The 72,089-nt window shown below is 35.9% G+C and overlaps 1 protein-coding gene and 2 long non-coding RNA genes across 13 annotated transcripts; all 3 read right to left on the reverse strand.

Moving 5' to 3' along the window:
- Positions 1 to 18,812: 18,812 nt before the first annotated feature.
- Positions 18,813 to 22,525, reverse strand: LOC145798722 (uncharacterized). Its single transcript, XR_014340180.1, has 4 exons — positions 22,394 to 22,525; positions 20,533 to 20,613; positions 20,076 to 20,139; positions 18,813 to 19,139 (listed from the first exon to the last, which is right to left on the reverse strand). It is a non-coding gene; the product is annotated as an uncharacterized LOC145798722 (long non-coding RNA).
- A 1,548-nt stretch (positions 22,526 to 24,073) lies between these two features.
- LOC145798723 (uncharacterized) lies at positions 24,074 to 27,247 on the reverse strand. Of its 3 annotated transcripts, XR_014340183.1 has the most exons (6): positions 26,913 to 27,247; positions 25,917 to 26,003; positions 25,757 to 25,829; positions 25,463 to 25,506; positions 25,322 to 25,377; positions 24,080 to 24,319 (listed from the first exon to the last, which is right to left on the reverse strand). It is a non-coding gene; the product is annotated as an uncharacterized LOC145798723 (long non-coding RNA). The 3 variants fall into 3 exon arrangements; XR_014340182.1 differs by having other exon boundaries at positions 24,074 to 25,377; XR_014340181.1 differs by having other exon boundaries at positions 24,074 to 25,506.
- A 20,255-nt stretch (positions 27,248 to 47,502) lies between these two features.
- Positions 47,503 to 53,815, reverse strand: LOC114299321 (uncharacterized). Of its 9 annotated transcripts, none has more exons than XR_014340184.1 (6): positions 53,632 to 53,813; positions 52,023 to 52,280; positions 51,865 to 51,938; positions 50,896 to 51,486; positions 50,204 to 50,264; positions 47,503 to 47,905 (listed from the first exon to the last, which is right to left on the reverse strand). XR_014340184.1 is itself a non-coding variant. In XM_082887465.1 (5 exons), exons 2-5 carry the CDS (start codon positions 52,120 to 52,122, stop codon positions 47,715 to 47,717), a joined length of 426 nt encoding a protein of 141 aa, XP_082743591.1. In that variant the 5' UTR covers positions 52,123 to 52,280; positions 53,632 to 53,815; the 3' UTR covers positions 47,503 to 47,714. The 9 variants fall into 9 exon arrangements, 3 of the variants coding, with proteins under 3 accessions (XP_082743591.1, XP_028099837.2, XP_082743592.1); XR_014340185.1 differs by having other exon boundaries at positions 50,896 to 51,371; positions 53,632 to 53,767; XR_014340186.1 differs by lacking the exon at positions 47,503 to 47,905 and adding an exon at positions 48,794 to 49,131 and having other exon boundaries at positions 50,896 to 51,371; positions 53,632 to 53,784.
- Between the last annotated feature and the right edge of the window lie 18,274 nt (positions 53,816 to 72,089).

The raw sequence follows: 72,089 nt of genomic DNA on the forward strand, positions 1-72,089 counted from the left end.
AAATACAGTTTGTTGAACCCAAAGGTTGCCTACATATCCCTTTGCAAGGAATTAAATCAATGTAGTTTAGGAACAAAATGCAAATGATATGTAATTGAAATACAATTGATAGTTGGAATTACACGCTTTACGAGGCCAATTGTTTTTTTAAATTTTCTGATTTACACTGCAAGGCAGCAGGTAACATTGAAGTATAACAAGGGATACAACCCAAACAGATTCACATAAGGGAAATGAATGTAACCGAAGCAAAGTTTCAACCTATATCCCAAAACATGGGAGGCATTAACTGATGGATAGTGTCAACTAACAACCCAAGAAAAGAGAGGTATTACTTGACGGTGGTTTGGACTGCTAACTCGAGAAAGAGATAGTTTTGTCATCCCGAAAAAGGGCAGTACAATACTGGGCGGTTTGATCCTAAAACCCAAAAGAAGAAGGCCATCATAAACTGATAAAAATGGGTGTAATCCAATGTTGATGTGAATGAATTGTAGCCAAGTGATGGAACAATAATAGTTGTAACCATGCAAGTGATATGCGGATGCAATTGAAAATTCAATTTTTTTTTTTTTTTTTTTTTTTAATGACAGGTGGTGAGGCAAGCCTCATGCAAATGAAACAAACAAATGGATACAATCCACACACATTCACATAAGAGAACGAAATGTAACTGATGAATAGTTTTAACAAACAACCCTAGAAAAGAAAGGTATTAACTGAAGGTGGTTTGGACTAGTAACCCGAGAAAGGGATAGTTTCGTTATCCTTAAAAGGGGTCAGTACAATACTGAGCGGTTTGATCCTACAACCCAAAAAAAGGAAGGCCAGCATAAACTGATGAAAAATGGTGTGATCAAATGTTGATGTGAATAGATCGTAGCCATAAATGACAAATGTAATTGATGGTGCAAGTGTGATGGTATATGCAAAGCAGGAAGGGGTAATGCGAGACAAACAATATGCAATGATGGATGGATGCACAACGTATAAAATGATTTTTTTTTTTTTTCAAATTTTCTTCTTTTTTTTTCATTTTTCTGAAAATTTTCTTTTACATTTTTTTTTAAATTTCTTTTTTTTCCTTGACAATTTTTTTTTTCTGATTTTCTTTTGAAATTTCTTTTTGAATTTTTCCTTGACAAATATATTTTATTTTCTCTTTTTTTTTTCTTTTTTTTTTTTGAATAACTGAAAATGTATATTCATACCATATATACTTATATGAATACAAATAATATACAAAATATGTATTGCATACGTATACAAAATACGTACAAACTATATACATATACGGGTACACACATATAAACATATACAGACACATATATATATGGCTACATATACGGTATACATTCAGATACAAACATATAAATACATGTACAATATACAGATGGATACATAGATACACTGATTTGGATACATATATATGTATACACAAACGTATACATAGATTATATACATACAATCTATATAAACTATATATATATACGAAATACGATATACATACGCACATATATACATAATATATACAAATATATACATATACATACAAATATGGTATATATATATACATACAGAAACATATTCATATGGATACACACCAACATACGCGTGCATATACATATATGCACATAAAGATACATACACAGATACATACATATATACAGATATAGAGACAAAATATAGAAAAAATACACACAAAATATATACATATACGGTATATATACATATATATAGAATATATACAAATATATGTACAGACATATACAGACAGACCTCCATCTCTCTCTCTCTCTCTCTCTCTCCTGTTTTCTACCTCTCTCTCTCTCTCTGCCCCATTTGTCCTCACCGAGCGTTGTGTCTAGCATGCAATTTCAAAAATCACGGAGCGCCTGACCAACAACAATTGGATGGTGCCTCCGTTTTCACTGATTGCCTCAGCAATCCGTAATTTGTTTGGCTTTTTCTTCCCCTCCATCCCACATTTTAAACTGAGCCTTCAAGAGAGAGCAAAGCAGAGAACTTCAAACATCCCCGGCCATTAACCACAAATTTCCCCTTTTTAGGTATTATACTCCCCTTGACATGGCTTCCTCTTCTCGTCGTCCCCTCACTCCTTTCCCTGACATTAACACTCTGTCGAATATTGAGGCCAGCTCCTTTGCGCTTCGGTAGAGTGCCCATTTTCACGCCCCTGTTCTCAATTTTCCTGTATTGTCGATCAAGCAAACAATGGTAGCAGAATCTGATATTGAGGCCAGCCACTTCACATTGAAGTCCTCTGTGGAGACGATGACTACAGTCTTAAATTTGTCTCACTGGCTGCAGAATAGGACAAGTGAGGTGCACCGATTAAATGCCCATCTATCTCTACTCCAAAGTATCTACAAGGATGCCCAAGTAGAGATTAGTGCACTAAAGAAAGAGAACAAAGAGTCAAAATGGCAGGCCACCTCCATGGCTTGATTCAAAATACCTTCACACTACGTATTTGATGGCTGGGAGGGAATAATTTCTTTCAGAGGCCTGGTAAATACCAAGGTAGAGTCTTCAAGGGCTCCCCAAGAGTAAAGATACAGCTAGGAGACTGACGGCAGAGTCAAGCAACGAAGCTTTGCACAAATGAAGTCGGTGATAATCTTTCCCACTGGCTGCTGCCTGAAAATTGAGAAAATGCCTATCTCTCTGTTTTTTTTTTTTCAATTTTACTTCTGTTTTTTATTTTGTCGTCTCTTTTTTTGCTTAGGAAGGAGCACCAATGCTTCAAAATTCCTCTCTTGTTTTTTTCGAAATTTTGTTTCCTTTTTCTTTGTTTTTTCTAATGCTGTAATGGGGGTTCACCCTGATTTCAATAAAATGAATTGTAGTTTTTTCACATCATGACATAAATGGCAAAACATTTGAGTTTTGAAAAAAAAAATTCTTTAGAACTTGAATAAGAGAATGATTGAATTTTAATAAATTCTGAATTGGACACCGAGCCCTCAACTGACCGGAAATCAAAGAATGACTTAATGAACGAAAAGCAAAGGAAAAGAAATCCAAACACACTTATTTACACTTGCTAGAATTGAAGACACTCTAAACATCGAGTCAAAATAACAAACCATTGAGCCTAAGCAAATTCTACAATTTTTTTTTCCATTATGGATTCATATAGTGGCTGGTCGACAAATTGATTGACCAACCGATTGGTTTATGAATCGCTCTGGCTGAATGAGTGATGGGCTGGCTAATTTACGAAACTGCCCAGCTAAATGACTGATAGGCCGGCTGATTTATGAAACTGCCTGGCTAAACAACTAACGGGGCCAGTTGGAAAATTTGCTGGCCGGTTACACAAGTGGCCAGAAATTGAAACCGACTCAAACGAAGCAAAAACAATACAAAAACACATATTTACACTTACTAGAATAGAAAGGACAACACCGCGGGCGTGACGATCATGAGCGCGGTTTAGGAAATCGCGGGTGCGATAAATTGCAGGAGACAACTAATTCGTAATTTCTGGCGAGTGAATTAACAATGGAGACTTTTGAGAGTACGAGAAAAAGACAAAAAACCTGACTCAACTATGCCCCTAGTTCATCGCTTTGACTGTTTTTTTGGTTTTTTGGTAAAAATATTTTAACCAATATAAGAGTCAGATTAACATGCTTGTTCCACTCTATGTTTTTGAAATCATGTAAGTCAAGCTATGAGCACTAGAAATTTTCCTTTGTTAGTCCAAGAAATGGTCTGGTTTTAGAAAAATGGAATAATTTTTGAGAAAATCAGTCGACTTCATTAAAAATCCTCAAAAACTATTTTCACATATGGCCATTACCCGACCAACATGGAATTAACCCTTGAGATGCACAAACTCAAATTTGAACTTGATTTCTCTTGCAATTGAATCGGAATAGGACAACCAAATTGAACGGAGATAAGCCAATTGAACATGGACGAGACAATTGAGTCAAGTAAAATAATACCAGTCAAACATGGACAGGACGAGTGAATTGAAAATGATTGGGGTCAAAGTTCAAGATGAAGTTGCCTACGTATCCCAAAGTTACGAATCTGGCCTTCCATAGTTCACGTGGCGAGACTCACTCGGGTATTAAAACTTCCCTTTTGCGCTCTAATTTTTGGTAAAGCCGTCACTTTTCGGGTTTTCAACCTTACGAGCTTTTTTCTTTTCTTTTCTTTTCTTTTTTCATTTTCCTTTAGTCATTTTTTCATTTTTTATTTTTTATTTTTGATTTTTTATTTTTTTTCTGCTCTAACTTTTGCTTGGGTTGCCCTTCTGGGTTTTCGGCCCAGTGAGCCTCTCAGGGATAGAAAATTTAAACTTGTCTATGTTGATTGGTTATGATATCTCTAGGCCATTTAAAATCCATGAGAATGGCTGCTACACTTGAACAAACAGACTTGATGATGTAAGGCCCTATCCAATTGGGTATGAAATTTGCCCTTAACGTCATGGATAGGAACTTGATTATTCTTCAGTAATAAATCGCTTTCTCTCAAATTTCGGGTTTTGATTTTTTTTTACCAGTCTTCATTGGTTTGAGAAACAACTTGCTTTGAAACCTTAATCACATCCAACCTTTTTGCCCCTAGTTCGAGGCCTGCCTCTAATTTGACTGTGCAAGCATTCTATTGATCATATCTGCCCTTATTGCCCATAGTTTAAGGGCTACTTCTAATTTGGCTATGCATATCTCATATCTTGGTTTACCATTGAACATTCTGAATCAAGGTTTGAAAGCTAAAGGGTCAAACCTCAGGTCGAGAGGGATCCTATACTGTACAATTTTAGGATCAATTCCAGGCATGCCTTCGCAGGACCACGTAAAAAATATTTTTTGAAATCTTTTAATAAAGCGACTAGTCGCTCGTGCTCTTCCAGAGACAATATAGAACCAATCTAGATCGAGATAGAATCATTCTCAATACCCATATTAACAGAAATGATCTCATCCAATAAGGGCTTTGGCAAGCAAATTTTACAAATCTGAGAAATTCCTTCCTTTTGTTTTTTATCACAGTTTTGAATAAAAGTTTTGAAATTTTTAGTCAATACAATGATTTAAAGGCACATACAAGTAGGTGAAAATTACTGCATTTTCATTTAGAACTTCTAGCTCAATGGTCGAAACAGACTCGAAAGCGAAGCGAAAAGATGAACATATAGAAAGGACAATGGTATCTAGTTTAACATCCCTGGAATCACCAGACTTTAATTCACAAGACTGACACAATCCTGATTCAAGTTCCACAGACTTGGCAGAATTAGGTTCAGACTCAACACCCAATTCAAAAATTAAAATAAAAGCATTTCCAAATTGCTAAAATTAGTGCATGCCATCCACCACGTCATTGTGTAATCAACAGGTGGTCCATCCCAAATCACAACAATAATCATAATATCCTCCTAAGTCTTCTGGTCTCGCGCTAATCTCAAGACCTATCACAGATTTAGCCAGTGTTAGACCTAGAACTTCCTAGTGCTCCTTTGTTGCATGATCAATCTATGGCTCAAGGAAAACCACAAGGAGCAAAGTGCATGCCTGTGAGACTACTTGCCACAATGCCTAATTCTAGCTCCAATTTATCTACCACCACAGAGTTTCGGGGTTTTAGCTGGGATCGAGGTGTGCCTATCATGATTAAGTCAATATTCTTCGGTATTAACACCTCGGGTTAGGGCAAATGCGAAGGTGTTATGTATACGCATGGTTTGAAGGTGGGTGGTAATGTATAGATGAGATTGAGATGGGAAAGTGGTGGGACTCAGTTATGGAGTGGAAAAGGGTTGGAGGTGACATTGGGTTTTTGGGGTTGAGGCAAAGCTATGGTTTCATTGTCGATAAGATCTTAAATTGTATGGTGTAAGCGAAAACAACGATCAGTCTCATGACCAGGTTGTTAGTGAAAGGCGTAGTATTTGTTGGGGTCATAGCTACGCGAAAGTGGATTAGGAAGAGGTTGAGGATCAAGGAGCTTAAGGTGCCCCTTTTTCACTAGAATTTCCATGGCACAGGTTGGAGACATGTGGAGAGGGTGAAACTTTCAGTTTTGAGGTTGGGTTGAAGTGGTTGTTTGGGGGCTAGAGTTGGTGAAAGGATTGACTGTGTTGGCAGTGGTGGCAATGACTGTGTTAAGCTCTGACGATATGACATTTCAGTTGTGCTACTATTGGGAGTGGCATTGGAACTGCAATTGAAGGACTCTCATTTCCTTCCGTAATGATCCTTTGTTTGATAGCATTCTTAATTTGAACCCCAATCTCATGGAGGTCCTTGAAGTTGAAGAGTGAGAGAATTATCATTTTTTGCGGTAGTCTTCCATGTAGATTTTTGACCACCATAAGGACTTGATTCTTTTCCAAGGGTCGGCTTGTCATCATTGCCATTTTTTCCCTCCATTTGGTGATAAATGCCATGAAGCTCTCGTTGGGCTCTTGTCGGGTCACCTCCAGTTCCTGAGTGGTCACCTCAACCTGGGTATTGTAGGAATAGTGGGTGAAAAAAGTCTCAGTTAACTTCTCCTAACTCTGTTTTACTGAATCCTCTAGCTTGGCATACTAGATGGCAACAACCCATGACATGGTTCTTCCTAATAAGGAAACCTTTTGAGCTCGAGATAGGCCCATCGGCCTCAGAATGCCTGAGAAGAAGCGGATATTAACCAAAGGGTCACCGGCCCCATCAAATCTATCCATGTGTGGCATTTTGAACCACTCAAGTAGCCTCACAATTGTTTCTGAAAGACCATCCTCGATGTCTGGAACAGAGTTGGTCCTTTGTGAGGTTTTGAACATTTTTTCTAGTTTGGATAGTTTTAGGATGGTTGGGTCATCAACATTTGCGGGGAACAATCCTCTCATTACTTGAGTAGGAACCCTAAGATCTTATTGCATATTAGGTTTATAAGGTCCCTCAACTGGTGGAGATGGGTCCTAAACTGAATGAACCATTAGAGGTGGATGAGATGTAAATGCCATAGATGGGCATTGCAATTCAGCTAGAGCCGTTTTGTTGGTGATGACCTTGCTGGTAATAGTATCCATGCTTTGTTGAAGGGCCCCAAACATGTTTGCTATATCTATCAGAGGTTGGTCTGTTATTGTTGAAGGTTGATTTGTCGCTACTGAAGGTGGGTCCATCATTACTGTAAGTTGGTCTGTGAATACTGGAGAGGGGTCCGCCACCACTAGAGGTTGGTCCATCACTACTGAAGGTGCATCCATCACAAATCCTAAAAATTCTAGCTGGCGAGATTTTGACAAAAAGGTTTTAACCTTCCTCCTTATAAATGGTAGTAGAGAAACTAACACTGGTTGTCCTTGAACCAAATATGCGGTTCTACTAAGTCTACTAGCATGAGTCCACAAAACTAGGGGGATATTAGACCGTTCTGAAGCTATAGTGCTACAACTACCTAGCAAAAACAAAACAGAACTTCCAATTAGAATTACAGCAGCACTTCGTCTCAACTGATCATTATGCACACTAAACTCAGTCCCTCAAAATGATATGCCTGACCTAGTGATCAGATTTAAGTACCCCAGATTCCATAGATTACACATACCAAGAAAGAGAACAAACACCCCTATGGGGGTAGGGTTGTCCCGTCCTAGCTTTGAAATGATCTATGGTTTTTTTATTCATACAAGCGGCATCATACATCCTATAATGGGGCAGCATGTTGTCCTCGTTTTGGAAGTATCTACAGCTAACTATATACACCAGGTCAGTCTGGTCAAAAAGGGTTCCTCAACAAGATACCGATATACCTGCCCAATTCGGTGGATCAAGCGGTACGTGGTGATCCTCATTCCAAGGCTTTTTCCCACCATATTAGAGCCCATGTTCATCTATCCGCCTGAAGCCAAATAGCAATCTAGGATAACAGCTGACGAGCACGGAACTTAAACGCACCATGCATGCAATGCAATGAACATATAATTGAAAATAAAAAAAAAAAACATATCAGGGAGTTCGACTCAAGGTTTCTAAATATCTCCAGTAGAATTGCCAAAAACTGTAGCATCACTTGGGAGGGTACCCCGAGCCCCGTTAAACAGTTCGAACCCTCGATTTCTTCGATCTAGTCTCACGAGTGCAATGTGAAACGTAGATGAGAGCCCACATTTGGCAACTTTTAAAAAATCCATTTTATTACCAAAAAAATTTTTTTTTTTTCTAGAAATGGACTACGTCGTCAGATCTCAGAAACGCCACCTAACATTTATCTTGAAAAAATTAGGAAACCCATGACTGATGTGCCAAGGCCACTGTTTGTCGTAACCAATGATGCTTAGCTCGAAACCTTGGGTATGAGGGAGGGAAGGTCATTAATTGAGCACCCCCGCTAATCCGATCAAAAGATCTTGTTTTTGGGTGAATGCGATCAAAAGATCGGCCTTTACTAACCATGATATGATTTTTATTGATTTTATGTGTTCATATTATGATTATTAATAAAAAATTACTATCTGAAGCAAAACAAATATTAACTGTGCCTTCCAATTTGGAGCAATTTGATTTCATTATTTCAAAAATGTTTTGAATAGTGCCATCATTAAAATCAATTTTATCCCAAAATAAATAACAGAACCTTCACCCGCGGGTGTGCATAGAATTATATCAATAAGTACATAGCCACATGGTAGGATGCTAAACATAGTAGAAAATCACACACAAGAGGGATTCTTAAGCACGAAAGCCTACAAATTTACTAGCGTCCCGCAATTAGACACAAAAACAAGAAATTAGTAAAATATGACATGCAACTACAGATTTGACTTGTAAAATATGACATGTCATTAACATCAAGAGCATGAAGTCGCACACAAAATCATGTAATAAACAATTAAACCCACAGATCCAATTTTAGCTAGATCTTAAGGCATATGACATGGATATAAGGCATGTATATGATAATCAAGCATGAGATATAACATGTTTACAGATAGAGAAAGCAATTGAAAGAACATAATAAAAAAGAAGCAGGGTTGGAGAATTATTACATCAATTTGAATATTACAATTCAAATAGAGGGGGACAGGAATAATATTACAACCAAAATTAAAACCTCACAATCACTCTCTAATTAACATAAAAAAAAACAAAAACAAAAACAAAAACAAAAGTTGTAGGGGGCCTCGGAGACCATCGGAAACTATTTTGTGCAATGTCAGAAAATTGTCAAACTTTATTAGGGAGTAAGGGGCCGGCCAGCCAAAAAATATGCCCACCGACCATTAATGCTAGCCCCTTTTGTGGACGGCCGTATACTTTTTTCTCTTGCCCAACCACTTTAGGAACCACCCGGCCACTTTTGTGTCCAGCATGGCACTATTCATGCTGGCTGGATACTATTCGTTGTAATTTTTTTTCTTCTCTTTCGGGAAAACAAGGTTTTTTCAGCAGAATTCTCGTTCTTTCCTCCTGGTTTCACACTGTTCTTTGCTTAATTTCCTTAAAAAATGTTTTATTTTAAGCTCAAAAGTGATCCTCGGAACACTACGAAAATATTCAAAATAAAGCGCAAAAAGAATGGCTCGAAAGAGAGGTTTGAAAGGGACTTGAACACTCGGCCAAAACAAGCTTAGATTTTGGAAATGAAGTACAAATTTCATTTTTCTACTGAGAATTATGCGAGAAGCACAGTCTTACTTTCACCATCGACTAATAAAAAAGAAGTGCCCACGTCTTATGGCCAGTCAAAATGGGGTGTCTACAAAAACATGATGCTTTGCAACATAAATGGAAAGCGCAAAAATAAGTTATTACAACAATCCAATGAATGAGATATGGGGTTGGAAGTTGTTACAACCAATTAATTGATTCATCTAAATTAAGCTGAATCTAACAAATCATAATAAAATGAAAAGTGATCTATAAATAGATACCACAAATGCCTAGGAGAGCACTTCCCAGAAGTTGTCCAGCTCTACTCTGCTTTGTTTGGGAACAAAGTTCACTGGCCGTACATCAAATCATCTAGCTGAAAGTTGTTCACAAGGCTCCAAAAGAGGGGACACAATGAAGTTCAAATTTACTAGCAAATGCTAAATTTGGAAAAAAGAGGGACATCGGGCCAAAGACTGTCGTAGTAAGAGAAAAGGCAAAAGAAGTTCAAGCAAGAAACCCTCTCAAGCCAATTTCATCGAAATGGAAAGAATCTCTAGTGGTGTTGATGAGATAAACCTTTCGGTAGTTGTCTCTGAGGATAACCTTCTCGAAAATCTCAAACAATGGTGGGTGGATACTGGAGCCACTCGTCACATTTGTGCCGACAAAAAGATGTTCACCTCCTATTCTGTGGTGGACAATAGAGAACAACTGTTCATGGGCAACTTCTCAACCTCTAAAGTCGAAAGACAATGAAAGGTTATTCTAAAGATGACATCTGGAATGGAAGTCATCATCAACCATGTGCTGCATGTGCCAGACATTCGCAAGAATCGTGTTTCCGGATCTCTATTGAGCAAAAATGGGTTTAGGCTAGTTTTCAAAATATGAAAATATTACATGACTGATGGCCTTTTCAAAATGAATGTAATGACTGTTGTACCTTGTATTATTAATAAAAATACATCTTTTTCTTACTTGCTTGAGTCTTCAAATTTATAGCATGGTAGACTAGGACATGTTAATTATGGATCTTTACATAGATTAATTAATGTGAAATGTTTACCTAAATTTGAAATTGATCCAAATTGTAAATGTGAAATTTGTGTTGAGGAAAAGTTAACTAAAACTCATTTTCATTCAATTTAAAGAAGTACATAACCACTTGAATGAATTCATAGTGATATTAATAATTTTAAATCAATTGAAACTAGTGGTGGGGAAAAGATATTTTATAACTTTCATAGATGACTATACTAGATACGGTTGTACTGATTTAATTTGAACCAAGGATGAAACTTTGGAAATTTTCATTCAATATAAGAATGAAGTTGAAAATCAACTAGGCAAGAAAATTAAAATTCTAAGAAGTGATAAAGGTGCTGAATAAGAATCACCTTTTGGTGATTTTTGCAAACAACATGAAATAATTCATCCTATTAAATGTGAAAAGAAACCGAATCAAACACCTTATGAAATGTGGCATGGGAGAATACCATCCTACAAATACTTAAAAGTGTAGGGTTGTTTCACTAAAGTGGCTATTCCTAGTCCTAAAAAGACTAAGATATGTCTAAAAACCGTTGATTTCATATTCTTTGTTATGCCAATAATAGTAGTGCATATCAGTTTTTGACTCATAAATCAGAATACTTAGAAATGCATGTAAATACTATTATTGAATCTAGGAATGCATTGTTCTTTGAAATATGTTTCCTACCAAAACTGAACAAGAGACTAGCACTAACAAAAGATCTTATGATTGTATTATTAGTAGGAATCAAGAACAAGATTAAGTACAGCAATAAGAGTTAGATCAAAATGAAGAAAAGGAACCCAGACGTAGTACACGTGCTAGAACCTCCAAATCTTTTTGTCCAAATTTTCTGACTTCTCTATCAGAAAATGAGGCTTTAACTTTTAAAGAAGCAATGTCTAGTCCTAAGGTTCCTTTAAGAAAAGAGGCTGTAAATAGCGAAGTCGAATTCATTTTGTAAAATCACACATGGGAAGTAATGGATTTACCATCAGGATGTAAGCCTCTTGGATACAACTGGATTTTCAAGAGGAAGATTAAAGCGGATGGATTAATTGACAAACACAAGGCGAGGCTTATGGTCAAAGGATATAGACAAAAAGAATGTCTTGTTTACTTTGACACATACTCACCATTTACTAGAATTACATACATTAGAATGCTAATTGCCATTATAATCTTGAATTCATCAAATGGATGTGAAAACAGCTCTCTTAAATGGTGAATTAAATAAAGAAATTTACATGAAACAACAAAAAAGATTTTTTGTTCCAGGGAAAGAAAAGAAAGAGTGTAAGTTTGTTAAATCATTATATGGTTTAAAATAAGCACCAAAGCAGTGGCATGAGAGATTTGACAATGCAATGATGTCAAATGGATTTATGGTTAATGAATGTGACAAATGTGTTTATATTAAGAACACGGACGAAGGAAATTTTACAGTATATCTTTTTGTTGATGATATGTTCATCATAGGTTGCAATAATGACATGATTAAAACTACCAAGAAATGTTGAATAAACATTTTGACATGAAGGATATAGGAATTGCTGAGGTAATTCTTGGTATAAAAATCACCAAAACATCAGAAAGATATGCTTCCTCACAGTCACATTATGTCAAGAAAATACTTGAGAAATTTAACAAAGATTACGATCATCTTGTTAGAACATCTGTAGATGTTAATCTGTTTCTTTCCAAGAATGCACAACAAAGAATTTTTCAATTAGAGTATGCATAGATCATTGGAAGCTTAAGGTATTTGATGAACTGCACTTGCCTAGATATAGCCTATGCAATAAGTAAATTAAGCAGATATATGAGTAATCTCGGAGTAGTGCATTGGAAAGCTATTATAAGGGTTCTGAGATACCTCATATTTACTCATAACATTGGGCTATGCTATACTTGATATCCAGCAGTACTTGAAGGATATTGTGATACAAACTGGATATCAGACATCAAAGACTCAAAATCCACCAATGGTTATGTCTTTACTCCTAGTGGTGCGGTTGTATCTTGGAAATCTTCCAAACAAACTTGCATCGCTAGGTCTACAATGGAATTGGAGTTTATAGCATTAGATAAGGCTGGAGAAGAAGTAGAATGGCTTCATCACTTTCTTGAAGATATTCCAATGCGATCAGAACCTGTGCCTCCTATATGCATACATTGTGATAATCAATTGGCAATAGGTAGAGCACAGAGTCATAGATATAAGGCTAAGTCACGACGCATTCATCGTCGACATAACACCGTGAGACAACTACTCTCTAATGGAATCATTTCTATTGAATATGTAAAGTCTAAGGACAATATAGTAGATCTACTAAGCAAAGGGTTAACAAGAGAGTTGATTGAGAATTCAATGAGGGGAATGTGACTTAAGCCTATTAAATAAGAGCTACCATAATGGCAACCCAATCTAGTTGACTGGAGATCCCAAGATCTAGGTTCAAAGGGACAAACGAGTTGTCTATGATTCATAAAGATCAATGGGGAGTCAAACTCCTACCCATTTCTATGATAAAATAGTGATGTATAAAGTGTGTTAAGGTAATTAATGCTTTTAATGATTCATTGATCTAGGAATACCTAGTGGAGTATGGTAGGCTACTCTTCACAAGAATCACCTATATGAGTGTGAACTAGGTTGATTTTATGAGAATTGTTAGGGCTGCAATTCTGTAGAGCACTCAAGAAGTACCAGGTTGTTTATAGCCACAATGAACACAATCATGAGAACCAAACTGTGTTTGGACATATGCTATGTGAGTCCTATTATCTTGGTTTACACAAATGAATGAACAGTTCAAGACATCATGTTCACTAATTAGCTAGTAAATTCAATCGTGTCTCACATGGGAAGGTTCAAAACCAAAAGCTACCTATCCTATGCAAAATATCTCTAATTTTTGTACTCTCTTTAGAATCATCATGTTGTTACATTTCTTTTCTGTCAATTCCATTCATGTAACAGTTTGTTGGAAAAATTGGTTTTGTAGGCTTAATTTGGGCCAACTTTAAGCCCAAATTCAAATAGGACCCATACATATTTTGAGGCGTGTCCGAGTGGTGATGTGCCCCTTGCCACATGGTAAGTCACACGTTAAAGTCGATTCGTCAAAACCTTATATGGATGAATGGGAAGTTAACGTTATTTTCAGGTTCGTGAAGTAGGAAGTTGAAAAGTATGAATTGAGGAAAATATATAAAGGCATTTTTGGACGTTCTTATGTGAGAATACAAATGGGGAAAAAGAAAGGTATGAAAAAGCATAAAGAAAAAAAGGAGATGGTTCCTATGTGTTTTCAAATAGGAAGAGCACACGGTAAGGTTGACAAAAAAAACAAGAACCAATATTTTTTTTGCACTTCTACGGATTGAAATACAGTAATTTTTGGAATGACAAGAAAGGAGGAAGGACATCATTGATAAGGTATAATATAGACACATAAATGCTTATAAATATATACACACATATATATATGGTCACTTGGAAAGAAATCACTATAGTAAAGGATTACTACTTTTGAAACAATCTATGGCCCTATGTTGAAGAAAGATTTTCCTATCACTCCATGTGTCACATGACATGAACGTTTTGGCATAAAGTCGAATTTTCCACTAAACCAATAGACTAACCTTAACAAACTCACAATGCACTAGTGGACGAGAACCAACACACGTAAGATATATTCCTTCAATAGCTTGCGGGAATAATTATCTGTCAAAGTACTTAGCTTTTATTAATGGGGCATTTAGAAATCAAAACTTTCAATTTTCATTCTCGTTGTCTCCTAAAGATAAAAATTTTAAAACTTGAGGTGAACATTAAAGTTAAAAATATATATATATATATATATATATAAAACACCAAAGTGCTTATACAAAAAATGATATATTTGTGACATAATAAAAAGAACTCTAGGACAATTTTCTACACACAAAAGCTGCATATCTGCGTTTGTTTTGGGCCTAACCGGTTAAGATGTTAGTGGTGGTTAATTTAGTCACATAAACACTTTCGATGGCACTTTGTGAGTTTGAAAATAGAAATCAATAGTAATTCTTATGTCATTCATGTCAAATTGATTTAGAAGTTCAAATAACTCTCTGAGATTATGCTGTAAATCATTCAAATATTTTTTTGTTTACAAACATTATTCTTCTGAAGAGGTGGTGGTGATATATTCTCATGTTGAAGTTGGAACTTACTACCGATGCCGACATTTGTTTTTAAATCGATTTTCTATTGTTATTTGGCCACTAATTTGATATGAATACTAAAATTCAGGTTATATTGAATATTTTGGTTAAATTTCGTAATGTGATTGTCACACCCTGAAAATTTATACAATCTAGGTTCATCAACTTCCACTATTTAATGTAAACAAAATTAAGTCCTCATATTAGCATCATTCTCAAACCTCCAACATTTGTATTCATAACCATCAAGAGATTTACAAAGAATATTCCACATGCGAATATACATTCAACATCTCTAGTATATGAATCTATAGCACGTGGCATAATTAGTCAAATACAAATAAATGCCCTCAATGGCTACAAATTCCAAGGCATATGCCCGATAACACAAAAGTGGTTTTCGAATCCATACATATAAAGCCATTGGCTTATCAAAAATAATTACAACAAAGAAAAGAGCCTTGTGCTCCCAAAACATATTTTATGCCTCTAACTCGGCGGGGTCACCACATATTTTCCCGCACCAAATCCCATAGGAGTGAGCATAAAGCCAGTAGAGAAAATCTTAACTAAGTATACACATTTTATGCAATTTCAATGGATCAATGCATATGCCATGCCATGTTCAAAAACATACATCTTTACCTTTTGAAAACTTTTGTGCACGATGCAATCTTGAGAATTTAACAATTCGATAATTTTAATGTAGTTCAAAGGGGTGGTAAATACGACTCAAGCAAATCTCCAGGGCCAGTGTCTACTAGTAGGCTTATCAGACACTACCAAATCCTACCTTACCAGCTTCTAACTGGAGTGCTTAGGCACCTGCACGCCCGTGTTTCTGGTCTTACACCAACGACGCTTAAGCCAGCTTAATTTTGAAACTGCACCCCATAAAAGAATTTTCCACCATATTTAACCCAAAAACAAATCAATATGATCTTGTTTCACATAATAATTTCCTTTATCAAAACAATACCTTTTCCAATGGAATGTTCAAAATCAATTGTATTAATGACAAAATGGAATGACTATGTAAATGCCCAATGCAATAATAAGGTTCCATTTAAACACCTCAACAATGCCATTTCAAAAATTAATAATTTTTAAAACACATGCCAATGTTATACATTTCTATATCAATGCCTTTAGATTTCTCAATTTTTCAATTCCTCCACACAACCCCCATTGTATCAAATTTCACATCTCTTATCAATATAACATCATTGTATATTTTTCTAAGAGACAATATAACAAAAGCTACATTCATGAATTCTCCACATGTTAAACATCATTTTTAGCATTTGTTCTTTCACATTAATAATAACAAGCTTAAGCTTTTCAAATTCTACAATTTCTCATTTTCTCATGAAATTTCTTTATTTGATATAACCATAGAATTTCCTCTATCATTTACTTACATGGTAAATTATCAAGCATCAATTTGCCAATCTCACAACTTTTTCCCTTAATCCCCACATTCCAGTGCTTTCATCAAAACAAAGTTTTTGTTCCATTTTCGAAAAGATTTTTCCAAAACAACACCCATACCTTATAACATACTCATATTCTCAAGAGTTTTGGGGAAAATAGATGAAATCAACTCCAAACATCATCTAGGGTTCAACAACCCAAATCATAACTCAAAGACATGATAAAATAGTCAAAACATGTATAAACTTGCAAAAATGTATATATAACTCAAAGGTTTTCCCTACCTCAAGCTTCGAAGAGAAAGGAGAGAAACACCCTAAAAATGGATGTTGATGAAAATTGGATTCGATCTGTGAGAACGTAGCCTCTATCGCCCTCTTCAATTTGATGTAAGAAGCCCTCTCAAATTCTTGGTAGATCTTGCTAAATTTTAGAGAGAAGATTGAAATTTGGTGAGTTTGTAGAGAGAATGAAGAGCAAGATGGATATATATATATATATAGAGAGAGAGAAAGAGCCAAAAAAGTGGTCAAAACACCTCTTTGGTATTAGTTTTGACAAAAAAAGAGCACAGAATTTGAGACTGATGCGTTGAAATTCGCACCTGTGGTTCCAATTCCGTATGAGCAGAATCCTAAATCCGCACGAGCGGTTTAGTATTGGTCTTCAAGAGTGGAATAGTCCAGAGGTTGCCCAGAACATTCACCCAAATTTGCTTGAGCGGTTCTTGTAGCTCGGGTTTTTCGTGCCCCCTTTCGGAAGGTTTGAAAAGAAGCCCTTCAGTTCGGACTCCCGCGGTTCTAAATCTAATCTCACAAGTGCAATGTGAAACTGATAATCACCAAAGAGTCTAAATCCAGCAAATCATTTTGGAAAATTGATTTTGAATGAAAAAGTGCCAAAATTGGAATCTTTTGCTAGATACAGAGTCGCCACCAAAATATTTTATTTCTGGGGAAATTTAGGAAACCCATGACTCGTGCCAAAGGCCACGTGTCCGTCATCACCAGAGTTGTTTCGGCTCGAGAACTTGGAAACAAGAGGGGAGGGTCATGAATTGAGCACCCTCGCTCGCCCGATCAAAGATCGACCTCTAATAATCATGGTATAATTTTTTATAAATATTATGCGTTCGTATTCCGGTTATTGAACTAGCTTTACTATGTGATGCACACAAGCAAATATAGACTAGTTTGCTCAGTTTGGAACAATTCAACTCATGTTTGTTTTTGAAAATGGTTTAAATATGCGGATTTGCCACCAAATATGGTGGGCTTAAAACATGATTTGTCACTCAACAAAGTGGGCTTAAAACGCACATTCGTTGAATCGTTCCAGCTCAAACAACAAGCCTTCATCCATAGGCATTCAAGTAGTTTAGCAAATAATCATTTAGCCTCATGGCAAGCATGCTAGACATGGCAACATTCACAGTTATGCAAGTATGCTAAAGCATAAAAACTCACATCCGAGCTAAGAAAACATGAGAGTTAGAAAAATGCATGACAAATACTTATCCCCAATAAAAAAAACGTCTATGACAAACTTTGGCTCTGTTTGGTGAAACTCTAGAACTTAGTTGTTTTTATTTATTTATTAAGATGGGGTATATGCAGTAATTTGCATGGGATTCGGATTTTTCATCCATCATTCAACACTATCCAAATGTCATAAAATATGATAACGACTTTTGTATCATTTGGATTAAATGTTGGACGATAATTCACATGATGTATTACTATCCAACAAACATTCTTATTTTGCGTAGGAATCAGTAAATTTTTTGAATTTGTGATAGGCAAGAATGGTTCATTTAATCTCATTTGTAGTTTTTTATTGAGCGGTCACACCAATGCACTCAATATTTTTTCCAATGGTAGATAATGTTAGGTTCCAACACTAGGCTAAACATTTCAAATGATTTCCAGCCTAACTCAGTTAGTGATGAAAATCAAAAGTACAAGAAATAGATCCAAATTACACAAATGAGAAAAAATAAAGAACATTATTGTAGAAAACATATCTCAACTATGTTAGAAAATACTTTAAAGTTAATCACACTGCTGGAAAATCTGCTTTTAGCGGCGTTTTTAAAACGCCGCTATAGGTACAACAAACGTCGTTAATTCTTTTTGTGACGTTTAATACCAAACGCCGATGCTGCGGCCGTCGCCATAGCTTTCTGACGTTTAAAAAACGTCGTTATATGACTATAGGCGGCGTTTTTAAAAACGCCGCAAAATGTCCCACTGAAGATACTATGACATCACAATGATTTTAACGACATTTTTAAAACGCCGCCATATCTTTTTAAAAAGCTTACCGTTAGCTTTTAGAGTTTAGGTGGCGTTTTCTGAAACGCCGTGATATCCCCTTTTTTAATTTTTTTTTAATTTTAAATTTAATATGAACGACGACCTATTGATGTAGTAATAAATAAGAAGGCAACCTAAATAATAATATACATATAGACGGTTTTAGAAACACACAAACGAAGATATTTAAACTCAAAGCATTAATCTTTACATGTTTACAAACTCCAAAGGCCTTGTTACATAAAGATTTAAAAAACAAAAAACAAAAAGCAAAAAGTTGGGTCAAGAGGGTCTCATCAGAGAGTAAAATCCATTTTTCTGGTGTAGCCAATTTTCAGGTCAGGTAGTTATCTGCTGTAGGAATCCTGATGATGCTGCAGCAGTTGCAAACAGTTGCGGAGGATTGATGAACGGCCTTTGCTGATTGTTGCTCATTGACAGGGAGAGGTGATTGCCTCCAGTGGTGGCTCCAATTTGACCTCCATTGTTGTTGCTGCTGCTGCTAGGATACTGAACCTACAACCACACGATTAAAACAATTTATTAGCCGGTCTAATTAATTAACCCAGTTATACCCAACACATGAAATGGGTTTCAATACAGACTTGATAGTTTGATGAGGGTGAAAACATGTGAAGCATTGAGTTTTCACTCTCATTGATGAATTGCCCAGGCCTTAGTGAACTCGGAGATTGAATGTGCGTTTGGCTCAGAAGTTGCACTGTCTCAGTCTCATTGTTGTGCAGATTTCTCCATAAAGCAAAGGCATGGAAGAGCCTTTTAGAAGAAATTATAACAAATGTGTTACGTACAAGTTCTAAACGTACTTTATTTTATCTCTTTTCATGCTGCAACTTATATTAGTACCTATTACGTCCCACAAAACATTCTATTCAATTTATAGACTTCGCTTTGAGACCAGAACAACAATTATATCCTGCTTAAAATCTATTATATCTTCACTTCTCTCCAATCTTATACAGAACAAGGATCTAATAGGAAATCTATATTGGTATCACAATCAATAGTGCATTGAGCCATTAAATAGTAAAAGCAGAAGTACTGAATAATAAATGTTAAACAAATAAAGCTCCAAAAACAAACAAACAAACAAACAAACAAACAAACAAAAAATAAAAAATTTAAAAAGAGTTGTAAACAAGGTAATATCGCTTTACCGGTACTCCATCATACCGGTTTTTCTACACACTCAAAGCCTAATTTCAAGCTAGAATTATCAAAGCCGCCATTATAGTATCTTGAGTACGGCAATAGTATCTATACCAGATCCCAACAAATTAAGCTGAAATTTTAACAACTAAATACAAAAATTCGCAGTTTCGATTTCAGTAAACAAACCACAAACAAGTGCAAAGAGCAAGAGACATTTCAAGGACGCAAAAACAACCGATTTTAAGCGAGTAAAGCTGTGAAGTGAAAAATAGAACTAACCTTTTCTTGCTGGAGACCGTTCGTCGGAATTAAGCTGTGAAGTTAAAGCCGCTAGAATACCAAACTGGAATTGGAATTGGAAAGTAATTTCACAGCTCAATAAAAGTTAACAACTATCATAAAACCATAAATGTAATTTCATACTTACAGTAAAACTCAATTAACTTATTGTAAAACTCTTCAAAACTATATTTTGAAAACACTATTTCATACTTGAAGTTGTGTTGGCAAAATACGCTTTCCTAATTTCCTCAACTTATTTTTGTTTTTTATTTTATGTTTTTATTCCAATGTTGGTTTCGTAGCAAATATCTCTTTCTTCGACTCATCAAAACAATTATCTACTAACCGCCCAAGGACAGATTTTTCTTCCTTGTACTTTTGGCTCTTTTCATGGGCAGTCTCCTGAAAACAAAAACCTAAAGTAATTAAGCACCACAGTCAACTAAACACGTACCCAATGCAGAAAACATCAGCAACAGCGTGCAATCCGGTCACCATCATTCTTTCTTCTCCCTCTCCAACAGTGACATTCACTCTGTCAGATATCAAGAAGCAAGACAAAACATAAGAACAATGAAATGTCAATGCACAACATCAACAACTTAAAATTAAGTAGACACTAGGTTGCCAACCTGCCACTAATTTCAAGCATATTTTCATGTAATTTTCCACATAAAGACAAACTCAAAGAAATTTCATCTGAACTATCTTTTGTCCTCTACACAAAGCATAAATTCACCAGCATTTAATCTCAGTCAAAATACCATGGATAATGGTGCTTGTTGGAGCTGAGTTTGCCATAAAAAGCAGGCATTATTCCAAGGTATCTACTAGGAACACCACCAACTCCAGGTTCAGCTGCATCAGTAGTGCTGCTAGAGAGTGCATTAGTTGCACCACCAGTGGTGCTAATTGCAGAAACTAGAGATTTTTCTCTAGAAATACTGGCTTTAAAACTAGCATATTTTCTATGAGATGAATGTATGTGGCACCGTTTTAACAGGGTGATTGTCCTAAGCTATTGATTTGCAAAGATCAACTAAAATGCTCACATGATCCCTGTATATTATATCAGCTCTTTGTTTTACTTATTCCAGCCGCATCCTACTTGGTATCTATCATGATCCCTGTATCCTACTTATGCTACTTCTTTGCTCGTTTTATGGCAACTACCTAACCACCTGGTAACAGGGCCTTGTAGACAGTTCCAAAGCCTCCTTCACCAATAGATGGCTTTTAATACAACATAATGCCCACCACAAAATCCTAATGACTGTCTTCTGTTTGTTTTCTAATTGGACATATGGCCTGCACTGAACAGGCACTAGTTTTTGTTTTTGCTTCCTCATTTTTTGGGGATGGGATGGCTCAGTTTTGAAGATTCAGTTAGGCCAGACCCCAAAAACAAAGACTAGTGTTCTTCTTGAAGGGAAAGATGCTAGCTTTTGCCAGGCTTCCTTCAAATCTCCACAGCCATTGATAGTGGCCAGTTCATGTAGTCCTTCAGTAGCCACTAAGATTGTTATCTAAAATTTGAAATATTCATATGACAAACAAACTACTGGTCATAGTGTATCAGGTCAGCCCTTCTTCTTCATGACAAATATTATAAATATTAAGGCCAAGTTTGGAAAGACTAAATAAGTGTACTTTTTGACTTTTTTTTATATTATGTGTAGAAAACGTAGAGAGGAGATGTTGATTGATGTGACCCAAAAAAGATAAAAAGATGAAATAAGTGCACTTTTTTACAGTTAGCCAAACTTGGCCTAATAATTAAAATTATAGACTTTTTCATGAAATTGTAATAATCTTTAAAAGTCACCACTGAAAGGTAATTTGCCCTTCTTTTAACTCCCTTTCAATTGAAATTTAAATAATAAAATCTTATTTTCTTGTAATTTTTTGGAAAAACTTTCTACTAGCCAAAATGTATGTTCAAAAGTTATTTTTCCTTTCATTGACTCTACTTTCATTTTCTTTCACATTCTCATATGTATATTTTTAGTTCTAACCAAACAAAGCCTTAAGCATTGAACCATTGTCATGAAGAAGGGCTGACACAGAAATTCATGGTCAAAGTAGAAAATAGAATAAGCTTACAGTTAATAATTTATACCAACAGGAAGAAGCCAATGTGTAATGTCACAAGCAAAGATAAATGAATTTCAGTATAATGGTTCAAATAAATAAAACCACTTTCCTCTTTGTCATTTGACGCACTACTATTAGACCTTGAATCAACATCAAGCCAATCCTCAAGAAGCATAGAATCTACTATGGTAAACAACAGAAAAGGGAGACACAAATCATACCTGAGAAGAAAACCAACACACTCAGTGCAATAGTAACTCGTGCCATTCTTCAGATTTTCTGATTTTAAAACATACCTGAGAAGAAAACCAAACAGATCAAAAAATGACCATATAAAGATTAAAAGAGAAACAAGATATAGAATTAAAGCATCAGGAAAAAGAAATTCAGAAATTGACTAGAAATGCCTCCTTTCCATTTCATCAGTAAATTCTTATTGAATGAATCTGTGAGACCTAACTCAAGAACAACAATGCAGCAAAATAGGTAAAATTGGTGTTCTCCTAAAAGAGAGTCGCTAGTACAACCAAATTAACAATGATATGTCAAAAAGATAGAACAAAATAGTTTAAGTAAAAGACTGATTATAAGCAACAGCAATTAAGAAAATTAAACAAAACACAGAAGTATGAGTGAGAAAAAAATATTCATTAACTCAACCATGAAGAAAATAGACAAATAAATTAATGAAGCTAATTCTATTCTAAACTTGACATAGTTACCAACCAATTACATGATATTTCATACTCAATGGAGATCAGTGGTCCTTGCTTTTAAAACACACACATAAATTTAAGCTAATTCTATTCTGAACTTGATTTTCTTCTTCACTTTCTAAAGCTATAATCCAAATATTCCCACTTAGAAGCAACTGATAGGCTGTGGTAAAGAAGAAAAGATCGAGATTCATAAACGCGTAAAGATATTATACAAAACTATTTAACTGGCCTAATATGAAGAAATTGAAAACAGCTAAATTATGGAGTAGAGGTGGAAGAATTATAATTGTCTACCAAGTTGCAGTACCTAAATTTTTTATGATTATGTATACACAATATGATACATGGCTTTATGTAACATTTATACACATTCATACTCAATGCTAAGAAGGTTTTCTGTAACTGAGATTGCCTTCCACTTCCACTTAATGATACTACACTTAATGATCGAAACCACTCAGGAAACCACCTACAAATCCAGCACCATTGCAGTTTCCACACAACATATCCTTTTTCCCCCTGCAAGACAAGTAGTTTAGTTTGCAGAATATGGTTGACACAGTACAAGAAGGCAAGATAAAGTGTCTTCCATGTTTTGACAATAATCTTCATCTAAACGTAGATAATAAACATATGATTTTCTTTAGTGATCTGGTGATATATGAGCATATTAGATACTAATTTGACAGAAATTAAGACTTATACAGTGGGTACCCGCAAAGCCAACATGATTCACCAGCTTTAAATTGTCCGCCAAAATAATCAATAGTATTCACCCCACTACCTTTGCATTGTGAGCATATAACTGCACCTGGCAATTGGACATCAAACTGTCAATTTGCATGAATCAAAATACTCTTTCATTCTCAAATTTACCATCAGAGCATATCAGACTTAGTTATAGGCCAAAAACAGCAGCAGATACACAGCAGATTAGCATCAGATACAGAGTAGCAGACCAACCACACAGCAGCAGAAAAATAGATTAACAGATACTGATACATAACGAAATTTTTTATGGGTCACAGATACATAACGAAATTTTTTATGGGTCACAGATACTAAATACTTATTTCGGAATTCCCTGATGAAATGAAATTGGTCCAAATTTTTTAGAAAACTTGCCATTTCAAATTTTGCTTCATTGTTAAAGTCAAAAAAAATTATAGAAAGATACAGGAAGGAGAAAGAATAATTACCTCTGAAATTATTCAATAAAACATTTGATTGGGCTAGACGTTGGGTTGTTGTCGAACAATGCGAGACCATACCCAAATTGCCCCTAATCATGATCATTTAATTACTCAATTTTATAGCTATTCTATATCAACTTACTGCTGCTTCACTAGTCGTCTAACAGAGTTGAGACTAGCAGATCCTGGAGAAAAACAGCTCTTTCGGCAGCCTGTCTCTTCCTTTTTTCCCGCTCTTCATAACTCAATGATGGATCAAAAATAGTTCCATAAAATAAATGGAAAAAAAAAATGAAGGAGAAGAAAATAATATAGTATCGAAATTAAGCTACAAAAGATTTTGTGAAAAGTAAAAAAGCATCAAACTTCCTCATACAACTTGATTATAAGCTAAACTCAAATCTGAAACAAACACAGATCTGACATTTCAGGCTAAAAAAGATAAGAAAAAATATAGGTCACAATAGCACAAATTAAGAGTGAGAGAATGAGAATGAGAATGACAGTTCTAAAACTTTCATATAGAAGAGAGCAGGTCAGTCAAATCCACAGTTTGACTTAGAAAAACTTGAGGATTGGTGCAGATCTGCTCTAGCCCAACTAACATGATGATCTGAGGGGAATGAGAAGAATCAACCCTGAGCTAGCATGGATTGGAATCCGAAGAGCTAACGCCCAACTGTAGTAAACAATTATCTAAACATAGGGGTGCAATGACACAAGGAAGAAACTAATAATAAAAGTTTACTCTGCAACATATGGTAGTAATCAAATATTAATGAAGATTAATTAAAAATCAAATCTTAACTTATGGCAAACATCAAGTGACCAAAGTGCAAAGTTTATAAATAAATAATAAAAAAAAAAGCGTGAGAGGCAATTCTGTAATCTATATAAGGTCTAGAAAGCTTTGGGAGATTTTCCGCAAGTCTGAAAAGGCACATAAAAAATATGTGGTACACAACCATGTGCTTACACATACAATTAACATAACATATATGTTTGTACAGACATCAGAACATCTGCAAAATAATATTAGTGTTGGACAAAAACATATCTCATGTTTCCTGACATTGCCTTGAGTTTGAAAAGTTGTAAAGGCATTCGACTGATATCTATGACTTCCAGCTTAATGTTTAAAACAATAGACTTCAAACTCCCAAACCCAATTAAGGCAACTCAAAAGTAGAATCTTGTCAACAAATGTTTCTTGGAAACTAAAATCTTTCTGACTTACAATTTGAGAATCAAATCCATGTCTTGATGTTGATGAGCTCGAGTTTGTGCTTGGAACTTCATATTTAAACAAACATAATTAAGAACCTCTCTCTTCCAGACATATTAAGATACCTGTGTAGTAGAGATGACAAGAACCAACCTCTAAGCAAGCAATTTTGAATTCATGAGGAGCTCTTCTGATGACTGCAAAATTTTGATAGGATAATCTCTCAGTGCACTAAATATATGCAAGATGTACATATTAATGGAAGCTATTTGCAGAGATTGCAAATCATTCCTATTCTTGTTTTCAGATAATGGATCAAACAATATAATTTGCAAAAAACCCAAAATGTGTGGATTGTTACACTTGCATGAAAATAAAGTTGCGGAATTTACAAAAATCAGGCAATTCATGAATGAGTTTCAATAAACAGAGCACTACACCAAGTACCTTCTCGAAACAAGGAAGGAAACAGTCCGTCAGGGGAAATAACAACAGGCCCTTCGGGTAAAGCCTTTCCATCCTGCAAAAGAGAGAAATAGAATCTGTGAGGAAACAGACAGCAGATAGCACCAATCACTTTCGTGACATTGACTCTCCATCTCATCACCTGCTTAAGGTTGAATAGGAATTCTCTAGTGTGATAGGCCTGTGAGATAGCACGTGCGCTTAGCAAAAGTAAATGATACCCATTTTCCTGCAATACGAAAGAACAGAACTGGTTAATGAAAATTTTTATCAATCTTGTCAGTAGAGATGTTTTTCAGAATTGTGATTCCAATTACACAATCAATCAGTAAATAATAGAACAAAAGCACACACGCAAAAACAAGACACAAGATATACGTGGTTTGGCAGAGTGTGCCTACATCTACTGCAGAAATGGAGAACAAATCCACTATACTCAATAAGGATTATAAGAAGACTTTCAACCTCTCAATGCAGCACAGTTTTCTATAACACTCTCTATGAAACCTTACCCAAAAAAGGCCCCTTACAGTACTCTAGAGTGAATGGTAAATACAAGACACCTCACAATAAGGGAAGTAGTAAAAGTAATGAGATAAATAAAATGTGCAGAAAATTGTCCATTCTCAAACTCCAGAGACAAAAGTAAGAAATGAGAAATAAAGCAATGCAAAGCCAATAGCGTAAATCACAATGACAAAATGGAGTAAATACATGATTGCATAGATTTTTGGCCCAAAAAAAAAAAGGGTGGCTGCAAATGAAAATATTTATTTGAATTATGGAGTCATGAATTGCAATATGCATCATTACCTTAAACTGAAAAGAATAGATTAAAAATTACAAATAAAAAAACACATAAGAGGGATACATTCGAAGAGACTGCTAACATATCAAATCGCAAACAAAGGGACTGAAATGTAATCAAAACAACATTTAAACAATTGAGATATTTAAGCACAACAAAAAGTAAAGTTGCGATAGAAATGATGATTGACACACAATCTGACCTCACCTCCAACCATAGAAGGAGATTCAAGACTGTAAACCCTAGGAGAAGAATCAGCGGAATGAAGATTTTGACAGAAAGAGAGAGAACTTCGACATCGAAATCGAGATTGTAGACAGTAGTGCTCACCTTAGTAGACGATGCAGATGGTGGTGGTGGTGGTGGTGGTGGTGGAGCTTCGAAATCGAGAGAGAGAGAGAGAGAGAGAGAGAGAGAGAACTTCGAAATCGAAATCGAAATCGAAATCGAAATCACTGAGCTGAAGAAGGTTGAATCGTATCTTCCAAATCGATATTGAAATCGATTCTGCTCTACGAAATCGAAATCACTCTGAGATTGGATCACCGAACTTTGATATCGAAATCACTTTAAGGGTTTAGAGAGAGCGAGCGAGCGAGATTCATACACTAGTGTTTCTCAGATTTGAGTGAGTGAAAGTGAGAAGAAGGGTTTCTCAGATTAGAATGAGGGTTTGAAGAGGGAGAGAGAGCGCGTGAGAGTGGCATACATTCGAAGGCGTTTCCAAAGGGGTTAAACGGTACCGTTTTATTTAATTAAAATGTGGGATGCGTTTTTAAACAGGGTAAACGGTACCTTGTTATTAAATTAAATTGCGACGTTTATAAAACGTCGTTAATATTAGAAAATGTGGCGTTTACAAAAACGCCGTTAAAAAAACGCCATTATATCACATATTTCCTGTAGTGTCATATGCAGAATCAAAACCCAACAAGTGACACTCAACAATAGACTAAACATTTAATTTTGGTCTTATTTTATTATTCTTCTAAAATATGAGACCTTCACCAATAAAAATTGTTTGAAATTTTTGTATATGAGCTTTAAATAATAAATTCAGTGGCCTTATAGTTTAAACAACTTCTAAAAACGCCCAAACGGAACACAAACGCAACCAACCAACAAGATAAGGCAAAAACGACAAACAACACAAAACAAAAGAAATCCGGAGCCAGACCTAGACGACCCCCTAGCTCTTTTTCCTTTTCTTCCGAATTCTTGACTTTCTATCACGTTCAATGCACCTAACAAAGTCATTTACAGAGTAATCAAAGAAAGAGATTGTGGGTCTTCACCCAACCTGATACAATAAAAATCTATAAACAATTCAAACAGTTAATGCCATGTGAAAGTCATTTTACAAACAATTTTGTTTTATGTTCATTGTTATTCAACAAGTTTAGGCTTAAACAGCTCATCAATAATTTTACGTAGGGAAAAGTTATGGATCATAAAAAAAATTTCATAAAAATAATCATAAAAATTTAGGATCCTTAAATTACTTTGATTAGTGTGTGGTGCTTTATTCTAAATGTAATCTAAGAGTTAGAAAACTTTCATGATTATTTTCATAAAAGATTTTTCATGATGCCTAGCATTACTGTTTAACGTAAGGGTACATGTAATGCGATGGTTATTCTTTAGGGAAATTTTATCTATATGCCTGACTTTGATGGCCTTTAGTCATCACCTATTGTAGAATTAGTTATGAATTGATTTTACACGTTGTAATGGTTGTGATATTATTTTGGTTATGATCCAAGAATTCTTTAATTATATTTTATGTGATGTTTGGTTATAACTTTTTTTTTTTCTTTTCTTTTTTTTAAATTTGACTCCTATAATATTGAGTTACAATATTTGTGATAATTAACCTCGTAAATATTATAACTTACATATGAAACGCATTTTTTAGGATATGTACCATAACATTACCGTATTCTTTAAGATACCAAATAAAACACGCAATGCATTTGCTTTTGCACTAGCCATTGCGGAATACACTTTGAAATGTTTGTTAACTTAATGATGTCCAATAATATCGTCAATTAATTGAGTTTTTAATTTTATCAATTTAAAATTTAAATTAAAATGTTAACCAATAAATCTTATCTCACGAACAAATACTGTAATTAGTCCTAATTTTTTTCTATTGATCTATTAAGTCTTATTAGTGGATAGTTTTTTTCCGTGTGATCTTGTTTATATTTTGGTAATGTTTTGGTGGACGACTATACCCTTCTATGATGTAACACTCCAATGTAATAGGTATTGATATGGCACACCAATGTGGCGGGAATGATATAATACTCTACAAAAATTAAAAACTCCTTAATGTACTTTTTTTTCCAAATGTGACAATGTGTTAGGTATAATATGACATTCCAAAAAAATAAAAACTCCTTTGCTTATTTATTTTTTTTCCAAATGTAACATGTGACACTCCAACATAGCGAGTATGATGTGACACACTCCAAAAAAAATAAAAATTCCTTAGTCTACTTTTCTCAAATGTGACAACGTAATGGATATGATGTGACAACTAAAAACTCCTTAGTATACTTTTCTCAAATGTGACAATGTGACAGGTACCCTCTAAAAAAACAAAAAATTCCTTAATGTAATTTTTCTAAATGTAACATGTGACACTCCAACATGGCGGATATAATGTGGCACTCCAAAAACACTAAAAACTATAATGTGACACTCCAAAAAAAACTAAAAGCTCCTTAGTGTAATTTTTCCAAATGTCACGTCGTGGCCGATATAATGTGACACTCCAACATAGCAGGTATAATGTAACACTCTAAGAAAAAATTAAAAACTCCTTACTGCATTTTTTTCAAATGTGACACTCTAACGTGGCAGGGATAACGTGATACTAAAAAACTAGTTAGTGTATTTTTCCTAAATGTGACACTCCAATATGGCGGGTAAATTAGTGATTACACATCCGAAAAGATTAAATGGATCACAATAAAAAAATAAAAATAAGAAAAATATGGGACTATATTGATCACAACTTCAAAATATGAGTCTATTGGTTAATCTCCCTTTGATTTGTTTTTAATATAAATTATTTTTCTATTTTGTTAAGCAAAATGATGAAAAAATAAAAATTTTAATCATTAAACTCAGTAAAAAAAGATATTTTAAACATTTTATGCATATTAACCACTAAACCTACTTCTTGAACTACTATTAGGGATCCAATGATATTTCGGTCTCGATTTTGTAGATTATTAATATAATGAAAAAGAGAACAAAATATAACCATAAATGTTCTCCCCCAAATTTTTAACGTATCTTTTAAATTCGTACTGTGAACGAAATTACAATTTTAATATAACATATTACTAAACATTAACTAAAGTCAATGTTCCCTATCACGTAACATTTTTTTTTTTTTTGTAAACTCGTAACATTTGTTAATATTTAAAAAATAAAAAATAAACTCTCACCTACCTCATTTTTATTTCTTGCGAGAGTGTCAAACAAGTAGAGGGTAGAAAAATAATTTTAAAATGATGTGTATGAGATTATGAAAATAATTATTGTGCCTCCGTCATTTAAAAATAATTTTTTTACTTCACTTTTTTTAAATTCTCCCTTACTTCTTTATCGCTTTTGTTAAGGAGAAATTATAATTCAAATTACTCTTTAAAAAAATAATTAAAATATGATTGGAATATTCATGACTTTAATTGTTCACTAGTAGCTGACCCGTGCGATTCACCGGAATTTATTTTTAAAATAAAAAGTTGATTTTGCGTCTTAATACCTTATCTGTAGAAAATTTGTTAATGGGTGATAAAATTTTTTGTTATTACGTGTGATATGTAAAATAAAAACTTATAAAAACAATTTATTTCAAAATTATGAAAAAAAATATATATATTCTCCACCTAAAATCAAATCCTTGTTTTTTGGGTGAATAAGACACGAAATCAAATCCTCATTTGTATTAATAAAATTTACTAAAAATCATCAAAATATTTTTTTAAAAAATAAAAGATAACAAAAAATGCTATAATATACAAATTATGACTTGGTTATAACTCATGGTGTGTTATATTACGATATGTGTTACAAAATAATAATATTAATTTGAATTTAAAATAAATTATATTTAAATTATTTATTTTAATCGTTTTAGCCTTATCGTTCTATAAATTTGTTATTTGAATACTTATATTTAATACATTTATTTAAATTATTATTATTTTTATTTTGATAGCTCTATTTCTATTGTGTTATAAAAGTATAACTATCATATAACGATTTTATATGATATACATTAAATTATAATATAGTAAAATGAATACTTATTTTGATATTAAAAATAATAGTTAAATTAGAAAAAAAAATTGTAATATAAAACTAAAAGTGATTCTAATTATTTTATTTTTATTTTTCTATTTATTTAGAAAATAAAAATATGTGGAAAGAGAACTACACCAAATTTATTTAAAAGATTAAATATAAATATGTTATGATTGGATTAAGAAGAAAATATACAAATTAATTACGTAGAATATTAATTTTTTCTTTAATATTCTTTTTGAATTATTCATACATATTGTATATAGGTATATAAAATTTAAATTAAATATAAATATTTTGTAATAAATAATTTCATGTTAAATAAAAAATTAAATATAAATTAATATAGATCAATTAGATAGGCAAACTGTAAAAAATATAAAACAAAATTAATTTAATTAATGCGATGCACATAATTAAGCACATTCTGTCTTATTTATTTGTATCTCGAGATAATTTTGCTTTCAAATATCATCATAATTAAATTAAAATATCAAGTATATAAAAGAAATCTGGCAATGACAAAATTGAACACACGATAAAAAAATAAATGAAAAATAAGTATTTCTCAAATAAAGTCTATATAAAATTGGTTATTATTGAAATTAAATTTGTGTAGAATTTTATCTGTAACTAGAAAAGACATGTTGATAGGACTTTTAAAAAAATAAGCATTTAGAATGTGTCACATAAAAATGAAAAAAGAAAACAAATACTACATATATTATATATATACTAGTAAATGGGAGCACATGAGCTGCAGGTGGATGTTGTCTTCCAACCATTTGAATTTGAATTAAAATTTGACAATAGTACATATGCTTTATTAAAGTTAAAAGTAATTACATTTCAATGTTTTTAAATTTCTATAACAGTTTGAAAATTTTCTTTTTCGCTCGAGCAAATAAGTGTTCGCTCAAGCGATCTTGCAAAGCATCCAATACATTGTTTGCAAGCTAGAGATTCTAAGAGTTGGTTGTGTTTGCTCGAGCGGTAGAGTGGTCGCTCGAACGACATATTCTTTGGTAGTATGAACTTCTAGAAGTTCGTGTTCTGCGCTCGAGCAAGGTTTGATCGCTCAATTGGCCTTATGTCTTTGACGCTCGAGCGATTTAGTATTCACTCGAGCAGTCTATTCGAGATTAGCCAATATAAAATCCATTTTTTTGTTCTTTTTCTCTCACTTTTCTCTCCTTCACTTGTTCATGTCTGAAAACCCTAGCCTCATTTCATCCCATTACACCAAGGATCCACCATAGATCATCCAAGATTAGTGAAGGAGAAATGAAGATCGTTCTTCTGATCGATTGGATAGTGGTTTCGTCGAGGCTTCTGTTTGTGTCTTGGTAGATAGCTGTCACCCTTGAGGTAGGGAGTTCTTTTAACTCTAATCATTTATGATTTTGTTTTATTATGTTGTATTTTGGAAATTGTGGGTTGTTTTAAGTTGGAAATCTTGATTAAAAGATGTTTATATTCAAAAATGGGGTTTTCACTTAAGTTTTTGAAATATTTTGAATGCTTGGAGATATTGATCAGAAGTATTTGATGATTTGTGGATTTGATGATGAAATGAGAAAAGCTCCCAATTTTTTTGAAACCCTAGATTTGGTATTTTTAAATTAAAAGAGGGTTTGAGCTAAATAGTGCCTTGCGTTGAAATTTCATTTGACATTCCATGAATATATATATATATATGTGTGTGGGGGGGGGGGAAGAATTATGAATTATGATAATATTATGAAGGATTCGTGGAAGTGAATCGTATGGAGACTTTGGAATGTTAGAAGGATGTAATATAATGTCTTGCATGGGATTGTAGCTGGTAATGAGAAAGACTTGAATTCATGGATATAGAAAATATTTCACTAGTTCTCACTTATTGATTTCTTGTATAACAAAAATATTTTTTTGTTAAATTGGAATATTTGGAAACTCACACATTACATTGCATCCACATGATTTTTGGATTAAGTGTTGAGCAATTTTTAAAGTGTGTGTGTGGTTTTAGAAATGTGTTGTTTATGTTGAGATGTCTAATTACTCTTCTGTACGCAGAGTTATTGGTATTGTGGTAAAGGTTCCCAATCACCCTTCCATGCAAAATGCAACTAAATATGGAGGGTATGGTTGAAACGATTGATGGGTGTCCAATTGCCCCTGCATGCTTAGTGGCTGGAAAATTTGGCAGTGTTTTTGAAATGAAATGGGTGTCCAATTGCCCTTCCATGCTCGGTGGCTGGTAAATGTGGAGGTTTTCAAAAAGTAAGAGGGTTTCTCTTACCCTACCATGCTTGGTGGCCGGTAAATATGGTGAGTGTTTGAGATTTGCAATCATATTGAACATACATATAAGTTGTTAAGTTTATTTCCTACTAGACGTACAAGCTCACTCCCTTTTATGGACTAGATATCCTCAAATTCCAGGTGATGAAGATGAGCCACAACTTTGTTACAAGTAGATGGAGTTCATAACAAAGCATTGAAGCTTCCTTGTGATGTTGTTTCCCTACAGCTATCAAGCTTACATGTCGAGATAGGATTTTATTGGTTGTAATCAAGGCCCTTAGCCTTGAAATGTATAAGCCTTTCTGGTAATTCGATGTTTTGTTTTATATATGTACGTTTCAGTGTATTGTAAATTATTATAAAGAACTTAAAGAGGAATCTATAAGAATGTGATGGATTTCAGTTTATAAAATTATTTACTCTTATTCATTGTTTCCATGAATGTCATGAGATTGGATAATAATATTGTATAAATATCGAGACGTTACAACTTGGTATTAGAGCACCTAGGTTTGAATACCTTGGGCTCATGGAAAGTGACATTTGACACAATGGGTTACAAGACTAGAATGGGACGTTTATATGCTTACTTTGATTTGTGGGCACCTATGTGACTATGTGAGTATAGGATTAAACTCTTCGGAAGTTTGTGCCTACGGATTTCTTAGGAGTCTTGTTAGGAGGGCACTTGATCAATGCCATTCTAACTTGAATTCCTTGAATGTTGGTGGGGCAAATTGGCATCCTAGGAGGATAATTCGTATGTGTTTTATATGATTGGGTGTTTATGTGGTTTGTGCATTGTGAAAATTGTTAGGTGTAAACAAATTAAGATAACATGTGTGTTTCGCATGGGATAATTCATGAGCTAAGTTTTATTTTATTCTTATATAGGTTGTTTGGACGTAGTGATAGAAGCCGTGCTAGACCTCGTCGTAGTGGTTGGGGTAATTCTCATCAAGGAGAGGGAGTAGGCCAAACTAGGAGGGCCAAATAGGAGGTGCATGGTGTTATGGGTGTGACGCCCCAAATTTTGATAATATAATACAACGATACAACGGGGTTTAACTAGAGGACACACATCATTTTTAAGCACAAAATACAAATAATTATACAAAAAGAAAATACTAATAATAGTTACAGATAAAATTCTTCAAGTCTTTAAATACAGATCAGTTCCTTGATACAAAAAGATTATCTAAAATACAGGAAGTATAAAATCTAAACTCTAAGGCAGCCATGGTTCCTCAAATCTTTTGGGATTCCGTTCTCGGTGTAAAATTCGCCTTCACCTAGCATAAAACGCCATGAGCTTTGAATACCCAGTAAATAGTCACACCCTGACCCTTTTCCCATTCCAAATACACAAGTAACATAACGGCACAATCATAGCATACAACGAAAGCAATATTTAAACAAAGCTTATAATTAAATTTCAGTTCTCATGAATAATAGTCAATTTTAGTTAGTTCTAGGCAACTCTTCGTAGAATGCCATTCTTACCCAACTACTAACACTAGCCACGGGCAAGTCTGACTCCGCCTTGGTTAATACAATACTAATGCATCGCTTACCGCACAATTACCAATGATGCCCACGCACCTAGGTTACATACCCGAGTGGTGATATCACGGTCTGTCCCAAGGGAACGGGCTTCTAAGGATGCTCTCCCTATGTAAGACCCACACAACCACCCTTATGCCTCCCATTTCAGTTAACTAGCCAGAATACCTCTCGTGCCATGTTAGGCTTCGAAAACACACTTACACAAGACTTCACAAAAATGGAACACATTCCACTATATCATACTCTTGAATCCATTTTTCATTATCTCATAAAATTTAATACAATGATCGCAACCCATTACTATCCCATTTGATTTTCCTTTTATTATGTGCATTATGTTCTCAGTTATAGCAAAGCATGGTCAATATTATTACGAATCCAAACTAAACAAGAAGTAATTTATTCATGGTAAAAAAAATTGGCAATTTATCATAGATTACAATCAAGACTAAAACATTCAAGAAACATAGAATATAAGAGTTGCAAACCAAATAAGAGCATATTAACACAAATTTCCATATTTTCAGATTTGAACCAGTTTGAAAATAATTATGAAAAAAATACTTTTATTGGCCCTAAGTACCTGCCTCATGTGATTTTTTAGATAAATAAGTCTAGTTTCAAACTCAACTTACAAAAGTAGGATAGGTATTTTTTGATTTTAAGATAATTCAGAATTACCAAGATCTATCCAGATTCGCTGACCGTTACACAAATCGATTTTTCTCTCAAGCCCCTCAGTCTCTTGAGTTCAAAAAAAATTTAGTTGAAATATAACACCAATATTAAGATTTTACATAAAAGTGGACTCAAGATTATTTTTCTGAAATTTTATAAAAATAGAGAAAGTTGACTGTTTTTCTGGTTCTGTGAGCAACAAACTTACAAATATTGTTTAGGTTATAAAAACAGATTCTTAGGTCCTACCAAAATTATCACATGCTCTAAAAATACCAAATATTACACAATAAAAACATATTTTGAGTTTATGGAGTTTTGATAGGAAAATAAATTCAAGAGAGGGAAAAGATTTGCTGCTAAAAATTGAAGAAAGAAAAAGAAGCACACCATTTCTTGATTAATGCACATTAATACAGGAGTGTAGACCTAGAGCACAATATATATATATATATATATATACAAAGAGAATGTATTAGGAGGGGAAAAACAAGTGGTAAAAGAAATTGAGAGAAGAGGTGATGTAGGTTTACCTTTGTTGTACAAGACTCAACACAATTCTTCTTTTTCTTCTTCTCTTCTCTTCTCTTCTCTCTCTCTCTCTCTCTCTCTCTCTCTCTCTCTCTCTCTCTCTCTTTTTCAAGATCACTCTCTCTCACTCCTCTAGTGCATGGCTAAAAATGTGTAAAATGAGAGGGAGAAGTGTGCATATATAGAGAAAGGATTGAGAGGTTTCTTAGGGGCCAAGTTCCACAAGTGTAATTTGTCAAAGTTGCCATCAAAGCCCTTTCATCCATCCCATGGCCAACTACTTGGGCTCCAAGAAATATATATATATATATATATATATAAGATATTTGTATTTATAAATATAAAATAATAGGCAAAAGTACATTAATTAAGAAAATATTACAATCGAGGTTTGGAATGAACTAAAATAGAAGTATATAAGGACCGAGTCTAAATTTATGAAACCTTGATATTTAGTATACAATATACTAACATTAGAAAATAGTTAAAATAATAAATTTGGGTCCTGTTAAATTAAAGCGCAAACAAAGGGGAGAAACTGAGCAAAAACAGCGTTACCGAGAATTAAGATTTTAAAGTGATTAATCTATAATAAGGTCTAATAATTAATAATAGGGTTTTAAAGGTGATTATTAATCTACCGGAATCTATTAGTGTTTACTCGAATTAATCCGTGTTGCTTCCCTATTCTAGGGTTTAAAACGCAATTAAGTAAAAATTCAAGGGCTTTATTAAAATAAACTGAAGGTTAGGGATTCAATGGTAATTACAAAAATTAGGGTCTCTACAACCTATCCCCCTTAAACAAATTTTTTCCTTGAAATTTAAGCCGGAAAAAAGTTGTGGAGAATTTACCCACATTGCATCATTGTGATTCCAGGTAGATTCTGTCAACGTATTTTCATCATCTGTTTTTTTTTTTTTCGCAAAAATTCTGAACAACTCGTTGTATAGGTAATAATGTTGTTGCTTCATTGTGAAAACCCCTGTTTCCAATTTCTAATGTTATAGTCCACGTACTCACTATGAATGTATCCTGATGATCGTTCTCTAGGTTTTTGGTGTCATTACGTTCGTTGATTTATACTAATCAGGGAAGTTGGTCTATATCCCCTTTAAACAATAAAAGCGACCTAATGAATGTGTAAGTCATCTCATTCTTCTGGTTGCCATCGATCGCGATTGGTATATAGACGATCAATATGTGTCCAAGATGATTTTGGAGTTGGACCTATTCATGGCTTGGAGATTGAAAATCAAACGCACAAACAATTCGTAAAGGTACGCATCCACATAACAGATAAGAAAGAATACAATGAATAAAGCATGTACTCATGAGTTCTAAAACTATATTAACGAAAGGAAATTTACATTGTCTATATTCATTTTACAAAAGGCCATCCAAAAGAGTTAAAACTAATATCCTAGTTATATTTTTCTTAAGTTAGCCATGGCTCGTACTGTGGTTCCTTAAGATCATATGTGGTGTACTTTTCTTCCTCAAGATACTGCCTAGTGAGATGTTCATTTTCTTCTCCTTGCAGTGCAAATATTCTGCCTATTGGCCTCTGATTGTTAACCGATCCAAATTTTTGATTACTCTCCGCCTTGTAATTTTGTTGCCTAGCAGCTCCCGATTTAGTTACCCATGGTTGCTGCCCACCAGTAACATATATATTTCCTTCCAAGCGCTTTCCTTGATTTCCGGCAAGTTGGAACGTCCTGTGTCCCATCTGTTGACAATGATAGCACTGGATCAACCCAGCTGGTCTAGTCTGAAAACTCGCCTTTAGATTTTGCTATTGCGATCGTTGGGGTTCCCTAGAATACGACTTTTGTGCTGCATGCCTTCGACTATTTCTTTTCGGCCCCACATTGGATTAATTATTTTCTTTCCTCAAACTCCAAATCCACTTGGAATCTACCACCTCCCGTTCTGAATCAAGTGCTGTGTCAACCACATCTACAAAAGTGGGAAGTTGCATGGCAATATTCTTCCTCGAATTGTAGGGTCTAGAACCCATTCAAATTTTTGTGCTTTGTCTTCATCGTTTGCTACGTATCGAGTCACATAACGCGCCAACTCCTCGAACTTTGCCACGTATTGGGTCACCAGCATCATGCCTTGTTCTAGGTTCTGAAATTCATGAATTCTTTCTTGTTTAACTGTGTTCGGAAAGTACTTTCTTAAAAATAACTCCTTAAAATACGCCCATGTGATAGCGGTGATATCCCTAGATTTCCAAATCAGGGCTCACCAATGATTTGCTTCCCCTTCTAATTGGTAAACTGCTAGAGCAATCCTATCAATGTGTTCAGTTATTCCCATCGTATTGAACACCTTTTCAATTTTTCGGATCCAGTTTTCAGTAATTTTAGGATCGGGTTCGCCAGTGAAGATCGGTGGTCTCTGTTTGCGAAACTCGGAGAATAGATGTGTCCTCCCATTCTGACGTGTTCTCCTCAGCCTTCCTAATTCTTTTAAAATTTGATTTCTGACATTCCCGAGTAAGTTAGCAGCAGGTGTAGGGGCGTGATCGTGATTGTTGACCCCAGGTGACCTATTCCTGTTTATATTGGCGTCATCATTGTGGTTGGTGGCATTGTTGTCGCCTATGTATTTGTTTGCTCTTGTATGGTACACCATTTTCCAAACGCGCAATTAAATGCAGGTTAGGGTTTTGTTAACTCAGTTAGTCAAGGAAATTAATAAAGTGAAATGCTCTACTTGAAACACAATCCAGGTAACACCTAATAAGCACCTAAGGTAGCCTTACTCAACCATCGACTCCATCACCACTCTCGGTCGCTCTGGGGCAACTGCATGTTTTGGTTCGTTAATTAACCCAAACCTTTCCTTTCTTTTTATGAAATTCTGGTTCCACTGCCTTTATCTAAAAGCCTTTTTTCAACAGTTGGTACCAATACTAGAATCATCAAGTCACGACTATATACTTTCACAAATCGACATTGCCATGCCTGAAATTTTAAGAAATGTCCTAGGGTTGGTCGAGAAAATTTTAATTTTTGACATCTTCTACGTTCTAGACTAAGTAGTGTTATCATAATGTAATATAGTCGGTGGCAAGGTTGTTTCTAATTTTAAGTCGAAAAGCGTGGCTAAGGGTTGAACTTGGCTCTAATACCAAGTTGTGACCCCCAAATTTTCATAATATAATACAATGATACACCGGGGTTTAACTAGCAGATACACATCATTTTTAGGCACAAAATACAAATAATTACACTAAAAGAAAATATTAATAATAGTTACAGATAAAATTCTTCAAGTCTTTAAATATAGACCAGTTCTTTGATACAAAAAGATTATCCAAAATATAGGAAATATAAAATCTAATCTCTAAGGTAGCCATGGTTCCTCAAATCTTTTGGGATTCCATTCTTGATGTAAAACTTGCCTTCACCTGGTACAAAACGCCATGAGCTTGGAATGCCTAGTAAACACACACACCCCGACCCTTTTCTCATTCCAAATAACATAACGGCCGATCACAACATACAGTGTAAGCAATAATTAAGTAAAGCTAATAATTAAATTTTAGTTCTCATGAATAATAGTCAATTTTACTTAGCTCTAGGCAACTCCCCGCAGAAATGTCGTTCTTACCCAACCACTAACACTGGCCATGGGCAATTTTGACTCCCGCTTGGTTAATACAATACCAATACATCGCTTACCGTATAACCACCAGTGTGTTACTTATCGCACAATTACCAATGATGCCCTAATCATCTTTGAACTGAGGTTCCTTGAAGCCTTCTTGGAGTTCTTGAGGGTGGTTTTGGCTTGAATTAGTGCCTAGAATTGTTCTTTGCTTCAAGAAGTATAATACTTGTCTTTTAAACTTGTTTTCCAATCTTTTCAAACTGTTTTTGGGCTGTTTTTGAGCTGTAAAAACCTCTACTTTTGTGGGTTGAAATTAGTGTTTTAGGCCATTTAAGGTTAGGGGGTATCTCACCCTTCTTTATTTCTTGCTTTCAAGGCTTTTCCACCTTTGTTTCCCACCTTCAAACTATCTTTTTTTGGGTTTTTGAACACTAAATTTCAGAATGTTTTCAGTGATAAAAATCATGTTTTAAAGTTCAAAATTGGAGGGGTTAGCCTCCCCTCCTTGTGTCTTGTTTGCTAGCATAGTTAGCTCGATGGGTTAGCTTAATTTTCTAGCCTTTTGTATCTTAATTCCAACATGTTTTAGGCTCTATTTTAGACTGTTTCAACTCTATTTTTGGTTGGTTATTGCATTTGAGTCTTGTTTTGCATGCCTCTAGTGTAATAGTCCTCACAAGCTTGGTGTTTTAAGCCTTCAGACACCCCTTGTTTGAGTTGATTGCCATGTTTTAGTGCTTTTCTCACTTCATTTCAGCGCTTATAATCTCTGCAATCTCACTCATTTCTTTACTTTTTCATTTTCTTTGAGGCTTGTTTCAACCTTAGGATAGTTTAAGCTTGAGATTGAGGTTCATTGCTTAATGGTTTAATCCTCTTTTGGGGATTCATTGCCAACGGCATGACATCTCTGTCTTGCCTTAAACTACCCCTTGTTTGACACTTCTTTTTCTATAGATGACTTCCCACCAATGGACTTAATTGGTTAAGGAATGGTTAATAGTTTAAAATGATTAAAGTTGAAACTAAAAAAGTGAGCAAAGATAAGAATTTGGTTCTGTTTTGATGTGTTCAATCAGACATTAATTGAACACAAGGAAAATTGGGGCATTTCATACTCAGAGTGATGAAATGTGCCAAGGTTCCAATGACTCCATTGCCCTTGATCGTGCATGATAGGGTGATGGTCTTGAGTCTTATTAGTGCATTTATTGACCTTGTACAAATTGGTTCCTTAGCCATCATGCATTGAAATTGCCTGATTGATGATTTAAGGACCAAGTGTATCACTCCTTTGAGATATTTTGATGATAAGGAGGGATACACAGTACAAACAACCTATGAGAATACCCTCTCTTTGCCATGTTTGCTCTTTGTTGCAGAAAAAAAAATGAGTCATCAGTGGCCGGCCGGCCACTGTTACTGGCCGGTAGGCCATCAGTGTTGGATGGCAACCCCTTAGTGGTGACCGGCCATCCACCACTCCTGGCCTGCCGCCCACCAGTGAATTTTGGGTAGTGTGCTTGTGAAGCATGGCAGAGTTGATCTAGAGAAGGAAAAACTGCAAAGGTTGTGCAAATAGAGGTTTTCGAGGGTAGACAGTGGATATTCTTCAGGTGGAAACCGAGCATGCGTGGGCCTCCCTTGTTTCTCAGGACAAGTTAGCTTGTTAATTAGTTTAAATTAGCATTTAATTATGCATTTGTTGTAAATTAATTAGTTGCAGCTAATTAGTTTGTGTTGTAATATTTCAATTAGCTTAATTAGTTGTAGCTAATTAGTTTACTCATTCAATTAGTTTAAATTAATTAAATTAGTTTGTATTGTAATATTTAATTAGTTCAGCCTAGTTAAATTCTTAATTAATTAGCTTAGATAGTTAGTTAATTATTCGTTCAAGTTTTGTAATAATTAGCTTAATTAGCTTAGCTAGCTTATTCATTCGGGCTCTCCTTCGTGAGAGCGTGTTGTAATAATGTGTATGTCTTCTAACCCACGTCTTTCTCCCTTTTATTTAACTTCTTTTGATGGTTAGATTAGGGATATGTTTCAATTAGCATACCTTATGCTTGCATCCATTCATCTTGTATTGCATGCACTGAGGCTCGGCGCATCATTCAGACTGCATTGTCATTTCAATACTTCTTTGAATACATGTTTAGACAGCATACTATTTAATTGATCCATATGCCATATTAGTAGCTGAGCCTATTAGTTGCAAATTATGTGTAGCATTAGTCATCTTACATAGTTAGGAACATGCATTTTTCTAACTAGTTTCTTTTTTTAGCTTGGAGTACTAGGGGAGTTTTTTTAATGCTTTAGCATACTTGCATAAGTGTGAGTGATTGCCATGTCTAGCATGCCTGCCATGAGGCTAACTGTTTACTTGATAAACTGCTTGGTTGTCTGTGGATGAAGGCTTGTTGTTTGAATTGGAACGATTCAATAAATGTACGTTTTTTAAGCCCACTATGTTTAGTGGTAAATTCACAAACTTTAAGCCCACTTGAGGTGGCCAAATCAAACCCTTTTCGCAAAACAAACATGAAATTGGGTTGTTCCAATTCGGACAAACTAGTCTATACTTGCTTGTGCGCATCACATAGTAATGCTAGCCTAATAACCGGAACAACAACACATAGTGTTGATAAAAATCACATCATGATTAGTAGAGGCCGATCTTTGATCGGGCGAGTGGGGGTGCCCAATTCATGATCTTCCCCTCTCGTACCTAAGTTCCCGAGCCGAGGCAACTTTGGTGATGACGGACACGTGGCCTTTGGCACGAGCCATAATTTTCCTAAATTTCACCAAAATATATATATATATATATATATTTAGGTCGCGACTCGGTATTTGGCAAAGCAGTCCAATTTTGGCATTTTTTATTGAAAATCAATTTGTCAAAAGATTTGCTGGATTTGGACTCTTTGGTGTTTATCAATTTCACGTTTCACTTGTGAGATTAGATTCAGAACCACGGGAGTCCGAATTGTAGGGCTTCTTTCGAGTTTCCGAAAGGGGGCGCGAAAAAGTCGAGCTACACCCGCCTGTACTGGTAGTGTGATCTTACCCAAGGGATACTCAGGGTTGGCATTGAAGCCGAACAATGGGTAATCGGCCATCAACAAATCCGAATCAGTGAAGCCGAGTTTAATAAACGTCTTACAATACATTATTTCCGAGGTGCTTCCCTGATCGATGAGAACATACTCAACTGTGAATCTGTTCACGCGTAGCTCGACGATGAGGGGATCGGCGTGGGGGAGAGTTACTCCATCTAGGTCGGCGTCGTCGAAGCTAATCCTCCCAGTTTCATGGGGCCGTTTGGCTAGTGTGATTAGCTTGGGAAGGCTAGGTTGCAACTGAATTGTATGTACCTTGACTGACGACGATAGGCTATATATCATGTAAATTATGCCAAGTGGAGGTGAATCTGGCCGTAGGGCTACCATGTTTGATGGATTGTTCTTTCAGACGTGTTGCGCCAGTCGGCTGTCTTGTACTAACTCTTCCTGGTGGTTCTTTAATGCATAACAACTGTGGTATCGTGGCCATGGTCCTTATGATATTCGCACTGCTTATCCCTTCTTCTTATATCAGGAGGCCCCATCATTTTGGACGGTCATTTAAAGAATGGAAGATGTCGGACTTTGGATAAGATCTTACTGATCAGCTCTGCCAATTCCGTAAACTTCTTATCCGAATGTCTTGTGCGCCTGCTATCCACTTGATATTGTTCGTTTGATCGGTGTGAACACTGATTGCTTGCATTACGCGAATGACACCTTTTGTCTCGTTTAGCCCAAGTCTGAGGTTCGGGGCTCCTTGATGGCACGGCGCTTATCGGCTGAACGAGGCCAGATGGAGCCGACTTAACAACTTTCTGTCTGGCCTTGACTCGCAGGGCATCATCTTCCACCTTACAATATTCTTTAACTTTCATCATTAGCACCCAAACTGTTTTGGGGGGCCGTCTGGTCAATGAACTGCGGAGAGGACTATCAGAATGTAATCCCATCTTAAAGGCAGTAATAGCCATGGAATCATTACAGGCATCATCCACCAGGTTGAAACATTCCTAATAGCACTTCGAATACTTACGGAGGGTCTCTTCTAGTTTAATTTGCATTGCCCAGAGATAGTCGGCTTGCTTTGGCTGAACTTCATTGGTGATGAATCTTGCCTTGAAGGATTTTTGGAGTTGATAAAAGCTTTTTTATTGACGCCGACTCCAGTTCATAGTACCATCTGATGGCCAACGGTCCCAGGCTACTTGGAAACATTCGACACATGAGGGCTTCATCATCAACATGCAACATCATCGCTTGTTTATAATGATGAATATGGTTAACGGGATTTAATTTTCCGTTATATAGGGTAAATGTCTGTGGTTTGAACTTTTTAGGCAGCATAGCCCTTGCGATGCGTCGTACGAAAGGGTCATGCTTGTCTTCTTCATCTAAATCATCACTTCCTGTCCCTCGCCTATGTCATACGTACGAACTTCCTTCGGATGAGCTAGATACATCTACTCGTTCCTTCTTTCTGGGTTCCTGGGATGGTGAGTCAGAATCACTGCCATTATCATATTTCGAAAGTCGACGTCATCGATCATCCTTCTTTCCATGGGATTGACCCTAGTCATGGCATGCGGCATGCTGGGATTTGGCTAGCTCCAGGGCCAATTCCTGGTGCAAGCGCTCACTCTCAGCCATCATATCTTCAAGATGCTGTTCATTTCGCTTTGCTCGATCCATGATTGTCTACATAGTGTTTTGTACAGAAGTTGAGGGTGAGGTCTAAGCTACTGGGTCGAAGTTCAGGGCTCGTCGCACGGTGATATTCTCCGATCCAAGCATGTTTCTTGGACTGATGTCATCTCTTGGTATAACATCGTCAATAACTACTGAAGGATCATCTGTTATGCCCGCCATGGATGCACTTGAGTATTCCCACAGACGGTGCCAATTGTGGAGATGTGGTTTGGAAATACTCCGGAATCCAGTCAGACATCTTTGATCCTTTGATTGCTACCTGAAAAAGGGATGAACACTCCGGTCAGAGGTGCTGAAATTAGCACTACGATGGACAAGTTAGTATTCTCTCTAGTTTACTTCTATTTCAAGTTACTTCCTCTATTCTCACATGCCTCCTTTAGTTAGCATTCCTCCCTTTTTAAATTACCTCTGGGCCCGAGGGTCAGGCCCACTCTTGATCTTGCAAGTAGTTACCTAGTCGGCCTTCCAATTGAGTGTTGGCTCCTGTTCAGCTCATTATATGGTCGATTCATTTATTCGGCTTTATGAGCCCTTGGTAGGGCCGAATTACTTTGGCTGGATGTCGATCAAATGCCTTGGCCTCTTCATAACTGATTTTATTCAGCCTCCACAGGCTACATCACCCACTTTGGAATGCTTTGATTTCATGTTTGTTTGAAAAGAGTTTTGAATATGTGCTACTTGAATGAAAAGCAAGCTCATATGTACATTTATCAAAGTCGTTCCAACTTAAGCAAAATAGCCTTCATCCACAAGCATTCAAAGAGGAATTTCAAATGAGCACGTAGCCTCATGGTGGTATGCTTGACATGGCAACACAAACATAAATGTAATATGCTAAAGCAAAAATGCTCACCTAGTACTCCAAGGCAAGCCAAAGAAAAAGAAAGCAATTCAGAAAAATGCATGATCCTATATGCAAAATGGCTAATGCAACACATACAAAATGCAACTAATAAATTCGGCTACTAACATGTCATGTGAAGTAACTCAATGCATGAGGTAGCGCATATAATCATTTAGGAATTGGTAAGAGCATCATGCATGATTAGCTGAGTTTTAGTGCATGCAAAAATGGATCCAAGGCATGGTAATGATATGAAACAAAAAATATGAAGCTATATACAACCACGGTAAGCATATAAATAAAAGAGAGAAAGAAATGGAGATTGAAAGACATACAAATATTACAAGTTTGCCTTGTACCAGACGGTCTGAATGAATGCCCTAATTAACTAATTATTACAACACAATTGAATGAATGAATGAATTAACTATTACAAATTTGAATGAAACCAAAGCAACAAATTAATTACAACATACGAATCTAAAAGCTACAAATCTAATGGACATAGACGAGAGGCGAGGAACAACATGTGCACAACTGACAATACCCTTCGAAAACCTCTCTGTTTGTTGCTAGAACCTGCTCTGTTTATAGTAAAAAAATTGTTCTGTTTTGGCCTTAGGTTCTGCTCTATTCTGTAGTAAAAGTACCACAGCCAGTACAAAAATGGTAGCTGGCCGACCTAAGAGAGTGGTCGGCCGTACATAATCATGTCCGGCCGGCCACTGTTTCTAGGGAATACCCTGCTACAACAGGGCTGAAACAGAGTAATACAGAGTGTTTCCAAGAGATTTTTATCCTCTCTGCCCTTCTTTCTCATTAAATAATCAAGAGAAAAATAGATTCAATTCTCAAATCATCAATCATTGCAAATTTATTGCTTGCTAATCTTAGAAACAATAGAAGAAAAGCTCAATAAATGAAACAAAAGACAGACAATACCTCCTCCATATCATGGAGTCACCTTAAGGGAGGGGGTAGACTTGCTTCATGAATCATCAAACATCACTGAAATAGTATGCAATGATCCAAGATGCAATAGATTTAGTATAACGTCTGACTGAACCTAATCAAATTTTATTATCTTTTTACCCCTTTCTACTCCAATTTTATTAGACTTTTTACTTTACCTTTCCATTTTCTTATTGTAGACCGCCTGAACTTTGCTCCGCACGCGAAGGCGCGAATTGTGGTTCTAGCTACTACAGTTCGGACTCCTGTCACGGTTCTGAATCTAATCTCACAAAGTGCAATGTAAGACTGATAAATCACCAAAGAGTCCAAATCTGACAAATTGTTTTGAAAAATCGATTTTAATCAAAAAGCGCCAAACATGGACTGATTTGCCAGATTTTAGAGTCGCCACCTAAATGTTTTGTTTTTGGGAAATTTAGGAAACCCTGACTCGTGCCTAAGGCCACGTGTCCGTCATCACAAAAAGTTGCCTCGGCTAGAACTTGGGTACGAGAGGGGAAGGTCTTGAAATGAGCACCCCCGCTCGCCCGATCAAAGATCGGCCTCTACTACACATGATATGTTGTTTATGAAAACACATGCGTTCTTATTCCGATTATTAATCTAATTTACTACGTGATACGCACAACATACAAGTATAGACTCAATCGCAAGAATTGGAACAAAACATCTCATGTTTGTTTTTCGAAAATGGTTTGAAGTTGCTACTCACAAGTAGGCTAAAGCGCGGATTTGCCACCCTCAAGTGGGCTTAAAACAACATGATTTACCACTTTGCAAAGTGGGCTTCAAACACACATTTTGATGAATTGTTCCAATTTAAGCAATGAAGCCTTCATCCACAGGCATTCATGTAGTTAAGAAATTAAGCACATAGCCTCATGGTAACATACATATCTCATGCAGTATGCTAAAACGCAAACACTTATAGTGTACTCCGAGCCAAAATAGAAAACCAATTAGAAATCAATGCATGATCCTAGCTAAGTTAAGATGCCTAATGTAACACATGCACAATGCAACTAAGTAGGCTCAGCTATCTAAGATGGCATATGAATGCGACATTTGATACATGTATTCAAAGAAGTGTATTGAAATACAATGCAGTTTGAATGATGCGCCGAGCCCGGTGCATGCAATATGAATGAATGATACACGCATGCAAAGCATAAGTATGCTAATTGAAACATGCCTTCAAGCTGACCATCAAAAGTTGGTAAATAAAAAGGAGAAAGATGTGGGGTTGGAAGACATTCACACACACACACACACACACACACACACACACACACTTATTACAACATTTTCCCTCTCAACGGAGGGTCTGAATAAAATGAAAGCTAACTAGCTACGCTAATTAAGCTAACTATTACAAACCAATTAATTAACTAACTATTCTAACTAATTAATTATTACAAATCAAATTGAATAACTAGCTAATCTGAGCTAATTAGAGTATTACAAAGCACTAAGCAAAATTAATTACAGCATAGGTAATTAACTACAACTAGCTAACAAAAGCGATAAAAGGCCTCACGGACGAGGGAGATATGCATGCTCGGTTGAGTCCTCCCGGAAATCCACCACCGTGCCTCAAGATGCCTTTGTTTGCACTCTTTTGAATCTTTGAAAAGTACGCCGATTTCCATATTGCTTCTTTCTGATCTCAAGAACACCTTGAGGACTGAAATTCCTCCCATTGCTGCAACAGAGCACAAACAGAGGCAAGATAGTGTATTTGCAAGGAAATGTATGCATTTCCACACTCTTTATCATATCTCAAGCTCAAAGGAGTATGGCACTGGACTCCCGAGTAGCCAACCAAGCATTTTCAATGCATGGTGGCCAAAGAATCAAGCTTATGCAAGCTTCGTAAAAGCACACATAAGACTCGAAAGGCCTCCACCCTATCATGCACAATCAAGGGCGTCGGCGACCGAGAAATGTGACATGTTTCATCACTATGAGTATGAAACGTCCCACATTTCTCGTGTTTGGATTAACGTCCGATCCAAACACATGCAATGCATCACACATGCAAACAACATGCTTATCCATCACTACAACAAAAAAAGGTTTTTACGGCGCGCAATGCATGCCGTGTAAACCCTTTTATGACCTGCAGCGCACGTCATATTATGACCAATCATGGAAAATCATTCACTTTTAACGACATACTTCGTACGCCGTTAAAAACTATTTGACGGCAGATTTTGTGTGTCGTTATTACTTTTTCTATGACATGCTATAGTACGTCGTTAAAAACTATTTAACGACAGATTTTGTGCATCGTTATTACTTTTTCTACGACATGTTATAGTACACCGTTAAAAACTATTTAACGACATATTTTGTGCGTCGTTGTTACTTTTTCTACGACTACTTTTGCATGTCGTTAATTGGTGAGACAAATAACGACGCTGATTGCGCGCCGTAAAATATGTAATACAACAACTTATTATGCCTACCGTAGAATATGCAATTTTTTTTATTTTATTTTAAAATTTAGCAGGTTCTATTTGACCAATTTTGTACAATCTAACAAACATTACAAACAAACATCACAAAACATCAATCAACCACCAAAATATTGTTTGAAATATCAAAAAGAAACATATCCATAAATTATAAAGATTTAACAATTGTTTATACATTCCAAACATTCGAAAACTATATCCTTAAGTTCTAAACTATATAAAAAGTTTAAACCATCCAAAATTATGCATATCTAACTTTCTAAGCATATCGACAACTATTAAGAGATTAGCTAAAACTACCGATAATAGTTCCTATAATAGTTACAGTTGCAACTGTAGCTGTAACAAATCCACTTGCTCCTATCACAGGGACGAGGGTGCCCATTGTATGTCTTAAGGCACCTAAACCCGCGGTAATAGCTGGAGCAACTAACCCTATTGCATTTCTTGTCTGCATGACCAAGGAAACTTCACATAAGTACAAAAACCAACGACTCAGGGGAAAAAATATTTCCTGAGGTATATTACAAAATCATCAAGAAATTTTAAATCATCAAGAAATTTGAAAACATCAACAAAACATTTCCAAAATTAATAACAAAATTCAATGGCCCCATAAATGTCATAATGAAAAATTAGCAAAAATTCAAGACCTCAATAGTTTGCTACTAAATCCAGACCATAAGAAGCTCAAGAGAAAAATCAAATTTAAAAAGTGGAAGAGAATATGAGAAAAACTGAAGTTTTAGATACCTTAAAAACTAGGTTTAACATAGAAGACTTCAAAAAATGAACAATCCAGCAAGCTTGAGACAATCATTAAATTCTTCAGAATTTACATAAAAGAACTGGTGGAACTCTTCAAAATATGAGTACTAATTGTATATATAAGGGTCAAAGCACAGTGTGTACATAAAAACTCAAGCTGCGAAGCATGAGAAAGTAGGTTCAAGTCTGATGGAGCATTTCATGAAAGAGCCAAAAATATGAAAGAGCCAAAGAAATGAAGGAACCAAAACTATGAAAGAGCCAAACATAAGTGTTCTATACATATAAACTTACCGTATAAATGTGGGGGAAAAAATTATGGCACAAAATTTCAACCCTCTATTAGAACTACATATCAATTAGGACAAGAAAATAATGATATATAGACCACCCTCTAACCAACTGATAAAAGGAAAAGTGCTAGCCAATAATTCATCTATAATGATAGCTAAGTTAGAGCACTATAAGATCATTAAGTTAGCCTGCTGAAATCTACCAGGGACCTGTAAATAGTATTTTTTTTTCTGCTCTTTAGAGAAAGGCTTCATTAGAGCACTCATATCAAGTAAAACAAATAAAAATAATAATAACAATATGCCAAGTAAAATGTCAACAGGGAAAGTAACCAAGTAAAACAAGGTGGAAACCTCTTTTCCTCTGGGCAATATGCCAACAGGGAAAGCTAGCAGAAAGCATGCCATATTTTCTGAAACACTTGACATAAAAATAATAACAATAGAAGTAGCTGCACTAACCTGAAGGTGAGGAAAGAGGACATTGTAAACTTGAAAGAAAATTTTTGACATTGTAGTAAACCTGCAGGAACATGTCTAAACTTCAATGAATAACTTAGCTAGACAAAGAAAGATGCTCAAACAATGGTAAGCATGGAATGACATCTATAGCAAGCTAGTCAATGGAAACAATCCAGGAAAAGAAAGGTATTCAAAGATTAAAAAATTCAACATATTATCAGACTAAAGAGTGAAAGGTCAGTGACGTGAGTAAAGTGCTCTGTCCATATAGAAAGAAGGATTGTTTGGACTAAAATAAATTTATTTGCATAAATCCCACACATGGAAAATTAGTTTTGATTTGAAGCAAACAAGATTGAAAGATATTGGATATAAATGAAATTTATCCTAGTCTGATGAGACAACCAACTAGAAAATTCATGGGCAAGGAAGCAAAAATCATTAGTGCATTGATTCTATCCAACACAAATTAGGCACTTATTGAATACTACTAAGCACCTAAGGAAAGTTATCAATGAAGTGATGTGAGAGTAGCAATGTCGAAACAAACATTTTTCAGAAAGTCTATCCATTGAAGTATGTCCTTTTCTTCAAGGATATTTTATGTTTTACAAACTACACATGCAACCAAAAAAAAAGACATCAGCAGATTTTCATCATACATGGTTGTTTCATTTAAATTTGCACATTACCTTCAAAGAAGAGGAAAGCAAACATAGATCTCTTCAATATCTGTTTCTATTTGTAGCTTAATATACTGCTTGAGAAGATCGCACAAGCAACCAATAGCATCATCCCATCCATCATTACTTGCATCACTATAAAGTTCAGATTCTAAAAGAGTGCATTGCAAAGTAGACGACAGACGACCCCTCGAACCTGATCTGTAATACATGTCCGCAAGAAATTTGAAGATCGAGCAATTGCTATCTTTGAACTTCTCAGCCCACTCTGGTGGATTTCCAACCCAAAGTTCATTCCTTGAAATAGAATTCATTGACCCAGGCCGTTCTCAGGACATTTCAGACATGGTGATTCTTCGAATTTAGATGTAGGACCCAAAGTAGCACCTAATGTACATTCTGACCTCTTATGTGTAGGAAGCACCTCAAGTATGTCAACTCTTAATTCCTTAGGTAGTTGTTGTAACACTGAGATATCTACTTGACTTAGAGATGAAGGCATTAAATCAATTTTATTAGGAACTGAAGTGAAACAGACCGAATTTGAGGGTCCCGCTTCAAAAGCAGGCTCTCCCTGATTGTTCTCAACTGGACAATTCTCTTCTTAAAATAAACACCAGTACTAATCAATACAAACACAACAAGTTAATGACCAAGCAAATTAAAGACATCTTCCTAACTTTTCTACATTAATGTGCAAATAAAACAGATTTCTTACAGACTATAGAGCATGCAGCCTCATGAAATGTAACTTGTCAATTAATTAAGATAAAGGCCCACATACATGAACTAACATTATTATCAGAAATCATAATTAATCAAAGACTGGTGAATATTGAAAAGTGTTGTGTAATATATTCTCTTATTTGATTTTGATCAAAGCCACAAGTGGAATTTGGGAAATTTAATAATCCAAAGGAAGAGAGAAAACATAAACCAATTGTTCAAGCAAGCTATTTAAGCAAATGAGAATGATACCTTATCCTCCACAGGGCTTTCACTTACACAAGCTGGATCCAGCCAAAAGGGTCCCTTACCCTCATTTATTGCAACTAAATTGACAAATCAACATGTCTATTAGGTAATGGTACAAAGAGAAAAAGATGCTCTTGAATAAGCAAGTCAGAAAAGGTTACCTTGTACTCTCTCCTGTCGCATACTGCATAGAGAATTGCTGGCATCCACATTTTTGCCTTTCTTTTTTGAAATCAAATTAATCAACTTCCCATCATACATATCATTAATTTCTGAAAACAAATCTGGAGGAAGACCTTCTATCACTCCCAAATCAAGATCACCTAAAGGTGGTAGAGCTTAATCCCGGTTTATAGGAGCTTCAGCATTCGATGGATTAGTCCCAATTTGAATTGAAGGTGAATCGGTGCACATCTGACCTGGATTTACATCAATGCTTTGTTTCTCAGTATCTGTAACATGAAATAGTAAGGAGAGAAATGCTACTTTGGTTGATCTAAAACTAATTCAACAATGACACATACAAATATTATAAAAAATAAAAAACTATCTATAACTTCTCCAATTATGAACAGAACACTCTTCTACAAATATACAACATCGAGAAATAGAGACTAAACCAAATCTAAACATGTAGATCTTTGTAGAAACCATTGTATTTCCTAGAAAACTATAATATACACTACAATTTTGTTTTCCTTCTTGTCTTTTTGGTGGATTGTTTTGTGCTCCTTGATCTTTCTTATACTCATTCTCCTATCATTACAACTAACACATAACTACAATGCATATTTTATATATAAGTGAAACAGCTCAAATTTATACTTGTACTAAACAAACAACAGAGAACCTCAAGAAATTAATTACTAAAACAAACAAAATACTAGAGCAATAAAATGAAACAATCAACAATTTCAAAATCTAAGTAGAGTAAATTAAAACAACCCCATTAAATCTCAAAAGCAATCCGTCAAATTCAAAGCACAAAAAAGCAAACCCAGATCAAAACAAGGTAAAAACAATAAATTGAACAGACCCAGATGCGAAACAGGACTTGTTAGAAGAAATTGATATATAAAAAATAAAAATAAAAAAGAAAAGAAAAACAAGAATCATAAACAGTAGCATCACCCTTTGTAGGCACAAACAATAGATTGGAAGAAATGAAAGAACAGTTCTGCAGAGAAGAAGAGATCTTTTCAAGAATAGGAACCAAAAACATAATAAAATGAGTTCTGAAATAGAACTTCACATGGCTTAATTTAAATTAGAACTTCACATCGCAGTCGCCATTACAGTGTTCATCTGATTAGAGCAATTTTCCAATCAATGTATCAGAAACAAAGATACGAAATGGATTTTTAGGGCAAGGGTTAGAATGATCGTGTCAATGGGGGTTGGTTTTAGGGAATTTTTAGGGATTGTGATCTGATTGTGAAGATCATGGGATATATATATATATATATATTGCCGAGAAAATCAAATCAAAATCTTTATACTTTACAAATAAGAAAATCAAATAGATAAATATAATAAAACAATAAAAGGGTTTCGATTGAACTTAGAGGAAGGGACAAATCGATCAGATATACATGTTTGGACATATGTAGAGAGATATAGAGAAAGAAAGGGGAAACCTGGTTATCAAAGAGAGGGTAACGGTGGATAATCCCAAGGTTCGAATATATAGAGAAAAAAGGGGATTTGTAGAGAGAGAGAGAGGGAGAGAGAGACAGATAGAGAGAGAGAGAGGAAGAAGAAGAAGCAAACCTAGTAGTCGACTGGTTTGATAACCATAGCAACTGAAGCGAAGAGAAGAGAAGAGCAGAGATGATCACCCTAGCAAGATTTGGCCTTCATCATCATCAGATAGAGAAATAGATTGAAACCCTTATGATGTTGGCGCCCCAAATTTGTTATTTTGGGAAAAAAATATTGGCGCCCCAAATTTCATATTGGTGTTTTTTTTTCTTTTTATTATATAATTTACGACATGCATTGTGCATCATGAAAAGGTAATACTTTTAACAGCATGCGATGTGTGTGTTGTAAAAAGTGTAATACTTTTAACGATGGGCATTATGTGTGCCGTGAAAAGTATTCACTTTTCACGACTAGCATATGTGTGTCGTGTATAACTAATGTATTAACGGCACGCCATGTGCACGTCGTAGAAAGTTTTATTATTTACGGCGTGCATTGCAAGCATTAAAAAAATCATTGTTATTACCATTCACAGCCTACGTAATAGACATGCCGTGGTTGGAAAAGTATTTACAACGTGCAAAAAAAGCAAGTCGTAAAAGTGAGAAACTACGGCGTGCATTTATTGTATGCCGTTGATGTGGTGCCGTAAAAAGTCAATTTTGTTGTAGTGCATCAATGCTAAAGTGGCATGCACAAGGCTCTAACATGCAAACACTTCATGTACAACATGCTAGAAGGCTTAAGCATTAAAACTAGGGAAGGACACAACACTAGAACCATGCAATGCAATGCTAAATGGACTAAACCAGCCCTAAACAGACCTTATGCATGCCAAAACAATGGCTAAAATGAGTTGAAATGAAAGCTCAAAATGCTACAAGAACACTTACACATGTTGGCCCACAAGCAAGGTATGATACACAACCCTCAAAAGCAATGAAGGAGTGAAGTATATGAGAGTGTGACTACACTACATGCACTGAAATTACATGCCAAATGGTGCCATACCATGCAAACAACACATGCACAGCATGTTAAAGACCCCGAAACTCAAAACTAGTCAAACCCCTTTACACTACAACCATATTAAGCGATGCTCAAATGACCCTAACCATTCAAAACAGATCTAAGGCAGGTGAAAATAGTGGCAAAAACGTGCTAGCCTTGTAGCATAGATGGCAAGAAAGATAAGCTCATGTATTGGCTCACAAACAAGGAATAATGCTAAACTTTTCAAAAGCATTGAAAGAGTGATTTAAGTGGAAGTATGGAAAATATATAAGCTCTGAAATTACCCACCAAATGATGCCATATCATGCACACATCACAAATATAGCATGCTAAGGGCCTCAAAACTCAAGACTAGTGAAGCCATTTACACTATAGCTATACAAAGCAAGCCCCAAAAGGCCAAGAACACTCAAAACAGTCCTAAAGCATGTCAAAATAATGCCAAAAACATGCATGGAGTATAGCCAGGACAAGCTCGAATGAAAGGCCAAAACACCAAGTATACTAGGCTAATGGGCAAGATTGCACTACAAGTGCAAAAACCAAGCAAGACGTGACCCCACCAACCAAAATTAGAGTTAAATCATGGCCAAAAACATCCTGTAATGGAGCCAATACATGCTAGAATTATAGGCTAAGATATGAAGCATGTTAGGCTAGCAAGTAGGATTTACACTACAAGTGTATGAAGCATGCAAGAGGTGACCAAACCAACCCAAAACAGAGTTATGACATGGCAAATTGTCACGCCCCAAAATTCGGACAATTAAATATTATATTAGGACTAACCCCAATCAATATTCCATCATCCAAATCCTAGGGGTGAAACACAAAACTAAACGCAAACCAAACCATTCACCATAAATTCATAACTAACCAATACCTCAACATCAAGATAACAATAAATAGTCAAAACAATCTTAAATAAAGTACGGTTACAAACCATGCCAAATTATTCCAATACTAAAGTCCTAAAAAAAAATAATAAATACATTAACTAATATCAACCCTAAGCTCAAGAAAACAAAAGAAATCCAAATGACAAGTCCAACAACTAAAGTAATTCCACGTCACCACCATAGCCTCAACTAATCCTGCAAAGGAAGCTCGGCTGCGCTCAAACAGAACGCACCCGAGTTGCTAAGAGATAAAACGGGTCAGTATACAGGTATACTGGTATGAGTACAAGAATTGATACCCACGTGCCCATCAGACACAAACAACAATATAGTTAATTCTTGTTACGGGTCAAGACAAGTAGTTCCAACCGCACTGAGACGAATGGGTAGTTTCCCGAGATACGGTGGCATTTAGTTTCTTGCCCGTACACAACTAAATATAAATTGATCATAAATAAACAAAATATAATTAAAAATATGGTGGGTCAGCCCTGCATAAAAAGTTAGTAAGACCCACCATCCTGCAAAACAAAGTTAGTATAATATAATATAAAAATGCACCGTTTCCTGCTTAAATAATTCAAATTGACCAAGACTCAAAGAACAAAAGTTGTACAGAATTAAATTTCCAAAAAGACAACGCAAACAAATTTAACAGAAACTAAACAGGTTGAGAGACAAACTTGATAGAAAAACCTAGATGGAATTCAATCGAAAAATCTGAAGCTGAAGATGAACAAAAACTTCCCTAAGGTGATTTTTCTTTCGGAAACGTTCAAAACATAAAAAGTGCGCAGAATAATGTTTTACTTCAATTTACGAGAAACCAATAAAAATGAGCTCGTCTCATGGGTTAAAACAGCCTATAAAATCTGCATTACCAAAATGAATCAAACCGACAATAACCAAGGTCATCCGATTATAAGTTCTAATCGATCTTTTTAATAAAAAGGTACAACACAAGAGTTGTCCAAAATCACGTATGCATGCCTCTGCTCAAATCTCATATTTTATCGAAATCGTTTACTATTTATCAACATGTACAAATCAATACAATTCACACTATTTCAATAAACTCATAATTAAATTCTTTGTTCCTTAACTCCACCACTTCGGCTCTCCCCTTCTGGCCTACACATATATCCCATGTGCCTCCCGTATACCTAACACCGCTCCGAAGCCAAACTTGCACGGGGATATCGTCCCGAGTTTGACTCACACTCCCCGGATGGTTAGCATATACGTACGCGCGTAAATCAAAGCACTCGTCTACTCATGAGAACGAGCATCTCATCAACATCATGAGACAAATATAACAATGCCGGGCATAAGACATTAAACAACTCTCATAATCCTCACTTTTTTATACACTCTTTCTCCCCATCACTCAAATAAAACAACAATCCATGGAGTCATGGTGGAGTATAAGGAATTTATCTATGGGTTTCTAATTTATTTTATTTTCATATAACCATGAGTGCGATTACAACCATAAAATAAATCCATATAAAAACCCGAAACAAGACATACATAACTAATCAAAATAAGAAAAATCAATCCATCATCTACATGCAAATACAAAATCAATCCAACATAAAAAAAAAAAAAATAAATAAATAAATAAATAAATAGATTAAAAAAACACGAATTAAACATAAATCAAAGCAAGTAGGTTTTGTACTCACAATATTTTATATAAGATCAAAGAATATCTGGCAAACTAATAGAGCCACCAAAACAAACCCTAATCTTTCCTTTTCTTCCCTCTCCTCTTTCTCTCTCTCTCTCTCGTTTTTTTTTGTTTTCTTTCTTCTCTTTTCTTTTGATCTCTCCAACCTAGTTGAATACTTCTATGTTACTATATATATAAGATTAAATATAGATACATTAAATTTATTAATTGCAACATTAAATATCCCACTAAATCTCATGTAACCACCCAATTAATAAGTACAACATTCAATTCATTAAATATCACATTAAATTTCATGTAACCCCCTAATTAATAAAGCCAACAATAAAATAAGATAATCATAACCATAATAATAATAAAATAATGACTTAAGAAAATTAGGGTCGCTACAATATACACACCTCAAAAGAATCTCGTCCCGAGATTCAATAGAAAAGAGTACTAAACAAAAAGTTCTTGGTGCATACGCCAAACTTTCTCTTCTAACTCCCAGGTAATATCGTTCTCATCCTCGCTCCATTACACTTTTACCAAGTTCACTTTCTTGCGCTCCCACTGCTTTACCTCTCGGTCTAGAATAATAATTGGTCACACCACATACGTTAAATCATCACTAATCTCTAACACTTCCGGTGATACTACTTAGGATGGGTCTTGCACACACTTCCGCAATAAGGATACGTGCAACACGTTATGAATCATAGATAAAGCAGGTGGTAGAGCTAATTTGTAAGCCACATTACTAATCCTCTTAGTGATCTCATATGGTTCCATAAATCTAAGTGCCAACTTTTCATTCTTTCTAAACCGCATGATACCATTCATCGGCGAGACCTCCAAAAACACGAAATCTCCAACATCCAACTCAATCCCCTTACGTTTTCTATCAGCGTAACTCTTCTGTCGGCTTTGTGCAGTCTTAATACGTTCCCGAATAATATTTACCTTCTCCGTAGTCTCCCTCACCAACTCTGGCCCTAACAACGGCGCATCTCCTACGTCTATCCAGCAAGCAGGTGATCGACATGGCCTCCCATACAAAGCCTCAAAAGGTGCCATCCTGATGCTGGAGTGATAGCTATTATTATAAGCAAACTCCACCAATGGCAAGTGTTCTTCCTAACTACCACCAAGATCGAGGACACAAGCTCTCAACATATCCTCCAGGATCTGATTTACCCGCTCAGTTTGCCCATCTGTCTGGGGATGATAAGCCGTGCTCCAGTCTAACCTAGCACCCAAAGCATGCTGAAAACTCTCCCAAAACTCTGCCACAAACAATGGATCACGATCTGAAACTATAGAAACGGGTGCGCCATGAAGTCGCACCACCTCCCGAATATACAGCCTAGCTAGTTTATCTGCAGTTCGATGAACACTGATAGGAATAAAATGAACAGACTTGGTGAGTCGATCCACTATCACCCAAATAGATTCATTTCCTCGCTTAGACCGCGGCAATCCATCCACGAAGTACATAGAGATGTACTCCCATTTCCATGTAGGAATCTCAAGAGGCTGCAAAAGTCCAAACGGTCGTTGGTGTTCTGCCTTAACCTGTTGGCACGCAATACATCGAGAAACATACTCTCCTACGTCTTTCTTCATTCCTTCCCACCAAAATGTCCTCTTTAGGTCATGGTACATCTTAGTTCCCCCAGGGTGAATGGTATATCGGGACCTATGGGCATCATCCATAATCTCTTTCCTCAATTCAACAATATTAGGGACACATAACTTGCCCTTGAATCGCAATCCCCCATCGGAGTCCACAGACCAATCAGTGGGACAATCATCGATCAAATCCACTACCAGGTCATCAACCTTGCTGACGAGGATCCCATCTAAATTCTGCATTTGACGAACTTTACCTAGTAACGTCGGCTGCACGATCAAACAACCCATGTATGCCTTCTCAGCACTCTCTATTGGTTGAACATCATAAGTCGAAATTAACTCCAAGGACTTCCATTCTTGAATCATCAAAGAAGCCATAATCTCATGTCGTCGACTAAGTGCATCAGCGACTACATTTCCTTTCCCTGGGTGGTAAAGGATCTCGAAATCATAACTACTGATAAATTCAACCCACCTCTGTTGCCTCATGTTCAACTCTTTTTGAGAAAAGAAATATTTGAGGCTCTTGTGATCTGTGTACAACTCAAAGTGCTCCCCAAACAAGTAGTGTCGCCACACCTTCAACGCGAAAACAACCGCTGCCAACTCTAAGTCATGAGTAGGGTACCGTCTCTCATGAGGTTTTAGCTGTCGAGAAGCATAAGATACAACCTTCTGGTGCTGCATCAATACACATCCCAACCCAGTTCCACTCGCATCAGTAAACACTACTAACTTTTCCCCTTGTACCGGTATAGTTAACACTGGTGCTGTAGTCAACCGCTGCTTTAACTCCTGGAAAGCTTTCTCACAATCATCTGTCCATATGAACTTCACATTCTTGCGGGTCAACCTGGTCATGGGTACTGCAATAGTGGAAAACTTCTCTATAAATCTTCTGTAATAACCGGCTAGTCCTAAAAAACTTCTCACCTCTGTAGGGTTCGTGCGCTGCTTCCATTCTTTGACCGTAACAACTTTTTCAGGATCTACCGCTATCTCCTGATTGGATACAACATGCCCCAAAAATCGAACTTCTTTTTCCCAAAAGTGACACTTACTGAACTTAGCGTATAACTGCTGCTCCCTCAAAGTTTGCAACACGACCTTCAAGTGTTCTCTATGTTCCTCCTCATTCTTAGAATACAACAGGATATCCTCTATAAAGATAATCACAAACTTATCTAGATACGGTTGAAAAATTCTGTTCATCAAGTCCATGAAATAGGCAGGATCATTGGTCAAACCAAAAGGCATTACAGGAAATTCGTACAACCCATACCGGGTCCGAAAAGCAGTAAGCGGTATACTTTCCTCTGACACACCCATCTGATGGTAACCCGTTCTGAGATCAAACTGAGAGAAAATGGCTGCCCCCTTCAACTGATCAAACAAGTCATCAATTCTAGGTAGCGGATACTTGTTCTTGATAGTCACCTTGTTCAGTTCTCTGTAATCTATGCACATGAGGAGAGTGCCATCTTTCTTGGAGACAAAGATCGCAGGTGCTCCCCACGGGGAGTTATTTGAACGAATGAACCCTTTCTGAAGCATCTTTTCCAGCTACTTCTTCATTTCCACAAGCTCTTTAGGCGCCATTCTGTATGCCGCCTTAGAAATTGGTGCAGTTCGCGGCACTAGGTCAATGCGAAATTCTACTACCCGTCGAGGTGGAGGTCCTAGTATGTCCTGAAATACATCCTCAAACTCACGTACCACATCTACCTCACTAATATCTTGCTTAGGGATTTCTACCGAGCATAAAAAAAAACCCATCATCACCGATTCTTCTCCATCGCTAGAAGTATGGGTAAGCCGTGACATACTGGGAATGTCTATATTTACAGTCCTTCCAGTACAATCTAGAGTCACAAAGTGTTTTCGCAGCCAATCCATACCTAAAATAATTGTAAACCCCTTAAACCCCAAGACAATTAGGTCCGCATACAAGACTCTACCCGTAAACTCTATCTCAAAATCTTTACACAACTCATAAAGAGTAACTGCCCCTCCTAAAGGGGTCTCCACACGAATAGGTCTAGATAAGGAAGTAGACAAACTGTCTAGATATAAAAGAATGAGAGGCACTAATATCAAAAAGTATTCTAATGGGTTCTTGAAAAAGATTAAAGATACCTTCCAGCCATCACCTTCAAGTTAAACACACAAAAAAAAAAAAAAATTCGTTAATAACGGCTTAGAATAACCTCAATCACCAACCTAAACCAGCTAACTCATGCTTCCACAATCCGAGGATCACCTAAACTCTCACAAGTCTAGGGTAACCTAGAGCTCTGATACCAAACTGTCACGCCCCAAAATTCGGACAATTAAATATTATATTAGGACTAACCCCAATCAATATTCCATCATCCAAATCCTAGGGGTGAAACACAAAACTAAACGCAAACCAAACCATTCACCATAAATTCATAACTAACCAATACCTCAACATCAAGATAACAATAAATAGTCAAAACAATCTTAAATAAAGTACGGTTACAAACCATGCCAAATTATTCCAATACTAAAGTCCTAAAAAAAAATAATAAATACATTAACTAATATCAACCCTAAGCTCAAGAAAACAAAAGAAATCCAAATGACAAGTCCAACAACTAAAGTAATTCCACGTCACCACCATAGCCTCAACTAATCCTGCAAAGGAAGCTCGGCTGCGCTCAAACAGAACGCACCCGAGTTGCCAAGAGACAAAACGGGTCAGTATACAGGTATACTGGTATGAGTACAAGAATTGATACCCACGTGCCCATCAGACACAAACAACAATATAGTTAATTCTTGTTACGGGACAAGACAAGTAGTTCCAACCGCACTGAGACGAATGGGTAGTTTCCCGAGATACGGTGGCATTTAGTTTCTTGCCCGTACACAACTAAATATAAATTGATCATAAATAAACAAAATATAATTAAAAATATGGTGGGTCAGCCCTGCATAAAAAGTTAGTAAGACCCACCATCCTGCAAAACAAAGTTAGTATAATATAATATAAAAATGCACCGTTTCCTGCTTAAATAATTCAAATTGACCAAGACTCAAAGAACAAAAGTTGTACAGAATTAAATTTCCAAAAAGACAACGCAAACAAATTTAACAAAAACTAAACAGGTTGAGAGACAAACTTGATAGAAAAACCTAGATGGAATTCAATCGAAAAATCTGAAGCTGAAGATGAACAAAAACTTCCCTAAGGTGATTTTTCTTTCGGAAACGTTCAAAACATAAAAAGTGCGCAGAATAATGTTTTACTTCAATTTACGAGAAACCAATAAAAATGAGCTCGTCTCATGGGTTAAAACAGCCTATAAAATCTGCATTACCAAAATGAATCAAACCGACAATAACCAAGGTCATCCGATTATAAGTTCTAATCGATCTTTTTAATAAAAAGGTACAACACAAGAGTTGTCCAAAATCACGTATGCATGCCTCTGCTCAAATCTCATATTTTATCGAAATCGTTTACTATTTATCAACATGTACAAATCAATACAATTCACACTATTTCAATAAACTCATAATTAAATTCTTTGTTCCTTAACTCCACCACTTCGGCTCTCCCCTTCTGGCCTACACATATATCCCATGTGCCTCCCGTATACCTAACACCGCTCTGAAGCCAAACTTGCACGGGGATATCGTCCCGAGTTTGACTCACACTCCCCGGATGGTTAGCATATACGTACGCGCGTAAATCAAAGCACTCGTCTACTCATGAGAACGAGCATCTCATCAACATCATGAGACAAATATAACAATGCCGGGCATAAGGCATTAAACAACTCTCATAATCCTCACTTTTTTATACACTCTTTCTCCCCATCACTCAAATAAAACAACAATCCATGGAGTCATGGTGGAGTATAAGGAATTTATCTATGGGTTTCTAATTTATTTTATTTTCATATAACCATGAGTGCGATTACAACCATAAAATAAATCCATATAAAAACCCGAAACAAGACATACATAACTAATCAAAATAAGAAAAATCAATCCATCATCTACATGCAAATACAAAATCAATCCAACATCAAAAAAAAAAAATAAATAAATAAATAAATAAATAGATTAAAAAAACACGAATTAAACATAAATCAAAGGAAGTAGGTTTTGTACTCACAATATTTTATATAAGATCAAAGAATATCTGGCAAACTAATAGAGCCACCAAAACAAACCCTAATCTTTCCTTTTCTTCCCTCTCCTCTTTCTCTCTCTCTCTCGTTTTTTTTTGTTTTCTTTCTTCTCTTTTCTTTTGATCTCTCCAACCTAGTTGAATACTTCTATGTTACTATATATATAAGATTAAATATAGATACATTAAATTTATTAATTACAACATTAAATATCCCACTAAATCTCATGTAACCACCCAATTAATAAGTACAACATTCAATTCATTAAATATCACATTAAATTTCATGTAACCCCCTAATTAATAAAGCCAACAATAAAATAAGATAATCATAACCATAATAATAATAAAATAATGACTTAAGAAAATTAGGGTCGCTACACAAATAATGGCTAAAAACATGCTTGAACTAAGCAAATTTAAGACACAAAGACATGCTACTTTTCAAGGCTACAAATAGGATTATACTACAAGTGCAAGAAGCATGCAAGAGGTGACCAAGACAGCCCAAAACAAAGTTATGGTAGGTCTAAAAAGTCACAAAAATGAGCTTAAATAAATCCACAAAGAAGTAGAAACACATGCTCTTTTGGTAGGCTATCAACACATGCAAACAAGAAACAAGGAGGGGAGGCCAACCCCTCATATTCTGGACTTCAAAGCATGGTTTCCACCACTGAAATACCTCTGATTTTCAGTGGTGAAAAGGCCAAAAAAGTTGGATTTGAAGGTGGTGAGAAGTTGCACAAAAGGCCTCACAAGCCAAGGAACAAAAAGGGAGAACAACCCCCAAAATCACCAAGCCTTAAACTACCATTTTTACACCTTAAAAAAAAAGTTTTTGGCAGTCCAAAACCAGCCCCAAAATAGTCCAAAACAATGGAAAAAGAATGGTGAAGCAAGTGTGCAAAAAACAAGCTTGAAAGGAGGAAGTTCTTACCCTTGAAGCACCTCGAAGGACATCAGCAAAACTAGCCAAAATCTGAGCCAAAATCATCCTTGTGGTGCTCAAAAAGAAATCCAAGAATCTCAGCCCAAAGGTAGAGGTGTTTGGTCTAGGGTCTCTTTGCAAGAGTGTAGAGAATTCTAAGCTTAAGGCTCAAAAACAAGAGGAGAATGAGAGAATTCTAGGGAGGAAGAGAGTTCCGCTAACAAACCTTCTAGAGAGAGAGGATTCTAGAGTGAGAAGCTCCCAAATTTTCTTCAATGTCCTCCTCTTGCAAAATGGGAGAAATGCCTCATATATAGCCATATATAAGAGTTTGGGTCGAAATATCTGATTATAGGACAGTTGGACGTTGTGGAAGACAGTTGGAGGGAAAATATCTAAGTTTGGGACCTGTCAACCACTTTTCTGGTCGACCAACCACCTTTTGTGGTCGACTGGCTACTTTTGTGGTCGACAGTCTATTTTTCAGGTCGACAGGCAAAATTATGTTTTCCAAGTCTAACTTCAAATGGCCATAACTCCTTCGTCTGGACTCCTTTTCAGGTCATTCTTGTGTCCAAATTGAAGCCCCAGACGTAAGCTTTCCAATGGTGGAAGCTTTGCATCAAAATTACAAATGTACAAAATGTTATGCCTATTTTGGTGAAGCCGCTTAGTTTCGATCCTACTCGAATTTATGCTGAACTTCTCCCAAACTAGTTTTCTTCTCTCCTTTCCTCTTTTCTTCAACTCCAAACTCCTAAACAAGGTGTTTTGAAATATTTTTCAAATATTTCATCTCTCTTTCATTCATTCCCACTTTGTCCTTGCTCGGTTTACCAAAAAGCGCAACATTCAACAAAATGCGAGCGTCGGAACATCGTAGAATCATTTTTCAAAAACTATTTTGAAAGAGAGGGTTTCAAGGTCTAAAATATTTATTCAATATCATTTTAGTCCAAAAGGGGTATGAAGTTGGGATTTGACTCTCCTCTTGCCGAAGAAATCGAACCTTTGCACTGCACAACTTTCACCACCAAGAAGCAATTAGTGACGCCCAAGTCTTAAGGGCGGTCAAAAATGGGGTGTCTACACTTATCTTTTCTTCCTTTTTGTCCAAATGTGATGATTATGTCCACTAAGCAAAAGAAATAGAGAATAGCAAGCATAACTTGATCCGAGAAATGAACTCTTTGAGCCCTTTTCTATGGGGATCAAGCTCATTTACAAGCGATAATGAAATTGGAGTCAAAGCCAAAATGAGCGATAATGACTCCAAATCGAAACTCGATAATGAGCTATAATGAATCTTACCATTATGATTTCCAAGGGTCTAACTAGAAAATTAGTCCCTTAGAAGCAATGCACCGGGGATAAAGGGAAGTGTCAAACAAAAGATCATGCTTAGCATAAGAGAGATGTAATGCCCTAGTAATGAACCTCCACATAGATTAAACCATTTAGCATGAGAGGTCTCCTTCTTATGTCTTGAGCGACAATCTTTTGTTTGATACAACTCTTAATTTAAAGAAGCAAAGAAATGAGGGAGGTTGCAGATTATGAATGAAAAGTGGGTGATTACGATAACATGAATATATATGAAAGCTATAAAAAGAGAAAGAAAAGACTAGCAACTCAAATGTATTGGAAGTTATGGCCTATACACCAAATCCATGAGGACTTACAATAACACAAGTGTAATATTCAAAGCATAAATTAAATAAAATTAAATAAACACACTAAACAGCCCCTAAACTCCAAAAAAAAGAGTGGCCAAAACCAAAAGAAACAAAGTAGAAAAAGGCAAAGCAACAAGCTATGGAACAAGGCTTAGGGAAGGGTAGCTAACCCCTCCTCCTTTTGTGACATTAAATTATATTTTAAGCATAAAAATAACTCTGAAATCAATATGAAAATACAAGAAAAAGATGGAGAAAAGATGGCTACAGAGTTCAAAGATTACCCCTTTAAAGAGAGGGTGTTCTTCTTGGTTAACAAACCAAAAGCTTAACACCCTCTAGGATCTGAAATTATCTTCAAGAATCTCAGCAAAAGCCTCAAGTTTGAGCTTACAAGGTTTTTGTATAGTGTATGTATATTGCAAGGGAGAAGGGAAGTGTGTTTGACAAGTTATGGCTCTTGGCAAAATTTTCTAACCCCAAACCATGAGGAGGGGCCCTATATTTATAGAAAAACGGGTTCTCAAGTCGAAAATATCAACAAAGAGACAGCTGGTTCAAGCCTGCACAAGGCAACAACTGGCTACTGTCAAACTATCTACTACGTTGAACATGGCCGGCCGACCATGAAAAAGTACAACCGCCCACCTGAAAATGGCCTGCCGAGCACTTGTTGGCCAACTTTTCTCTAAGTGGTTTAGGCTAGAAAAAATAAGGTTTTGGTCCAGAGGGGGTGCAAGGTTTAGGTTTTAAAGCTTGAAACTGAATCATTTTGCTGAAGTTTCGAACGATTGCATAGGATAACATTTCATCATTAAGTGTTCAGGGTGGGGTGCCCAAGTCTTAATGGTTGTCAAAATGGGGTGTCTATAGTTTGATATTCTTCTATTGATAAGGGTGAGAATGGAACCTCCACTTCTTAGTCTTCAAATGGTGCTAGTGAGTCATCTAGTATGGAAGAAGAAATAGATGGTATAACTCTTCGTGAAGCATATGAGATATTGTATAAATGAAATTACACCTTGACAAAGATGAATATCAAGTTGTGCACTAAGCTCGTGTTGAGTAGGGAGTGGAAGGAGAAAGTAGAGCAAGAGCTCATGGAAGCTCTAGCGCAAGTAAGTGTACTCTCAAATGAGATGGTGTCTTTGATCTCCAAGTTTTCCACATGCGACAAGGAGAGAAACCAATTGCTTCATACACATGATGAGTTGAAAGAGAAGAATGGTGCTCTTAAAAGAGAGTTGGAGACTTGTTCAAAGTCCAAGAAAGAGTTTAAGGTGAAGCTTACATCATTAGAGTCCAAAAGTATCAAAATTACAAGTTCACCGAGTGTGGACGTGGATCTTGGTACTCAACCAATGATCAATGCTCAAGGAGGAGTTGGCTTTATCAAAGGACTCGTTTCAACATTTAAAACCTCAACTTCCAAATATGAGAGTACTCACGGTTTCTTGGCTAGGGGTAATATCAATTCATCTCCTTCTTTGTCTCATAATTGTGTAGCCAAGAGTACATTCATTTCTATTTGTGATCATCGTGGGCTTAAGGGTCACGTTAGAATTCATTGTTTTGAATTGCTTGAGGCTAAACATGAAGCGATGTTGAGTTTGTCTATACCTTTCAATAGTAGGGTTGCATCCAAGTCAAAATGAGTTCCCATTGAAGTGGAAGGGAACCACAACGTCAAGATACCACCCAATAATCGCAATTCACATAGCATTGTCCACACTAAAATGGCTTGCTGGAGGAAGTTTGATTTGGGTTGATTTGTTGTTTATTCATTTTTCTTGTTTTCTGTTTTTTTTTTTTTTGTATCTTTGCTTTCTTTCTTGTTTTTTGTTTTTGTTTTTGTTTTCGTTTTCAATTTTTTTTTTTTTTGTTTGTTTTGTTGTTCTTTCTTGCTTTGTTTATCAAAAATCCAATAAGATTTTTCAAGTATAGTTTTCAAGCTTAAATATTTGAACAGTCTTTGGTGCATATTAGAATTGATGAGCATATCCATTATTTAAGAATATGTGTGTGCAACCAGTGGTTATTACTCATTACTTATTGTTTAACACTACCAAATTATTTCAATTAAAACATAACTCATAACATGATTAACTTTGATTCATTCATCACCAAGTAACAACATTAATTCAACACCATCTTTCTCATTGAACTATAATCTAAAAAATACCAGTTTCATGTTCAACATTAGCTTAGTTCAAGAAGCTAGAGGAGATTACTCCAAAAATGCCCTATTGGATTACAAATATCAAGGGCGCTCCTTGTTACAATAAAATGGACTCGCGGTCCCAAAGCACATATGCTTGGAGCTTCCACAAAGTACATCCATGAGCTTTGTTGCTCCAATGAACACAAAAATTCCACCTCTTTCTCATTGGGGTCATGGCACATCACCAAGTCCTGAAATGTTATATAGGAATGAGCTAGATGCCCAGTGGAAAATACACTTAACAAAGTATATAAACATTTGATTTAATTATGCATAACCCAAAATTCTTTAGCCCACGACTCTAATTCTCAAAATTTCATATGGCTGTGTATATGAATATATATATATATATATATAAGCATATAATCCATTCCAAATGCTCCCACATTTTCCGTCCTTACACAGATGGGTCGGTAGGCACCTCACACTTTTCACATTAATTGTCCTCACACGATCGGATACGTGGACTCCTCAAACATTTCCCACATTTATCATCCTTTCACAATCAAGCAAGTGGATACCTAATTTTCTCCATGAGTGTACCACATACGTCACACAACTTATCATTTCAACAAACCCCTCAATCTGATTCATCTCAAGATATTCCAACACATCCACATAATATCCATTATTTCCAATTGTCTTTTCTAAACCACAATCAAAAGCTTGGTTTCTTGTAAAAGTTTAGGGTTTATCTCCATATTCATTATAAATCCATAATTCAGGAGGTAAATGCTTGTTCTATTAACAAGATATTTATACATCACAATTTATTACGGTAAAACCCTTTTTTTTTCAAATTTATACCCATTCAATCACTTCATCTATCTCATAAGTTGATAAAAAAACACATAATCACAGTAAAATATAGATATACAAGGTTAAAAGTATTGCTACCTCAAAGATGAATGTGAAATGATGAAGACCCAACGACAAAACCACAAAGAATTCACGATCCAATCGATTCAAAGTATTGTTCTCAACTTGCTCTACACTTCTAATGGAGGAACTAGGATGGATTCTTGGTATATGTAGATGAAATATAGGGTTTTGAGGTTAGGGTTTTCGGAATGGAGGAATGACAAAAAGAAAAGATGAAAAAAGTGAGATAAATGAGTAAAAAAGTAAATTTCAAAATATCTAACCCCGAATAGACTGCTCGAGCGAACACTTCACTGCTTGCGTGGTAAACATAATGTCCCGAAAGTTTTGCAAGCCTATAGTGAAATTACTAGAAGCCTCACATCTCCACTCGAGTGACCAATTGACCACTCGTGCAGTCTCGCCAATAAATAGGCAAGATACCGGGAGCCTTGAATCACCGCTCAAGTGGTCTTCCACAACAGAATATTACAATCTTCCCCCCTAAGGAATTCCAACTTGAAATTTCGAGATTCTTGCCAAAAAAAAATCTCGACAACCCAAAGAAGCCAAACACCATACTAAGAATAACCATAACAATCAGGACCTCATCAATTGGGAACAAACAACCTACAATTTGAATGAAGACAAAACTGTAAAAGATAAGAATATATTCTTACTTTCTAACCATAACAATCGGAATTACTTTCTAACCATAACAATCAGGACCTCATTGCTATAATTGTTTCCACTTCCGAATCATGTCGTTATGCCTCTACAACTCGGGTGACTGGTGTAGGTTGTGCAAGAATAGTAAATAATGTGGCATACTTCGTAGACTGGCCAAGATGCAAGTCAAATTCATCAATGTCAGCCAACATCTCCCACTCCTTAATGGCAAGACCAGCCATGGTACTCACAAACTTCCTTCTTAAAGCATCGGCCACCACGTTCGCCTTTCCTGGGTGATAGTGCAACTTAAAATCGTCATCTTCCATAAACCCCATCCATCTCCTCTAATGTAAGTTCAAATTTTTTAGAAAAAAAAATATTTGAGGCTCTTGTGGTCCAAAAGCACATCAAGCCTCTCACCATATAGGTAGTGTCTCCAAAGATTCAAGGCTAGCTCTAGATCGTGTGGTGGGTACTTTCTCTCATGATTCTTCAGTTAGCGGGAGCCATGCACATCAAGCCTCTCACCATATAGGTAATGTCTCCAAAGATTCAAGGATAGCTTTAGATCATGTGTTGGGTACTTTCTCTCATGATTCTTCAGTTGGCGGGAGCCATATGCTACCACCTTCCCCTTTTGCATCAAAACACACCCTAGACCCTTCTTAGAAGCGCCACAATACACTGTGTAACCCAAACGTCACTCCAAAATGATTAGGATTGGGGTGGTAGTCAACCTAAGTTTCAACTCCTGAAAAGATCTCTCACATGCCTCACTACAAACAAACTTCACCCGTTTTCTAGTCAATCAAGTCAACGGTGATGCTAGGGTAGAGAAATCTCTCACAAAACAGCTATAATAACCTGCAAGTCCCAAGAAACTTCAAATCTCAAAGGCATTGTTAGGTATCTCCCACTTTTATACTACCTTAATCTTAGAAGAGTCTACACTAACCCCCTCCCCAAAAACAATGTGGCCTAGAAACTTCATTTCAGAAAGCCAAAATTCACACTTCTCATACTGAGCGCACGATCGGTACTTCCTAACCAATTGTAGGACAATATGGAGATGCTGTTCATGCTTCCCTTTAGAAGATGCATATATCAATATGTCATCCAAAAAGACAATTACAAATTTGTCAAGATACTCTCAGAACACTCGATTCATCAAATCCATAAACGTGGTAGGGGCATTAGTCAAGCTGAACCACATGACAAGGAACTCATAGTGGCCATGTCGAGTACAAAAGGCCATTTTGGAAATATCCTCTGCCTTCACTTGCAACTAATGATAACATGATCTTAAATCAATCTTCATGAAACATCGGGAACCCTTAAGTTGGTCAAAAAGGTCATCTATTCTACGCAACGAATACTTGTTCTTAACTGTGACCCTATTCAACTTACAATAGTATATACATAGTTGCAATGAACCATCCCTCTTTTTCAACAAAGAGAGTTGGTGCTCCCCATGGCGAAGTACTAGAGCATACAAAGCCCTTATCTAATTACTCTTGTAACTACTTCTTCAAAACGTGTAGTTTGGTTGGTGTGAACCTATAAGGTGACATGGAAATATGTGTCACTCTAGGCATCAAGTCTATAGAAAACTCGACCTCACGATAAGGTGGTAATTCTGTAAGGTCCTCTAAGAAGACCTCCGGATACTTGCAAACCACTCTAGGAAATGCACCCTGAACCATACCACTCTCGTCAGCCATAAAGGTCACAAGGAGGAAAGTAAGTTCGCCTCCACCACGTAGGTCATGCAATGGCAACAACAATCTATTGGTTCGATCCCCTATAAAATATAAACAATCTCCACTCGATGTGCACACGGTAACTCTTGTACGGTGGCAATCTATGATGACACGGTAGGAAGACAACTCATCCATACCTAGGATGACATCAAAATCTGACATATCTAATACAATGAAATAAAATAGAAGTCAGCGATCGACAACTTCAAACTCACAACTGTAATATCCCCATATTTAGACCAACCTTATTTATAACCGGTGACTCTACTATGAGTGGAGACATTAATTGGTCAATCTCTAACCCTAGAATGGATGCAAATGCAGACGATATAAACGAGTGGGATGCTCCAGTATCTATCAACACATTGGCCCAACTATTGAAAACAAGATATGTACCTCTCACTACAGATAGTCGAGATGATTGCTTGACTGTGGTGATAGCATACACTCACCCTTGTGGTCTCTGCTCACCTTGATCACCCCTCGGAACTTAGGCACGTTACATCGACTATGCAGAAGTGGCCCTGTGTACTACCCTAGATGCCTATCTAGACTGAACTGACTGATGGGTCTACCTCTAACCTTGATTCATCTAAAATCCTCTCATCTGTTAGGACCCTAAAGCACTGGTTATACCGGCCAACTGTGGGCAAGACTTCCTCATATGCCCTTTGTAGCCACACTAAAAACAAACGGGTGGTTGACCCCCACCCTGTGTCTGGCTCTAAGAATGAGCCGAAGATTGGTGTTGTTGGCTACCTCTCCATGGACATATAATCGGCTTATGGCCTTATTGGCCACACCAGTAACAAGTGTAGATGTCCCCGAACGCCTCAGGAGGGTGAGCTCCCGTTCCGTTCATTTGGGGTCACTACAGCTCAGGACTCTCAAATTGTCACGGTTCTTAGTCTGAACCAAAGAGTCTAAATCCGGCAAATCGTTTTGAGAAAATAGATTTTGAAAGAAGTGCCAAACATGGACTGCTTTGCCAGATATAGAGTCGCCACCTAAATATTTT

This window comes from Camellia sinensis, chromosome 9 (genome assembly GCF_055761805.1).
Source record: "Camellia sinensis isolate YWXY chromosome 9, ASM5576180v1, whole genome shotgun sequence".
NCBI lineage: Eukaryota > Viridiplantae > Streptophyta > Magnoliopsida > Ericales > Theaceae > Camellia > Camellia sinensis.

Bases quoted from the DNA above. Each gene is read 5' to 3' on its own strand.
- LOC114299321 (XM_082887465.1), bottom strand. From the start codon at position 52,122: ATGTATGATGGGAAGTTGATTAATTTGATTTCAAAAAAGAAAGGCAAA. The intron at 51,939-52,022 runs GTAACCTTTTCT...TTGTCAATTTAG, and splicing joins GCGACAGGAGAGAGTACAAG to TTGCAATAAATGAGGGTAAG. The intron at 50,265-51,864 runs GTATCATTCTCA...ATGTTCCTGCAG, and splicing joins AAAGCCCTGTGGAGGATAAG to GTTTACTACAATGTCAAAAA.